At 42.5% G+C, this 72,089-nt stretch overlaps 4 long non-coding RNA genes across 4 annotated transcripts; all 4 read right to left on the bottom strand.

Moving 5' to 3' along the window:
* Nucleotides 1-14,093: 14,093 nt before the first annotated feature.
* On the bottom strand, nucleotides 14,094-15,414 carry LOC118843477. The gene is made up of 3 exons (XR_005009917.1): nucleotides 15,302-15,414; nucleotides 14,615-14,680; nucleotides 14,094-14,310 (listed from the first exon to the last, which is right to left on the bottom strand). It is a non-coding gene; the product is annotated as an uncharacterized LOC118843477 (long non-coding RNA).
* A 10,964-nt stretch (nucleotides 15,415-26,378) lies between these two features.
* LOC118841040 lies at nucleotides 26,379-27,748 on the bottom strand. The gene is made up of 3 exons (XR_005009836.1): nucleotides 27,637-27,748; nucleotides 26,926-26,991; nucleotides 26,379-26,627 (listed from the first exon to the last, which is right to left on the bottom strand). It is a non-coding gene; the product is annotated as an uncharacterized LOC118841040 (long non-coding RNA).
* A 10,685-nt stretch (nucleotides 27,749-38,433) lies between these two features.
* Nucleotides 38,434-39,562, bottom strand: LOC118844958. The gene is made up of 2 exons (XR_005009988.1): nucleotides 38,954-39,562; nucleotides 38,434-38,659 (listed from the first exon to the last, which is right to left on the bottom strand). It is a non-coding gene; the product is annotated as an uncharacterized LOC118844958 (long non-coding RNA).
* Nucleotides 39,563-60,340: 20,778 nt separating this feature from the next.
* LOC118844058 lies at nucleotides 60,341-61,480 on the bottom strand. The gene is made up of 3 exons (XR_005009957.1): nucleotides 61,372-61,480; nucleotides 60,876-60,941; nucleotides 60,341-60,565 (listed from the first exon to the last, which is right to left on the bottom strand). It is a non-coding gene; the product is annotated as an uncharacterized LOC118844058 (long non-coding RNA).
* Nucleotides 61,481-72,089: the final 10,609 nt, after the last annotated feature.

The raw sequence follows: 72,089 nt of genomic DNA, 5'->3' as shown, positions 1-72,089 counted from the left end.
ACAAAAATATTTTTAGCAGCTCTTTTTGTGGTCACCAAGAATTGGAAATTGAGGGGATGCCCATCAATTGGGGAATGGCTGAACATGTGGTATATGAATGTAATGGAATACTATTGCACTATAAGAAATGATGAGCAGGCAGACTTCAGAAAAACATGGAAAGACTTATATGAACTGATGACATAAGCAGAACCAGTAGAATATTGTACACAGTAATAGCCACATTGTGTGACTTTGATAGACTTAGCTCTTCTCAGCAATGCAAAGACCTAAGACAACTCCAAAGGACTCACGATGGAAAATGCCATCCACATCCAGAGAAAGAACTTTGGAGTCTGAATGCAGATGAAAGCATACTATTTCTTCTCCTTTTCTTTTATTGTTTTGTTTTGTTTTTTTTTTCTTTCTTGTGGTTCCTCTCATTCTTCTTTACATCATGACTAATGTGAAAATATGTTTAATATGAATTTATAAGTAGTACCTATATCAGATTGCATGCCATCTTGGGGAGAGGAGAGAAGGAGGTAGAGAAAATTTAAAACTCAAAATCTTATGGAAGTGAATGTTGAAAACTAAAAATTAATTATAAAAACAATAAAAAATAAAAATAAAAAAGCCAAGAAAACTCTTTTTCTTGGGAGCTATGTGCCCTTAGAGGGGGTGGGAGTTTTCATGACCTTTACAACATAGTCTTTCACTGGATACCATGAATGAAGGAGTCACCATGAACCCCCCGATATGAATGCAGCAAATAGAACTGGCTCAGACCTTTTTGAAGATATTCACAGTTACATAGCCAATGGAAAAAAGGCTCTTCCCAATCATGTGGTTAGCCAACTGGAACAAATGACAGAATGTCCACATATTCTCCACAGTCTGTCTAAGGTACTTCACTTACACATCATTACGTAGATCCTTAGCTTCCTGCATGTGGAGAAATGCCATCTGCTCCCTGGAATCCTTCATGTTAAGATCCCATCTGAGCAAGCCATTGGGGTCTGTGCTTGTGCCAGGCTCCCATTATACTCTTACTGTATTATATATGGATAAAAATTTGTATGGGTAGAAGGACTTCCCATTGATGAAATTCAATGATCCTTGACTCATACTATACATTTGTTATTGTTGTGATTCAATCATTCCTGACTCTTCATGACCAAGTAGATTATAGCATGCCAATAGTGTCCATGGGGCTTTTTTGGCTTAGATGCTAGAGTGCTTTCCCATTGCCTTCTCTGGCTCATTTTACAGGTGAGGAAACTGAGGCAAACAAGGGTAAGTGACTTACTCAGGGTCACACAGCTAGTAAATGTCTAAGGCCGGATTTGAACCCAGGTCTTCCTGACTCCAGGCCCAGCACTGTGCCATCTAGCTGCCTCATAATACAAACACAATATACTGAAACTATAGCACATATACTTTAACTATACTATAAAAAAGGAGAGAGGTAGCCAACTGCAGATTCCAGAAGACTTGGGTCCAAGTTCTGCCTCTGACACATACTGGCAGTGTGATCCTAGGTAAGTCACAATTTCTCAGTACTCCAGGAATCTCTCTAAGATGATAAATTGCAGAACAAGTACCAATCTGCACTAGTAGAGGGAGTTTCTTCATCAGGATTCCCTATACAAATGAGTTCACAGATCAAGTGCCCAAAAAACTCATGACTTGTTTTTAAAAAAATAAACATTCCTAAGCCTATACAGGGATGGGGAACCTGTAGTCTTGAGGCCACATGTGGCCTTCCAGATCCTTTAGTGTGGCCTTTTGACTGCATCCAAATTTTACAGAACAATTGTCCTCAAGGCCCTTGTAGTAGAGTGTCTTACTCTTCAAAATAGTTATGCTGAGAGGGAGGTTGTCTAGACAAGACAGCCTTTGAGGGGCCTTCCATCTATAAATTAATGATCCTGGAATCTCATTCTGACGTTTGGGAAAAAATATATGTATGTGTATGTGTATGTGTATATATATGTATATGTAAGTATGTATAAGATACACATACATATATCCACTCTCTCTCTCTCTCTCTCTCTCTCTCCTTCCTCTTTCTCTTATGCCCAGGCACACGTGCTGCAGTTGTTTCTTGTTTTAAGAAGGACTGTTATATAGGATGGGATTTCCCCTCCCTTTCCTTTCTCTACCTTGGACAGGGGCTCAGGGGATATTTAATTCTCTCTCCCTCACTTCAGCAAAGCGTCACATTTCATCTATGCTGCCATTACTCAATTGCCAGGTCTGTGGTCAACCAAGATAGAGCTCCCATTTTCAAAGGAAGGAAAGTAAAGGAGTTTTTAGAAAAGTCCTTCCATCATCTCTCTGGAGCTGCTTCTCCTCCTCTCAAGCTGCCTCATGACCTCTTTGCCTCTAGGAAGCTACTATATTTATGCATAATAAAGGCTTAGTGCTTCAGTGTACTTCCCTCTCACAGGGGAATTTGCACTTACAAAATCTCTGAGGGAGTAAGGACAATGCTTAACCCAAAGGACTGTGTTACACATAGTGTAATTTTAAACATCAGGACCAGGCAAATAAGTTGAATATTTGAGATCTGGAATGGGGGCCTTCTAGATTAGAACAGCCCTGGAATGTCAAGACAGGTCCCAGGCCCTCTTGTGCTGTATGATTGAATTGTGTAGTGGAAAGAGCATTTGGAGTCATTCAATCTAAATATGAATCCCAATTTTGCCACTTACTACTTTTTTTTCTTTGGCTTTCAGTTTCCTCACCTGTAAAATGAGAGGGTTTGATTATATGCCTTAAAATTACTTTCCAGCTCTAACTCCTATGATTCAACAACTCCAACAAAACCCCAAACAAACCTATGAACAAGAAAATTGCCAGTATACAGGGAAATACGGGCAAGAAAACTCAAGGAGCATTTATCAATGATAATGAATATGAAATTTTTAAATATGGGTCAGGGGAGGGTCAATATTTATTTCCTCTAACAGAAATCTTGAAAGCAGAAGGAAGAGGAAGGTTGTAAGGATTGGAGAAAATGTCTAGTCTTCCATCTTGTTGCTCCCATGGTCATGGAACACAAAAGTCCCATAAATTTTAAAATGGACAATTTCAGAGGAAACGTAACATAATCATCAGTTTGTCCAGGAATACGTGATCATAAGTAGCATGAGACAAGGCTGGAAAAGTAGAATGGTACCAGATTATAGACGGCTTTGAATGCCTAGAAAAAAAGAATTTCAAGCAGAAAATTGACATGATCAGGTCTCTTAATGAAGAAGATGAATCTGATATCATGTGAATTATACACTAGAAGGGAGAAAGGGGAGAGGCAGGAATACTTGCTAGGAGAGTCCAGTTGGATAGTAATGAGGGCCGGTATTAAGGTGGCATAAGAGAAAATCAAGATGAAGGAGAAGAATGCTAGGGCTACTGAAGAGGTGGATCTGAAAGCACTCTAACTGTAAGAAATAAGGGAAGAGGAAGCATCAATGACAGCAAATATCAAATTTTTAAGTATGGGTTAGGGGAGGGTCAATATTCATTTCCCCAAACAGAAATCTTGAAAGCAGAAGGAAGAGCTCGTGCTGCACATGGTGATTCTTAGCGCTGCCTGGGACCAGTATCCCAGTTCCCAATCCCCAGTACATGATGTTTCACTGTTTTGGGGATTCTCTGATGTTGTTGGCCAGGACTGTCTCAGGCCAGTCCAGTGATTCAGGATTAAAATGAAGTAAGGCACTCATATACCATTGGGTAGTCAACAGAGGAAGTTTACTTACAGCAAATAAAACATTGGACTTGGAGACAGGAATACCTGGGTTTGAACCCTGTCTTAAACACTTAATAACTATGTAGCTCTAGGCAAGTCACTTAACATCTCTGATGCCCACTTTTCTCATTTGTAAAATGAAGGGGTTGGACTCAATGACCTCTAAGGACCCTTCCAACTCTAAATCCATGATCATATGATTCTTAGCAATAACAGAGAAAGGTTATTCATCAAAGTTTCATGCTAGGCATAGAGTAGGGACTTAAGATATACACCGGGAATTGAAGGCAGACAGCTGCCAAGGAAAGCCTTTCTGGGTCTTTCAGTCAAAGCCAAAAAACTGAGGAAGTCTGTTTGACCTTGGGATTTTTGATCCAGGGGAAAAAACCCCTCTTTCCCTGCTCAGCCTATATCCAGCAAGGGTTCCAGATTAGGGAAACCTTGAAAGGTTAATAAAAGGAAAAATGGAGACAATTTGAAATTCCCTGAAATTTAGAGAAAAGGTTTCTCTCCCTACAGAAAGAAGATTCAGAGAACAGGAAATGAAGATGTCTCCCCACAATTGCCTCATGAAGAGGAATTAGCTCTCTACCTCTGTCTCATTGCCTCTCGGATGCTACCTTTTTGTATTTTTTATTTCCTTCTCACCTGGTCTAACTATATATTTTCTTCCTTACATCTCCCTGTGTGGTGTGTCTCTCTGTCTCTTTGACTCTCTCTCCTCTCTCTCTCTCTCTCTCTCTCTCTCTCTCTCTCTCTCTCTCTCTCTCTCTCCTTGACCTGTGGTTGGCAGCACATAGGTTTTGTACAATAACAGAACTGAAGGGAGCTACCTTGGAGATGTCCAGGAATTTGCCATTGATATGGCATAGTGAGAGTGAAAAACATACATTCCTGGAAGTTAAGATTTAGGACAAAGATTATGTAATAAATGATGGAAGATGCCAAGGGAACAAAGTAAATGGAGAGGAGGGAAGCAGAGGAAAGTCAAGTGAGAACAAATTGTACTCACTACACTTTATTTCATCATAAAATGTGTCATCAGCAAGTGCGAATACTGAAAGAAATTAAGGAATAATATTCCTGTCTACTCACCAGTAAACTTGCCTTGTGGTTCACATTTTTTGCTCTAGGCAAAACAGTGCATTATAGTCCATCTATATGTGAACACAACTCAGACAGTCCATGAGAGGTGAAGCTCAGAATGAGAACCCTTGAAAAGCTTTCATTCAAGGGAAAACAAAATATAAAAGCCAGGAAGGGTATGAGGTGGGGTTAGGAGGGAAAAGAGTATAGGCAGCATCCTTTGGAAATGGCTGGGAAATGACCAATATAATTGTGATTGAGTTAAGCCTTAAGAATCCCAAAACAAAAATTAAACAATCCCCCCCCACCGCCCTTAAAGAATCTACATTCTATTAGAGGAGATAGCATGTGCATATACAAGTATATGCAAAATATATATGAAATAAATATAATGTAATTTAGCAGGAGCTGGCACTAGTAGATGAAGGGAATTAGGAAGGGTTTGATGTAGAAGGTAATGTTGGAGCTGAGCTTTGAAGGAAATGCAGCCTTCTAAGAGGCATAAACGAAAGTGGTCATCTGTCCTTGGATTCAAGATCTCCAGTGAGTGGTAGCTCATCACCTCCAGGGGCAGCTCATTCCACCCCTGGACAGCTAAATACTTAGTTTTTCCTGACACTGAGACTTTATCTACCTCTTTGAAACTTCTACCTATTACTCCTAGTTCTGTTCACTGGGGCCAAACAGACCAAGTCTAATCTTTCCTCTGAATGACAGCCTTCAAATACTTGAAGTCAACAATCATGTTTCCTCTGTCTCCTCCATAGTAAACAGCCTTGATTCTTTTTTCTGAATTCCCATCACCTTGTATCATGTATTTGCCACTTATCACATACTGCCTTATGTTGTTTTTTATCTCTTTTTCTGGGTTTCCATTGGTATTTACCCGCAAGAATGATAAACTTTGAAGGTAGTTACTGTATCTTATGTTTCATATACACTCTTCATTCCCGCCCTTTCCAGTGCTCAGCACAGTACTGGGCCCATGCTTCCTTCTCAAGAAGGGCTGTCTTTCTCTTAGAGAATGGCTGAACAAATTGTAGTATATGAATTGTGAAGGGTTTTTTTTTTCCCCAGAAGTGATTTGTGAATTTCTTCAGTTGTCACTTTGGTTTCTGTATTCAGAAGCTATAGGCAGTTTTCTTGTATTATTTCTTGCACTATGGTTGGTGTTCATGTTTTTGGACTTGTATTCTAGGAGACATATAATCCTTAAGCTGTCTCTACTTCTCTCTTCTAATTTATTATGCTTTGTTTGTATGGAAATAATGCTTTCTTTTAATGTCATTGCTTTTTGTTTTTATTCTTTAGGCTTGTCCTTCACTTTGGTATTTGTAATGCTATCAGTTATCCTCTTTTTGGTTTCTTAGATGAGACTTGCCACAGTAGATTAAAATTTGGGGTTCTTGGTATCCTGGATCATGGCCATAGCTGAAATAGCCTGATCTCTGGCTTATGATTTCTATTTTGGAAATTGAGAAGTTGTAAGGATTGGAGAAAATATCTAGTCTCCCATCTTGTTGATCCCAGGGTCATGGAACACAAAAATCCCATAAATTTTAAAATGGACAATTTCAGAGGAAACTGGGAAGACCTTTATGAACTGATGCAGGTTTGAGTGAGCAGCTAGAACAGTTTATATAGTGATAACAATATTATGTAGAAAAATAACTTTGGAAGACGTTAGAATTCTGATCAATGCCATGACAAACCCCAAGTCTGAAGGGATAAAAATGAAATATGCTGCTCACCTCCTGACAGAGAGGTGAAGAACTTAAAGTGCAAAGACATACATATTTGGGCATGACTGAATTTGCTTTTCTGAACTATATGTAGTGAGGGATTTGTTTTTCTTTTTTTATTGCTCAATAGGGGTAGTAGTGGGAGGGACAGATGAATTACAAAATGCTTGTTACTTTAAAAATAAAAATAATAAATTATGTTTAAAATATGGGGATAGAGTAGGGGAGAAAGGAGTGGCCTCACTGTTCTTTTGAAGAATATTGTTTAGAATTCCTTTCATTTCCACTGGGAGATTTTTTTTTTTTTGCCTCAGATAGTATACTAACTTATTAGGATACAAAACAAGGTTCTCCAGTTAAACCTGGTCCTTGCTTCTCCATGGATAACCTCACTCTAGTTGGTGGTAAGTATTCTTCATACCTTCTAATAGTGATCTCTGGAGACCATATCTCATCATTATTCATGTAAAGACTTATTTGCCCAATAACTGTCAAACAACATTATGAGTCTGGGTTCCCCAGTTTTTGAAAACTTGGAACGCTTTCTGCTCTCCCATGTAGATATGTGAGAGAAGGAAAGGCCCAAATATAAACCTAAGGTTTGAGGTCATGATCTTATCTATTTGTTTTGTCATATTCCTCTCCCTTCACATGTACCTAAAGCCAGTTGGAGACTAAAAGGGCTTTGAGCTCACACACACAACATAGAGGATGGAGGACTAGACATGGAGCCAAGAAGACTTGGATGGAAGTCCTATCTCTGACACTTAGAGGTAGCTAGAGGCTTAGTGGATAGATCACTGGGCCTGCAGTCAGAAAGACCTAAGTTCATTTCCAGCTTCAGACACTCATTAGTTGTGTTACTCCAGATAAGTCACCTAACCTCTGTCTACCTCAGTTTCTTAAGCTGTAAAATGGGGGAAATAAATGCACCTACCTTCCAGGGTAGGTTGTGAGGATCAAATGAGATCATATTATAGAGCTCTTAGCACAGACAAATGCTTGTTTCCTTCCTTTCTTTCCTTCCCGAATAAAAGTTTGCTCGCCACCATATACCAAAGTAACCTCAAAACAGGCACATGATTTAGACATAAAGGGTGGCATAAGCAAATTAGTAGAGCATGGAAGAAATTACCAGTCAGATAGAGAAAGAACTCATGACCAAATAAGAAGTAAAGAGGTTCATAGGAGGTAAAAAGGATAATTTTGATTACATAAAGTTCAAAAGTTTTTGCACAAATAATGTCATTCAGCTAAAATTAGCAAGTTTTTCTTATAAAAGTCTCAAATATATAGGGAACTAAGCCAATTTTTTAAAGAATAAAAGTAATTTCCCGATTGATAAACAGTCAAGGGATATGAAAAGGCAGTTTTCAGAGGAAGAAATTAAAGCTCTCATATAATATGAAAAAATACTCTGTATCACTAATAATTTGAGAAATAAAAATTAAAATAACTGTGGTACCACCTCACATCTATCGGATTGGCTAAGATGACAGAAACGGAAAATGACAAATGCTGGAGGGGATATAGGAACACAGGGAAACTAATGCACTCTTGGTGGAGCTGCAAACTCATCCATCCATTCTGGATTTAGATATATGCCCAAAAATCAAATAAACTGTGCACACCCTCTGACCCAGAAATACTACTACCAGATCTACATCCCCAAGAGATCAAAGAAAAAAGAAAAAGGCTTATATATACAAAAATATTTATAGCAGCTCTTTCGTTGTGGTGGTAAAGAATTGGAAACTAAGGGGATGACCATCAACTGGGGAATGACTGAACAAGTTGTTGTATACTAATATGATAGAATTCAATTGTGGTGTATGAAATGATAAAGGGATAGTTTCAGAAAGACTTGGGAAGGCTTATGTGGACTGATGCAAAATGAAGTGAACAGAACCAGGAGAACAATTATGTAGTTAACAGCAATATGGTAAAAATAACTAACTGTGAAAGACAGTAACTCTGGTCAACACAATGGCCTCCCACAGTTCCAAAGGACTCATGATGAAAAATTCTATCTACCTCCATATAGAGAACTGATGAACTCAGAATGCAGAATGAAGCATATCCTTTTCTCTCTTTCTTCCTTTTTCTTTTCTTTTTCCAGAACATGGCTAATGTGCAGGACTTCATATTTATATTGGATTTTGTATTTCTTGGCTTATCAAAGAGTAGGGAAGGGATCGAAGAGGGTGGGGGGAGAATCTGGAACTGAAAATAAAATAAAATTGAGTTTAAAAGACTTTAAAAATAGAATACTTAGGTAGGACAAAAAAAAATAATAAATACTTGTTTGCTTCCTTCCCTCCTACTACCTTTGTGACTATTGGGCAAGCCCCTTAACTTCTCTGAGCCTCAGGCAACCCTAAAACTCATCTACTAAATTATCCAAGAGTGGGATTTATGTCTCACCGATAAAATCACAGATCCCTGCCACATTGACATAACAATGTTTCCATTCATATGCATGCATATTTGGATAGGTCCTATGTATAGATTGATAATCTGCCCAGAACTGAGTAGGAGGGACCAGTTGAGCTCAATCATATTTGAAAATTTGTGCAGCACTTTACTTACCTGGAAGAATTTCTTGCCTGGAGGAAGTGTATAGAAGACATTATCTGGGACACGGGTTACCAGAAATGTGGGATGTCTAAGCATGAAGCAAGAGCAAGAGCCTCAGAGTTATCTTGGTACCTGCCCTCAGAATGGCCAGAAGAATGAAGGGAAAGCTTTCACAGGACTAGGTATATTCTCCTTTGAGGACTTACAGGAAGATATGAACAAGAATTATACAGGATGAGAAAATGTGAGAGCACTCAAATTTACACCAGTAAAGGTCCACACTGATTGGATTGATCTATGTTAGTTTCCTCACAGTAATTAACACAGTGCTAGTCAATCAATCAATAAACATTATTAAATGCCTACTATGGGCCAGGTACTATGATAAGTGCTGGGGACCCCCTCCCCCAAAAAGACAGAAGACAGTATCTGCCCTCAAGGAGCTTATAACCTAATGGAATACATGTGCTCAATAGGTCTTTGACAAATACGCTTGGAATAAAAAAAAATGGGACTGTTTCAATAAAAGGCATTTTAGGGTCTTTGGGTCAGAACCAGAAAGCTGAGAGAGTTTGTGCTCCTGGTATTTTTGAATCAGGGAAATGCCTCCTTCCCTGAGCAGCCTCTTTCCCAAAAAAGGCCCCAGTTCAGGGATACACCAGAGATGGACTTCTCTATTATAAGGTTAATAGCAAGCAGAGATGGTGGCCACTGACATTTGAAATGCTCATAGAGGAAAAATTCTTCCTTCCATAGAAATTAAGGATTTGAGGAATGGGAAATGTGTTCCCAAATTTATTTCACGGATGAGTTGCTTTATCTATCCAACCGTCTCTTTATATCTTTTTGGTTTTTTCACTGTGTCTCTTTGCCTGTATTTTTCTTTCCTATGTATCTCAATCACTCTTTTAAAAATCTGTGTCTGTTTTTCCCTTTCTTTGACTTTCTGGTCTCTCTTATTCTTTCTTTCTATGTCTCTCACTCTCCCTCTCCTGCTCTCTGTCCTTGTCTCTCCCTGTCTCTGACTTTTGCATCCCCATACTCTCCTATTCTCAAGGTCTCTTCGAAGAACTTTAGTATCATTTGTGAGATATGGGAGGCACTGGTACAGGACTGCCCAGCATGGTGTGCCCTCATCAAAGAAGGCTTTGTGCTCTATGAGCAAAGCAGAATCACAGTAGCACAAAAGGAAATGTGAGCCGTGTGAATCTAAAGACTGCAAATGTTCCAACAGAGCACTTGTGCTTGACCTCTGGTAGAGCCTTCCGAGCTTATATTGGTCTGATCAGCCACAGAGAAACACACTGCCTGACCCCCATATCACAACGTCATTAATCCTCTTTGAAAATGAAGGACAAATGACCCTCACATTCCTTGCCTTTACAGTAAAGGAATTAAAAAATGGCTGGGAAATGCCTAGAATCGTATCATTAACATGCCATGGTGAGGGGGCAAAAGCACACATTCCTGGAAGTTGATAGAGTCTGTGTTATGTAATAAATGATAGGAGAAGCCCAGGGAATAAAGGAAGCGGACAGGAGAGTGGCAAAAAGGAAAGTCATGTGACAATGAATTGTGCTCTCTGCCTTTACTTTCATCACAGAATATATGTTTTTTGCAGCTGGAAATGTTGCAGGAAGTAATGGAGTAATAGCCTTTCCTCTCTGCCAGGAAACTTTCCTTGAAGCTAATGTTTTTCAACACAGGAAATCCAGAATATTCAGGTTTGTCTGTATGCAAATTAGCTCACACAGTCCAGTGAGATGTCTTGCTCAGAATGGGGACCCTGGTGCTCTGCCAACTCTAAAGTAACTTCTGTGATTCCAAAGCCAGATGGGGTTGTGTTCAGTAGAATTTTATTCTGCGTCCTTGTTAGGGCTGGAGGAGGAGGAGATAGAAGGTGTACTTTTTTCTTCTTTTTAAATGTTTTATTAATGTTCTTTTCTTTTTTATTTCTATACTACTTTCATGTCCCAATGATTCTTGTCCTGCTCCCCCCCCCACCAAGAATGGTCTCTTGTAATAAAAAAATGTATTTCAGCCAAAGAAATAAGCATAATGGCCACATCTGAGAATACGTGTGCCTCAATCTGTACCACCTCTCTGCTGAGAGACAAGAAGCTACTGTACCATTGGGCCTCTAAAATTAGGATAGGTCACTGCATTGGTCAAAGTCCTGAAATTTTTCAGTGTTTTTTTCTTCCATTGTATGGTCATCATGTGAATTGTTCTAATTCTACCAGTTCATACTATTCTACCTAGGTTTCTCTTAATTGTTTCTATTAGTCTTTTTTAAAAACCATATCTAACCATACCTTAATACCATCAGTATTAAGAACTTCTTGAGTAAAATCCCTTATGTGGACAGTAAATGACTTGCCCGGTGTTGCACAGTCATATGGGTCAGAAGCAGGACTGAGACCCAAAAGTTTTCTTGAGTCTGAGGCCAGCTAAGCCACACCGACTTTCTGTCATTTCTTTCAGCACAAGACTATCCCAACACAATCACGTGCCATCCTTATCATCTCGGATAGATATTAGGAATGTATAGTAATTCTCAATTAACTGCTATATGTGATTAGCCCAAACTCTCCATTTTTTGAACATACTAGTACCTTTGGCCCTGTTCTTCCCTCACTTTTCAGCTTCCCCTTGGTCTCAAGAAAAATGAAAGCCCATGTTGAGGGGACCTGTCTAAGGGAGAGCCCAGAGCAGACCCCCTATCCCTCACAAAGTGAGCAACACATAGAACAAGGCAATTGATGGTGCTTTGAAGATGTGGGTTGGGTTAACTGACTATGAAGTAGTTTAAGGGTGAATTTGAAGGAGAAAGGGGAAAAAGGAATCATTCAAACAATAAATATTTGTTAGGTTCTTACTATGTGACAAGTTCTGTGCTCGTCTCTAAGGTGGAAAGGAAAAGAAAACACAAAAGCAGTCCCTGCCCTGAAGGAGTGTACATACTAATGGGGGAGATGACATCTATGAGTTAGAGTATCCAAGATAAATACAGAGAAGGACAGGAACTGTATAGGGGAAAGGTCAAGGGGTTGGGGGAACCAGGAAGGCTTCCAATAGAAGGTAACATTCCAGCTGCATTCTGAAAGTTGTCAGGGAAGTCAGGAGGCAGAGGTGGAGAGGGATATCATTCTTGGCACGATGGGTAGCAGTGCAAAGACATAGGAGATGGGCATCCTATTTGAGGAATAGCATGGAGGCTGGCATCTGGAGCATGTGAAGAGGAGTCAAGTGCAATCTGGGTCCAGGTTGTGAAGAGCTTTAAATGCCAAACAAAAGAATTCAAGACAGAGGGAGGGATGAAGTCTGAGGGACTATTGCAATGGTTTTCTAACTAATCTCCCTGCCTCTAGTCTCTCCCCTCTCCAATCCATCCTCTTAGGGATTTTCCTAAAGTATAGGTCTCCTTTGCTCAATAAATTTCATTGGCTCTCTGTTACTTCTAAAATCAAATATAAAGTCCTTTGTTTGGCATTTGAAGCTCTTTACAACCTGGCCCCTTCCTACTTTTCCAGTCGTCTTACATTCCACTCCCCTCCAGTAGTCCCATAATTATGTTGCCAAACCAGCCTTCTTGCACACAGCACACCTCCCCCATTTCCATTCCTTCATGTTGGCTGCTCCCTGGGCCCACCTAGAACGCTTTCTCTCCTAACTTCTGACACACAGAATCCTTGGCTTCCTTTAAAATTCTGGTCAAGCACCATCTTGTCGGGGAAGCCTTGTCTGGTCCCCTCAGCTGCTAGTGCCGTACCTTCTAAGGTTCCCTTCCATCTACTCTGTATCTATCTTGTATGTTCTGATTTATATATGGTGCCTAGCACATAGAAAACTTTTAATAAATGGTAAATGATTGTTTGATTAATTTATTGGGTAATGTGTCTTTGGTCCTATTCTAAACTTTTCTGTTCCTTTCAACCCTAAGAACTGTGCAGGCCCATGACAATATTCTTATGAATTCTCTTCCATTAGTATTTAAGCTCCTGGAGAGTAGGGATTGTTGCAACCTTTGTCTTTCTGTGTTTAGAGCCTAGTATAGTGCCTGATTCATAACAAGCACTTAATAAATGCTTGTTGATTTATTGATGATAATAACAATAGTTACATCTCATATAAATATAGCACTGTCAACTTTCCAAAGTATCCTGTTACCCATGATCTAATTTGTTCCCATAAGGAAGATTAGAGTTCTGTCTCAAGGATCCAACTATCCTTAGAATTTCCCAGGAGTAAATCCAGCCCCAGACACTAACTGTATGACCTTGAGCAATTCAGTTAACCCTGTCTGCCTCAGTTTCCTCTTCTGTAAAATGAGCTGGAGAAGGAAATGGCAAACCTTTTTAGTGTCTTTTGCCAAGAAAACCTCACATTTGGTTGCTAAGAGTCAGACTTAATTGAAATGACTGAACAACAAACTGAAAAGAATATTTCTGGGGAATGATCTGTACTTGTTAATGACCTAGGTTTCCTCATCTACTGAGGATTATAGGAACCTAATGATTTGTCTGCAAAGGGCCTAAGACCAAGGATTTTTGTAGTAAAAGGCAAATCATCATGATTTGAGGAAAGAAGACTGAGAATGAGGAGTTGGTACTCCCACATTTCAGTCTCCATTTACTATTTAGAATTGGGGGAATCCTAAATTCGCTGGAGCAGTGTGCCATAGTAAAAGCACCACTGAATGCTGTGGAATGGAATTTGAGCTCTGATACTTACTGATCTTGAGCGAGTAACTTCCCCTAGGACTCAGTTTTCTTCTACATACAGTAAAATGACACTGTTAGACTAGGGAGCCTCTAAGCTTCCTTCCTGTTCTAACATTCTAGAGGTCAGTGACAGGCCTGCACAGAATATTCCACCCCAAGGAGGCCTCCAAAGCTGCTCTGCCCATAAGGCCCTTTTTATGCCCACATACAACAGAACCAGAGACAGAAAATCATTTAGTGACTTTATTTTCATTTCACAGAAGGGAAAAAGAGTAGAAAACACATCTGGATGTATAAAAAGTCAGGTCTGTACAAATTCCTCTATCTACGGGCACAGGGAGGCAACAGCATCAGTGGCAGCAGCTGCAACTCTCAGTCTGGGGGGCTTTGCAGACACAGCCCTGGGCACACTTGGCGCATCCTGCTGGGCAACAGGAGCAGCAACCTGAGAAGGAAAGATAGGAGATGAATGTGAGGAGAACCTGGAAGGACCCAGTCATAGGGATGTAGCTCAGAAAAAAATGGAAGAATGCTGCGTTGTTAAGTCCCCTAATGGGAAACTAAAGGAATTTTACATTCACAGAAAAAGAGCACTGCCTCAAATCCCACCTATGGACCTCCTGAGTTGATACTCAAGCTTCTCTTTATTATGGTAGTCAAGGGCAGGGCAGTTCCAGTGACAGAAAGTCTCTGTAGCACTGCGGGGGGGCCCCCCTCCCCCCACATCCCACATTCCCTCTTCCACTCACTTTTCTTGCAGGTGGTGCATCGGCAGGATTTACATTTGCAGGAGCCTGCACAGGTACAAGAGCCACCTGGAGAGAGAGAGAAAAGGAAACAAGGAAGGTGAGCAGAGAAGTAGCCCAGAGTCCTGGATATGCTTAGGGATAGCAGGCACAAATCTCGGATTCTCCTTCATCTTTCATTCTCCAATCTCCAGCCTTGCTCCCCGGCTTCCAGGGCCACCAAGAACCAGGCTTGGGATCTTCCCGGCCTTTCCTTAATGCAGCACCAAACAGGTGTCTTGGTGGCTTTCTCTAGAAAAGAATCTCCTCCCATCAGGAAGGGAACCCTGATTGTAATTTGCCCCAATTATTCAGAGCCCCTCACTAGATGCCTTGTTACCCCAAACACCATTACCCTTGCTCGTCAGGGAGCACATTTCTAGAAAAGCTGCTAAAGTCTGCTATCTGTGCAAAAAAGCCCTTCCCAAAATCTACTCCTAACCCTGGGGCTCAGATTGTTAAGCACATTTATGGCTCAGAGAGTTGGCTTTAGGAAGCTGAGGAGAAAACAAAACTTATTATTACTTTGTTTTCAAAAGAAACCACCACCCTCTCTCTATGCCCACAGCGTCTTTCCATCTTAGCCCATAGCCATCCTTCCAGAAGAGACCCCAGCTCAGCAGATCTTTCCAGAACCCAGGAGTGCCTTACCGTCCTCGCAGCTACAGTTGGGGTCCATGGCTGGCAGGTAGATGTCAGGCACGCAGTTCTCACAGGAGGATGGATGGGAGAAAGATGTTGTGAAGGAAGGAATCTCGTCCTCTCATTTATACTGAAAGGACCAGGAGAGTGAGTGCAAAAGCCACTCCCCCTTTCCTCCTCCTCCGACTCCTCCCCGCTCCCCAAGGCCAGCCTCCTGCACACAGCCCCAATATTGTGCTGACTCATGCATGTTGTCTGCCTCATGAGTGCATTTCCAAAGTCCAGGAGTGCTGAGTGCAAATCTCTGGGCACCAGATCCTGCCTCCCACACGATAGGGACTGTGTGCAGAGAACAGAATTCATGCTACCCCTTACCTCTCGTTTCTGAATAGCCCGTCAGTCCAGCCAGTCCCTCACCCCCGCATTCTCACCCCCGTGTCACATTTCCAGCTCTAACAAGAGACTCAAGTTTACCATAAAGGTCCCTGTTGTCCTCTGTCAGTGGAGATAAGTCCAGACTTTTCTATTCCAGTGATTCTTAAGTATGCTTGGCATTGAGTTAGTTTTTCCTGCTAGAGACCCCAGGCAAAGCCCCCTGATTGTTCCCCTAGGGGCTGTCTCAGGGTTGAAGTCTTCTTATTCTTTGTATACCAAGATTTCTTTAGGAATAGCTTGGGAATTCCTGGAATAGATAAGGAATCCTTTTAGATCCAGGGTTCTAAGGTTTGTTCAGGGACAGATTCCAGGGGTCCTTGAACCTGGATGGAGGAAAAAAAAAATTCCATCTTTATGTTCATGAGTCTCTAACTGAAATTCAGCATTTCTTTCTATCATCAATTTTTAAAAAATATTCTGAGAAGAGAGCCATGACACCAAAAAAAATTAAGAACCTTTGCTCTTAGGGAGGACTTAGAAAATATGTTCAAAGCCAGTTTGGGGCTGGTGCCTTCCTCGGTTTCTATTTTATCTCATTTAAAAGAGTTTCTCTTCCTTGGTCAGGATCCTCTAGTCAGATTACTACCACTCCTCTGTTCTCAAATCGGGGACACAGACTAATCCTGGCACTTTGGGCATTGTGTCATAGGACCCAAGAGTTGAAAGAGACCTCAGAGAGCATCTAATCCAGGGGGTCTTAACCTTTTCTTAGACTCTCTTAGAAGTCTCATGAAGCCTTTCAACCCCTTTTCAGAATAAGGTTCTCAAATGAATAAAATACAAAGGAAACTAGTTGAACTGAAACATAGTTATTAAAATATTTTTTAAAAACAAGTACACAGACACCAGGTTAAGAATCTGGGTATTCTGATCTATCCCCTCCCTATCTCAGCAGGAATCTCCCCCTGGATTCCTTGCTTCTGGAAAAACTGGCATTAAGTCATTTTTGCAACAGACATTCACTGAGCACCTGTTTGTTAAGGAATGGCCCTGTCCTCAGTGCCGCGGTGAATACAGAGAAAAATAGCCACAATTCCTATGCTCACAGTGCTTAGAGTCTAGTGGTGGAACAAAATTATCTGTTAAGTATGACTTTTGAATTCTAACATGCTAAGATCAATGAAACATCTACAAGGCAAGACAGTACAACAGCTTATAATTATATACTGAGACAGTCTTGCCAGGTGTTGGCTAATGCAACATAGATCTTAGCCTGGATAGGGGAAGGAGGGTCTGTTATTAACCACCTGCACTTAATGAAGGAAAGAATTTGGGACTAGAGAGCAAAGCCCTGGGGGCTGGGTTGGGGGAGAGGTGGTATGCCTTGCCTCACCATTCACACACATACACACACACCCCTCCATGAAATAAAAATAATAATAAATGCTGTTGTTCAGTCATTTCAATCGTGTCTGACTCTTTGTGACCCCATTTGGAATTTTCTTGGCAAAAACACTGGAGTGGTTCGCCATTTCCTTCTCCAGTTCATTTTATTGATGAGAAAACTCAGGCAAATAGAGTTAAGTGACTTACCCAGGGTCACACAGCTAGTAAGTGTCAGAAGCCAGATTTAAACTCAGGAAGATGAATCTTCTTGACTTCATCCCTGGTGCTCCAATCACAGCATCATCTAATTGCCTCCAAAATAATATCTAATACTTATATGGTATGCACCATATTTATTTGCTAGGCACTTACAGATATTATCTCATTTAATCCTAACCGTGTGCCTGGGAGGTAGGTGCTACTTTTATCTTCATTTTACAGAGCAGGAAACTCAGGCAAACAGAAAAAAGAAGAAGACTTGCCCAAGGTCACACAGCTAATAAGTGTCTGAGGTCAAATTTGAACTCAGATTTTTCTGAGTCCAGGCCCAGAACTCTTATAATAGTGCCGTGTAGCTGCCTAAAAAATAGCAGAAAGGGGTTAGATTTTTAATATATAGTATTATAGCTATAGGTACTCTAAATTCAAGATCCTTGACCTATAGCTAACAAAAGGGCATAATATTGGAGAAGATGAATTATAGCAATCCTAGCATTCTTTCTATGAATGAAACCAGAAAGAAGTTTCAGTTAAAGAGAAAGAAGGATCATAAGATACTCCTTGGAGAGTCAAAGAAAGAAGTTAGCTGAGGTAGATTTATCATAAGCCCAAAGGCAACAAGAAATAATTCACGGGACATTTGATCATCTCATATTGTGATATCTATGACATGTATCTGAAGAAAAAAGGACAAGATGACTTGCAGGGGATGAAGAAGTAAATTCTCTGAAGATCTCCACAAAGCCCTCCAAATTAAATCTACATACAATCCAATACTTGGTGGCTTCATTGCAAACGTAGCAAAAGACTAGATGAAGAGGGTGAACTAGGTCAACTTTCATATTTAGAATTTCAAGGGAAAGTTATTCTCCCCTTTCTCCCTCAGAAAAATGTCTCAGAGCCATTCCTTTTTGCAATGGAAATAATTTAGATAGAGATAGGGACTTGAAATTTTTAGGAGATAAAGATAACATTAGGATACTCTAGCTTAACTCTACAACTTTTTTGCAAATTCACTATTTTGCCTTGACCCTTAAACTCCTGGGAAAATCTCTTCTTGTTTCTCAAGTTATAATAATGTACATCTCTAATCTTAAAGTGGTTTCTTTCATGGCACCCTAATTCCCAGGTCTGTAGACAACAGATTTCTGCATCCTGAAATCATTCTTATTCTAAACTGGCTCTCATCTAGTTAGTCACTGACCTAGAATATTGGGGACCTGAAAATCTGGAATAATTCTGCAATGCATCAGAGTTGGGACTTTTCTGCATATCAATCAACCAATCAATTAACAAGCACTTATTAAGTACTTATATCCCTGAGAATTCAAAGATAAACCCTCCCTCTTCCTAACTTCTCTATTACTATTGAGGCAACCACCATCCTCCTGGTCACCCAGTCCCACAACCCAGATGTCATCCCTGACTCTTTATTCTCTCTCATTCCTCATTATCCAATCACTGGTCAAGTTATGCTCTCTCTATTTTTGTAACATCTTTCGCATATGCTCCCTTCTCTCCACTGATATGGCCACTACCCCAATGCAGGCCCTCATCACCTCATGCCTGGACTATTGCGTAGCCTGCTGGTGGGTCTGCCTGCCTCAAGTCTCTCTTAACTCCTGTCCATCATCCACTCAGCTGTCAAACTAATCTTCCTAAAGTACAGGTTTAACTATTCTGCCCTCACCCCCATATTCAATCAACTCCAGTGGCTCCCTATTAACTCCAGGACCCAAAAAAAAAATCCTGTTTGCCTTTAAAAACCCTTTATAACACTGAAGAAAATAGTTCCTTAAAAATTAGAACGGAGCAAATAACTCTATGAGAAATCAAGAAATTATAAAACAGAACCAAAAGAATGAAAAAATAGAAGACTCCTAAGTCTTCTTCTAAAAGCTCCTACATCAAAAGCCTCCAAGAAAAATATGAATTAGTCACAGTCCATGGAAAAAGTAGAATTGGCCAAATGGAAAAGGAGGTCCAAAAGTTCACTGAAAAAAATAATTCCTTAAAATTAGAATGGAGCAAATGGAAGCTAATGACTTTATGAGAAATCAAAAAATTATAAAACAGAACCTAAAGAATAAAAGCCCTTTATAACTTGGCCTATTCCTACCTGTCCAATCTTCTTATACCTTACTTCTCCTCCTCCACCTCCTTGCAACCCCAGAGTTTAGCTATCCCCCATAACCTTATTTGGTGCCATAGCCAACCTGAGGGTCCCAGGAGTTATCACTAGTCCTTCCACTGTCCTCCCACCCACTGGTTCCTCTGGGAGCTCAAGTCTCTGGGCTTCTCAGGGAGATGGTGGAGAGCCCTCTTTGGTTCTGCAACTCCTGTTATCCATTAGGGAAATACTACCCCTCTTTCCATCACCCAGCTGATCTGAGCAGGATAAATGGAGACTCAGCTCCTGTCACAGACCTGAGGAGCATCCCCTTTCAGCTCCAGACTTCCTGAGACATCCAATTAAACTAATAGTCTTCAATGAACCTCATTAAGATATGATGTGGCATGTTGCTTCCTGGGTTTATCACATGTAGAAGACAAACTCACTAAATGTGGGCGGAAATTGAATAAGAGAATCTGATCTATTCCCCTTTGTAAGCATTTTATTCAGGAACCCCAAAAGGAATAGGGCACTAATTTAATGGAAAGTAGGGGCAGCTAGGTGGCAAAGTGGATAGAATACAGGCCTACAGTCAGGATGATATGCGTCTTTCTGAGTTCAAATCCCACTTCAGACACTTACTAGCTGTGTGACCTGGGCAAGTCGCTTAACCCTGCTTGTCTCAGTTTCCTCATTTGTCAAATGATTTGGAGAAGGCAATGACAAACCACTCTAGTATCGCCACCAAGAAAACCCCAAATGTGTCATGAAGAGCCAGACACGACTGAACAACAAAACAGTAACTGAAATCTGGATCCCCGTAATGAAATCACTGAGCCTTGAATATAGGCAAATACAACATGAATATGCCTATATTGTCACTCACACGCATTTGGACAGGTGCCAAAGATGGACAATGCCAAAATAAAGTAGAAGGTCTCAATCAGATTGGTTCAGCTTTGGGAAATGGTGTCACCTTTCAACGATGGGAACTTCTAGCTTCTGTAAAAGCCCATCTTTTTCGTTAACACTGACATTCTCCACATGGTTGTGAACTATGAATAGTAATGAACATTTATAGAACGCTTTTGTATTTGTGACATGCTTTGCATCTGTGATATCATTTAGCCTCTTTCCTCCCTTTAGGGATTTGAAGTGACAAAGATGGAGAGCAGGGAGAGAGAACTCAGGCCCCCTGCTACTGGTCCCAGTGCTCATTCAAGTGCTCACTGGAGCATTGCCATGTCCCAGCCATCAATCCACAACCTCCGCTGTTCCTGTCTCCTCCAATAGGCTGTCTAGTGTCCTAGCTCAGCATCATCCTCCCAAATAGAAGTATTTGTTGTTGGGATGGAAAATCTAAGAGTTTGAAACCTTAACTCATCGCAATACATTTTTCCATGTCCCAGAGTTGTGCTGGTTAAAACTACAAGTACTGTTCTGCCTAATTTACAAACGAGGAAACTGATGTCCAGTGAATTTAAGGGATTTGCTATAAATTCATACAGCTATTAAAGGCCAGAGCCAGGCTTTGAATTTCCCTACCCAAAGGTCAGCAATCTATCTGTCATGTATATCTTCCTCATGTTGCCTTTTTCATAGAACACCATGATCTCAGAAGAACCAAAATTGCAGGTGATGCAAAGGGCAATGGAAAGACTCTGGTGGGTCTATTAAGGCAATAGGATACTCTTCTCTCCTGTTGGGGGCCATCTTTAGTCATCCTGATCTATATTTTGCCATTGGACCCAGAGGGCTCCAGAGGAGAAAGTGAAGCCGGTGACCTTGCACATCTCTCCCTCACTTAAATCCAATTCACTTGCAAGTCATGGCATACATTCCTGAAGTCATGGTCCTCTTCACGAACCAAGGACAAATGACAACCACAACAAGAAGCATAACCCCAAGGATTTCTGATATTATCCAGAATATGCTTGGCCAGAAAAGGAACAGAGAGAACAGCCCATGTAGCAAAAGGAAGAAATGTCAGATAGACAGCCTATGAGCTTCATTGACATATGGTCTAGATATTAAAAGAACCAGACACACCCGGTTTTGCCTGTATAGTTTGGGATGAAGAATTTACAGAAAGAAGTCATGCACAGTATACTTCTCATTCTAGGTAGAGTGGTTACAACCTTCACCAGGAGACAGACCCACCCTTGATAAGATTACAGATCCAAGTCAGCTTCCTCGCATCCCTGAACACAGTGTTAGGCACAGACTAGAACCTTAACAAATGCTCCTGGGGTCGGAAGTGAGACAGTAGCTACAGAAGGTATACCAGGGGCTTTGAGTCAAGGCCAAAAAGCTGGGAAGGTTTATGTGCTACTGGAAGCCTTTGACCCAGAGAGCAACGATAATAATAATTAATAAAAATTGGTCATTCAGTCACTTCACTTGTGTCTGACTCTTTGTGACTCCTTTTGGGGTTTTCTTGGCAAAGATACTGGGGTGGTTTGCTGTTTCCTTCTCCAGCTCATTTTACAGATGAGGAAACTAAGGCCAACAGGGTTAGGTGACTTGCCCAGGGTCACACAGCTAGAAGTGTCTGAGACCAGATTTGCACTCAGGAAGATGCATCTTCCTGATGCCAGGATTGATACTCTATCTACAGCTCCACTTAGCTGCCCTAATAATAATAATAATAAGAAGAACAAAAAGAAGTATTATATAATAACGTTATTATAATGATAACCAGCATTTATTTAGCACTTTAAAGTTCATAAAGTGTTTTACAACCATTATCTCATTTTATCCTCACAACAATCTTTGGTGCTATTGTATCTCCATTTCACAGATTAAGAACCTGAGGCAGATAGGGGTTAAATGACTTGCCCAGGGTCACACAGCTAGTAAGTACCTGAGGTTGGATTTGAATTCCGGTCTTCTGGATTCAAGTCCACTATACTTAGCCCTCTCTCTTTCCCCGCTCAGTCTATCTTTAGCACCACATATGGATTGCTTATGTTAATGGCTACTACCAAGCAAGTATGGAGACCACTTCTCTCTCAAATGCAGGCAGAGGAAAGGTTGCTTTTCTCTAGACATTGATGATTTGAGGAATGAGAAATGGGGACGCATCTCTCCAAATTCACCTGATTGGAAGGATTGTCTCTCTATCTCTGTCTCTGTTTCTTTCTGTCTTTCACTCTTTCTCTGTTTCTCTGTCTGCCTTTATGTATTTTCTCTCTTGGTATTTCTCTCTTACTCTCTCTATTTGTCTTTTCCTATCTCTCTCTCATTTTTCTTTCTCTTTCTTTGTCATGTTTCTCTCTCATTCTTCTTCATTTTTCTATTCCTTTCTAGTTTCACTCTTTGGTTCTTGCTCTCTTTCTCTCCCTCCATTGCAGTGATGTATGGTTGGTAGCACATACATTCCTAATCCTGCACAGTAATGGAACTGATGGAAACTGCCTCTGGAATGTCCAGAATTGTATCACTGACATGCCGTAAGGAAAATGAAGGGGAAACCCTACAATATTCCTGGAAATTAAGATTTCAGTCATTAAGTTAGGTAATAAATGAGGGAAGAAGCCAGAGGAATTGAGGGGAAAAAAGAAAACACACTGAGGGGAAAACAGGCTGGGCACATTGTAACTTTCCTGGACCATTCCTTCTACCAGGGTGTGTACCTTCTTTTGCGGATGGAAAAACTGAATGAAGTGATGTAATAACATAACTGCCTCTTTGCCCAAAAGCTTGCCTTGCAGCTCGTGTTTTCCACTTTAGGAACTTGAGTGCACTAAGGTCTGTCTGTCAGACAGTCAATGAGCATTTATTAAGTGTTTGATGCATACTATGCAAAGGAGATACAAAGAAAGGGGGAAAAAAGACATTGGCCCTGCCCTCAAGAAGCTCATGTTCTGATGGAAGAGGCAGCAGGCAAATAACTACATTCATCAAGATAGCTAAGGTGTCAATGGCAGGTAATCTCAGAGGAGAGTAAATTGGGAATGGAGTAAGGGGATCAAGAGATTCCACAGCAGGTGCAAATTGAGAGAGTCTTGAAGGAAGCCAAAGATAGCTAAAAATGACAGTAATGAGGTAGAGCATTCGAGGCAGAGGGGATAATCAATGAAAAGACACAGTACTGGGAGGTGGACCATCCTATGGGAAGAACTTCAAGGGTGCAGGTGCTGCTAGGTTATAGAATGTGTGGAGGAAGTAAAATACAAGAAGACTAGAAGGGCATGAAGGTAAAAGGTTTTAAAAACCAAACAAGAGGTAGCAGGGACCCACTGGAGTCAATTGAGCAGAGTATTCACACGGCCAATTCTGCACTTTAGGAAAATCACTGTGGCAGCTAGGGATGTCATGAAGGTGCCATGTTTGAATGGTAACAGTTTGGATTTGAAGCGTTAAATCCAAGGTCATGAGCCCTGGTTGCCTGGGAGGATGGCGGTACTCTCAACAGTAGTTGGTAAGTTCAGAAGAGGCAAGAGTTTGGGGGTAAAGACAATGAATTTAATTTAGAACTTGGTGAGTTACAGATATCTATAGGACACCCACTTTGAGATCTCTAACAGGTGATTGTTGATGTTAGACCAATGGTCAAGAGAGAGATTAAGGATGCACCCGAGAATCTTTGCACAGAGGTCATAGCTGAAACCATAGGAGATGACATCACCAAGTGAAATAATACAGAAGAGAAGAGGGTTCAGAATAGAGCCTTGAAGGACATTCATAATTGGTGGGCAAGATTTGGAGGAAGACCCAGGAAGAGACTGAGAAAGAGTAGTCAGAGAAGTAGGAGGAGAATCAGAAGAGAGCTGTGGAACAAAAACCTAGAGAGGAGAGAGTATCCAGGAAAAGAGGGTAATCGATAGTGTCAAAGGAAGAGGACTGAGAAAAGGTCATTAGATTTAGCATCTAGTAACTTTGGAGGGAGCAGTTTCAGTTAAATAATGAGATCAGAAACCAGATGAAAGAAGGTTTAGAAAAGAGTAAGAAGAAAAAAAAGTGGAGACTGATTATAGACGGCTTTCACACACAGTTTAGCTGTGGAAGGGAAGAAAGAAAAAGGATGAGAGGCAGTAGGGATGGATGGATCAAGTGAAGGGTTTTTTGAGGATGGAGACATGGGTGTGTTGGTAGGAAGTAGGGAAGAAAATGGTAGAGAGGGCGAGACTAAAGGTAAATGAAAATTGAGATTATAGAGGCACAATCTGCTGGAGAAAAGGGCATGAAGTGGGATCAGTTGTACATGGAGAGGAGTTTGCCTTAGCACAGAGAAGAGCTTCCCCTTCACATGAGACAGGGGTGAAGAAAGAGATAGTAGTGGAAGTCCTATGAGTGATGTGAGGTAAGGAGGAGGGGAGAAGAGGGAGCTGTCCTCTTACTTTTTTCCCATGAAATATGAATTACACGTGACTCTCATGGGACAGAGCACACTTGAAATATGCATCAAACCTTGGGTCATCAAAATGAGATATGATTGTGTCTAGGAGAGTTTTCATTCTAAATGTCCTTATTGTGTTCTAATGCTATATATGGTATATTTGACTAGTATAATATACAGTATGGGCATCTGGGGCCACCAGTCATCTTGACCTTTGTCTTGCCACTGGCCTCTGATGGCTCTGGAGGAGAAAGTGAGGCTGATGACTTTGCACAGCTTTGCCTCATTCAAATATAACTTATGGGCAAGTCAAGACATTCTGCTCATGGTGTCACTGGTCCTCTTGGAGAAGGAAGGACCAGCAACAACTTAATATAAAGCCTGGCACATAGTAGGTGCTTGATAAATGTTCCTTGATTGATATCTAAGAGCTCAGTAATAGTAATAACAGCTAGCATTTCTATAATACTCTGAAATTTGCAAAGTAGTTTACACATATTGTCTAATATATGTAAACACCTGATATATCTCATTGAGACACTTCTTCAAGAAGAAGCTCTATCACCACCTTCTACATGAAGCCCTGCCTGATCCTCCAATTGCTAGTGCTCTGTTACCCCAATAATCTTATATTTAACTACCTTGTATTTATTTATATTTAACTTCTTTATTCTGGATGTATATATGTACATATATATGAATATATGTTTATGTATATATCTATAGACCTAGACATAAACATAGAAACATATACTTATTGTCTCCCCCTCTAGAATGAAAGCTACTTGTGAGCAGATATTGGGTCATCCTTTGTTCTTGTATTCCCTCATCCTAGAACAGCACCTGGCACATGTTGCTAATTATTAAATGTTTGTCAACTGATTGACCAAGTTCATGACAACTCAGTGAAGTAGGTGCTATTATAACCACTACCAGAAAGGCAACTGAGGCACAGAGGTGTAACTTTTAGAGAATCACACAGCTATTTTTGCAAAAGAGCAGAGGTAGAGGATTAAGATAATATAGGTTAAATAAGGTGTCCCAAAAGTCTTAGTGCGGTTTCATGCTTTAATACCTTGAAATTGCACTAAGACACTTTAACAGCTTGAAATTGCACAAAGACTTGGAATAGACTGTATATATACACATACATACATACATACATATATATATATATATATATATATATATATATATATATATATATATATATATATATATATATATATATATATATACCTACATCCTATGCACACTCACACATGTAACATGATTCATGGTAGGACACTAGAAGTCAACCCAAAATAACAAATATTGAAGTATAGGCTTCTCTCTTCCATGTGAATTGAAGCAATGAGGTTTATAGTAAAAGGAGTAATGGACTGGAAGTCAACAAACCTAGGGAGTCTAGTATCTAACTGGCTAAGTGATCTTGGGCAAGTCACTTCTTGCTGGCCCTATATTTCATCTGTCAAATGGCAACGTTTACTACATTATCTCTCAAATGCCTCCTAGTTACAAGATTCTTTGAATCTTTGACCAACAGTATTTCTACCCCTCATTGAAGTCTCCAAATCATCTCTGTCCTCAGAGTCAAAATTCTGCATTCCTTATCCTACCCCCAAAAAGACACAACTGGATCACAGACAAAAGAGGATTCAGTGAGTTTATTGTCATATTAAATGCTTAATAAAAGCTTGTTGATTCACACATTTTATAGGAAAAAATAGAAAAATATGTCCAAAGCATATGAAAAGTCAGGTGTATACAAATTCTTCTATTTACAGGCATGGAGAGACAGGAGCATCAGTGGCAGCAGCTACAACTCTCCGACTGGGGGGCTTTGCAGATACAACCTTGGGCACACTTGGCACATCCTGCTGGGCAGCAAGAGCAGCAACCTGAGAAGGAAAGACAGGGGGTGGGGGGGTGAGTGTGAAGGCACCCTGGGAGGGCCCAGTCCTAGGGAAGTTAAGAAGTAATGGAAGGATGCTATATTATCAAATCTCCTAATGGGAAACTAAAAGGATTTCTACGTCTATAGGAAAAGAGCAGCACCCTAAATCCCGCTTGTCAACTTCCAGAAAACCCAAGTATCTCTCTGTCATGACAGCCCGGGACAGGTTAATTTAGGCTACAGAAAGTTTCTGCACCTCCACCCTGCCCCACTCCCCCACACATATATTCTTTCTCACTCACTTTTCTTGCAGGAGGTGCATCGGCAGGATTTACATTTGCAGGAGGCTGCACAAGTACAGGAGCCACCTGGAGGGAGAGAAAAAGAAAGAGGGAAGGTGAGCAGAGAAAAAGCCCAGGACACTGGGCAAGCTTAGGAGTAGCAGATACAGGTCAGGGATTCCCCTTTTCCTCTCACTCCCCACTCCCCAGCCCTGATCCCCAGCGGTAGCCCAGAAGAGAGACCAGACCTGAGATCTTCCTAGGCTTGCCATAATGAAGCCCTGGATAGACAGTCTGCCCCTCTTCTTTTCTCACCAGCAAGGGCACAGGCACAAACCCTAATCCTAACTCCTGCCGTTGGTGAGAGCTCCTCATCTGACGTTATATATATATATATATATAAATAACCACTCCCCTCCCTTCTGCCCCTCAGGGAGCACATTTCTGGAAGGGACCCTAAAGCCTGTCCCTTGTTCGAAGGAGGGAGCCCTTCTCAGGTCTATTCCTGTCCCTGGAGCCCTGGCTGTTAGGCACATTTGTGGTTCAGAGCTTTAACTCTACGAAGCTGAAGAGGGGAAAAGAAGGAAAGCTTTCTGTTACTTCATTTTAAAACAAAATCGATCTCCTTCTCCATGCCCACAACTCCTTCCCATCTCAGCCCACAGTCCCTGCCCCAGCTCAGGCAGAGCATCCTTGGCCTGGGGGTGTTTCCAGAGCTCAGGAGTCCCTTACCGCTCACGCAGTCACAGTTGGGGTCCATGGCTAGCAGGTAGATGTCAGGCACGCAGTTCTCACAGGAGAAGGATAGATGGGAGAAAGGTGTTGTGGAAGAAAGAGCCAGATGCTCCCATTTAAAGCAGAAGGACCAGGAGAGTGAGTGCAAAGGCCCCGCCCTCATTCCTCCTCCTCCTCTCTGCCCAAGGCCAGCCTCCTGCACACAGCCCCAGAGTTGTGCTGACTCATGCGTTGTGCACTAGGTGTATTAGTGTATTTCTTGGAACCCAGGGGGGCTGCGTGCAGATCTCTGAGCTGTCCCTGATCCTGCCTCCCACACAAGAGTGTGTGCAGAGCTGTGTGCAGAGCTGCATGACCCCAGTTCTTCCAGTCCAGTGGGACCCAAGGTTACCAGGAAGTGGGTCCTTTTGTATCTTCCTTCTTTAGCGGGGAAGAGTTCTGACCATCCCATTCCAAGATTCCTTTTGCATGCGTGGCATGCAATTCATTTTTTCCTGGTAAGGGCCCTGTGCAAAACAAAGCTCAGGCTCCTACCCTCTGATTATTGCCCCATGAGTCCTCAGGGATGAGGGTACTGTCTATGTCCATCTGTCTCCTGACTTCAGTAGGAACTACTGACATGGATAACAGTGTGGGTCAGAACAGTGTCTGGGTACATGGGTAGGCAGAGGAGATAACTGGGAATTTGAGGACATGTTAAGAGTGGAAGGGCATGACTACTTGGCTGAATAATCCTCCCACACCCTAACTGGGACCTCAGTCTTCACTTTCTCTACTCTCTCTCAATGATTATGCCAGCTCCCGAGGGTTTGATTCACCTTCTATGTATCTGACTCCCAGATCTATGTATCTGTTCCTAGTCATTCTCCTGGATTCTGGTCCGCATCACTGACTGCCTATTGGCCATTTCCCTCTAGATGTCCCTTAGGAATCTCAAACTTAACACGTTCAAAATAGAACTCATTATCTTTGCTCAGAACTCATCCCTCTTCCTAATTTTCCTATTTCTGTTGAGGGCGCCACCATCCTTTCAGTCCCTTGGGTTCTCAACCTCACAAACATCCTCAACTCTTTACTCTCCCTCATCCCCTTATATCCAATCCATTGGCAAGTTTTGTTCATTTGACTGCCACAGTTTCTTTTGCTGGACTATCATAATAGTCTCCTAATTGATCTCCTGGCCTCAAGTCTCTCTCCTTTCTAATCCAAGGTCCAAATAACTGCCAAAGTGATAGTCTTAAAGCACAGGTTTGAGCATGTCATTCCCTTGCTCAAAAACAATGACAACCAAAAAAAAAAAAACCAAAAAACAAACTATAGCGATTTCCTATTGCCCCAAAGGATAAAGTACAAACTCATCGGATTGGCATTTTAAGCATGATATAGCCTGACTCCAGACTAACTTTCCAAGATGATTGCACATCATCCCCACATTTACATGCTCTAAATAACAGCCAAGCTGGCCTATTGAATTGTTCCCGATTTGCATTTCATCTTCCATTTCTATGCCTTTATTCAGGCCACCCTCTATGCCTGGAATGCACTCGCTCTTTATCCTGACCTCTTAGAAACCTAGCTTCTTTCAAAGCTAAGCTCAAGCCCTATTGTTGTTCAGTTGTGTCTGACTCTTCATTGAGTCCATCTGGTGTTTTCTTGGCAAAGATACTGGAGGGGTTTGCCATTTCCTTCTCCTGCTCACTTTACAGAGGAGGAAACTGAGGCAAACAGAGTTAAGTGACTTGCCCAGGGTCACATAGCTAGTAAGTACCTGAGGGTGGATTTGAACTCAGGTCTTCCTGACTCCAGGTCCATCACTCTATCCATTGAGCCTCCTAGCTGCCTCCTGATATGTGTGTACATACATATGTATGTATGTATGTGTATAGATATGTGTATATATGTATGCACATATATGTATATATGTACTTCATATACATATGCCTATACACACACACACACACACACACACACACACACACATTTGTCCATGTACATTTAGACAAATGCTTTAGACTGACAATCTGCCCGGAATTGAAAAGCAGAGGAAATTCGGACTGGAGAGCATGAAAAGCTGTGCAGCCCTTTCAATGATCCAGGAAATAACCCATCTTTTGTTAACATCAACATTCTTCTGGTGATGCTGTATGATGTCAGAGGAATCAAAATTGCAAAATTGGCCCACAAAGTGCTGGAGAGCCCCCCGTGGGTATAAGAAAGTTTAAGCAGCAGCAGCAGCAGGAGAAGGGGCATGAAGCTAGTTTTCAGACTACTGGTAGACAGAAAAGGAGGGAAGCTAAGGATGAAGCCAAAAGTGAGAGGCATTTCACGGCCAGCCCGAGAGTTGCCCTGGTACCCTCTGGATGTTAAAAGAACCAGAGGAAGGCCTACATAACTTTGGGAGGATTTGCAGAAAGATATGATGGGCAAGAATGGCAGAGGATGAAGTGTGGAAGAGTGCTACTTCCACCAACCGGAGATAGACCTACACTGAGATCAAAGATTGAGCTAAATCAGTTTCCCCACAACACCTAAGCTCGAACAGTACTGCTCATGGCACAGAGGGGAGGCATAGTACAAGTGCCTTGTAACCAGAGAATCTGGGTTCCAATCCTACCTCTGACTCTTACTACCTATATGGCGAGTCACTTAACTTCTCTGGGCCTCAGTTTTCTCATTTATAAAATAAGATATTGGACCAGATGACCTTTTCTCTTCTAAAGCTATGAGCCTACTTTCTTAACAAATACTCCTGGATCTAAAAGTAAGGCAGCTGCCACAGAAGGCCCCTTGGGGTTGTTGAGTCAAAGCTGACAAGCTGAGAGGGTCTGTGTGATCTTGGGGGCTTCTGAACAAGGGAAAAGCCTTCCTCTTGCCTTGCTCAGTGAAACTTTGAAAGATAGATAAGCAGAGATGGAGAGATGGGCATGATTCTATGATGTCTCTGAAATGTAGGTAAAGGAAAAGTGGATTTTTTTCCCCCAGAGACTGAAATTTTGAGGAGTGGGAAACCAGGATGTCTTTCCGAGTTTGCCTCATGGGGAAGAATAGCTCTCTATTGATGTCTCTTTATCGATCTATCTCTGTCTCTCTATTTTTGTCTCTTTTATTTTATTTCTCATTTTGTCTCTATTTTTCTCCTTGGTTCTCTCTCTTCACACTTTTTCCATCTGTATCTCTTTCATTGTCTCAATCTTTATCTCTCACTCTCCATTCCTCTTTTTTTCTCTCTCTATTTTTTTTTCCTGTCTCTTTGAATCATGGTTTTGTCTCCCCTCCCCTTCAGTTCTTCTCTCTCAACCTCAGTCTCCTACATCACGTTGCTCTGAGGTGGGGGGCACTATGCTCCTACTTGTGTCCAGCACAAGGACTGAAGGGAGCCAAATGAAACTGAAATGAGAAGTCCGGAAGTGTGTCGTCATCATGCCACAGTGAAGGAAAAAAACACACACATTCCTGGAAGTTACCAGGTGAACAGAATCAACAATCTGGCTCTTGGCTGTTGAAGGGAAGTTAAGTAATGAATGCTGGGAGAAACCCAGGGAATAAAGGAGAGGGGGTGGGGGAAGAAAAACAAGTTAAGAACAAGTTGTCCTCTGAACCTTGAGAGAGAGAGAGACAGAGAGACAAGTCCTTAGAGCTCCTCTGTAAGTTAGAAAAGGGCAAAATTAACACTGCCACAACATAAAATTGACCTTCTCCAAACAAGGAATAGCAGTAGCAAAACTAAGAGAGAAGAAAAAACTGCCTCTTCTCTTTAGTGGATAAATAGATTTTTTTTTTGGATTTTTTTTAATTTTATTTTTAGTTTTAGTTTACAACACACGGTTCTACATAATTTTGAGTTCCAGATTTTCTCCCCTCCTTCCCCCCTCCCTCCCCAAGACGGCATGGAATCTCATATAACTACCATGTATAACTTTGCATTGAATTAATTTATATGCTAGTCAAGTTGTGGAGAAGAATTATGACCAATGTAATGAATCATGAGAAAGAAGAAACAGAACCAAAACAAAAAAAAAACCCCAAAACAAAAACAAAACAGAGGAAAAAAGGCGAGCATGTAGTGTGCCTTAATCTGCATTCAAACTTCACAGTTCTTTCTCTGGATGTAGACAGCACTCTCCATCGTGAGTCCCTTGGAGTTGTCCTTGCACCTTGTGTTGCTAAGAAGAGCGAAGTCTGTCAGGGTTGGTCGTCACGGAATCCATATATCTGTGGTTGTGTACAATGTTCTCCTGGCTCTGCTCCGCTCACTCAGCATTATGTCGTGTAGATTTTTCCAGGTTGTTACGAAGTCCGTATCATCCCCATTTCTTACGGCACAATAGTATTCCATTACCTTCATATACCACAGCTTGTTCAGCTATTCCCCAATTGATGGGCATCCCTTTGATTTCCAATTCTTGGCTACCACAAAAAGAGCCACTATAAATATCTTTGTACATATGGGTCCCTTCCCCTCTTGTGTGATTTCTTTGGGATACAACCCTAGAAGTGGTAGTGCTGGGTCAAAGGGTATGAACATTCCTGTGGCTCTTTGGGCGTAGTTCCAAATTACTCTCCAAAATGGCTGGATCATCTCACAACTCTACCAGCAATGTAACAATGTTCCAATTTTCCCACATCCTCTCCAGCATTTATCGTCCTCCTGCTTTGTTATTTTAGCCAATCTTACAGGAGAGATGTGGTATCTAAGAGTTGTTTTGATTTGCATTTCTCTAATCAGTAGTTATCCAGAGCGTTTTTTTTCATATGCCTATAGATAGCTTTAATTTCTTCCTCTGAAAACTGCCTGTTCATATCCTTTCACCATTTCTCAATTGGGGAATGGCTTGTATTCCTATATATTTGGCTCAGTTCCCTGTATATTTTAGAAATGAGGCCTTTATCAGAGATACTAGTTGCAAAGATTTTCTCCCAATTTTCTGCTTCCCTCCTAATTTTTGTTACATTGGCTTTTTTTGTACAAAAACATTTCTCATCAAGGGCCTAGCCAAACTGAAGAAGATTCCAGAAACAGTTAAGGCTATCAAGGAACGCCTGGAACAAGAGCTAAAGCAGATTGTGAAGAGGTCCACAACTCAGGTAGCAGACAATGGCTACCAGAGAGGAGAGAACCTCTCTTTGGAGAACCAACCAAGATTGCTTCTAGAGCTTCTGGAGCTTCTCTTTGACAAATTTAATGCTGTGGCTGCTGCCCACTCTGTGGTCCTGGGATACCTCCAGCAGACTGTTGTGCCTACATCAACTCAGCATGAAGACATCAAGTTGTATGATATGGCAGATGTTTGGGTCAAGATACAAGATGTCCTGCAGTTAGAGAAATGAACCTGCAGGACATCAAGGAAGATTTGGAGCTGGATCCAGAAGAGAATAGTAACCTTTTTATGGGCATTCTCATCAAGGGCCAGACCCATCTGAGCTAGATTGGTTCTGACCAACCTCATGGAGGCAAGATGGAGATTATATACACAAAGGTTGTGGGAGGGATTGAGGGGTGGTCTGGGGTGACCAGAAGAGGGGTCTAGGGAGGGACTTAAGGACGAGGTCAGACTCCAGGGTGGGGGAAATAGCTGAAGGCTATATGGAAATGACAACCCATCAAGGGCTGGGGTAGCAGAGCTAGGGTATAGATATTTTGATCAGGATTAAGGATGGGAAACAGGATTAAGGGTGGGAAACAGCCGGACAATAGAGGACTGGGCAAGGTAGGCACTTGGGCTTAATGGTTGTAGCCTCAGGCCGAGGCCAGGTCGAGTGGCAAGATTCAAGGAGAGTTCAATGGTTCAAGGGGTTCCTAGAGACTGTGCCCTCATCAGCATGAGGTAGAGCAGCTAGGTGGTGCAGGGGACAGAGTGCCAGCTCAGCAATCAGGAAGACTCACCTTTCCTGAGTTCAAATCTGCTCTTAGACACTTACTGGTTGTGTCAACCTGGGCAAGTTTCCTTGACCTCTTTGCCTCAGTTTCCTCATCTGTAAAATGTACTAGAGAAGAAAATGGTAAACCACTCCAATGTCTTTGCCAAGAAAACGCCAAATGAAGCCATGAAGAGTTGGACATGACCGAACAAAAAAAGACTGGCAAGGTAGGATACCACTAGATTGTGGAAGGCCTTGAATGTCCAGGGGCAAAAAAAAGAGTTAGCATTTGACTTACTAGGCATGGGGAGCTACCAAAGATTTCTGAGGAGAGCATTGTGGTAACCAGATCTATTCATAAAAAAGATGAATTCGGTAGCATTTGAAAGCTAGATTAGAAAGGGGGGAGAATGGAGGCAGGAATACCTATTTCAGTAGTCAGAGGGATCATAATGGAGAGTGAGAGATACTAAGATGGCTTACATAGGAATTGAGAGGAAGCAGGTGAATAGCAGGAATGTCGGTATGGTTACTGATTGACTTTAAGAGAGAAGCAAGAGGGAAATTGAAAGATAAGCACCAAGGTTGTATGAATGGGACACCAGGCCAATGCTGGTGTCACTGACACAAATAAAGAAAACAAAAGGAAGAGCTGAGCTAGCTCTTCTTTAGTATTCACTGGGGTTCCTTGGACCATTTCCCCCCTTCCTCCTCCATGCTGGTTCCTTGTGCCTGAGATTCTCTGACCTCCCTTCTTCTGTTCATTCTTCCCTTCAAGTCTGCTTGAGATGACTGTTAAGCCTCAGAGGGATTTTCAAAGTAGTATTTCCAAAGACTTTTTAATTTTGAGGGGACTTTTGAGGCCATCTAGTCCAACCCATACCTGAAGAATCCTCTCTAAAACATCCTCAGAAGGTGGCATCCGCCTTTTCATTGAAAACCACCCAAAGAGAAGGAGCTCACCAACCTCAAAGACAGCCCCTTCTACCTTTGGGCAGCTCTGTTAAAAAGTGTTGGGTTTTGTTTTGGTTTTTTGGTGGGTTATTGTTTTTAACTAAATCAAGTCTAAACCTGCTTCTTTTCAGTTTCTACCCATCACTCTTAGTTCTGCTCTCTGGTATCAAGTAGAAGAAATGACATCCTTCTTGAGCTCTTGAGACCCTTAAAGACAACCATCAGTGATTTCTCCTCTCGGTCTCATCAAGGATTCCTAACTCATTTCTTTGAACTATAACACTGAACCACTCATTTGGTTCTCATCACATATTGACTTGTATTGTTCACTAACCCCTTCCTGGGCAAGGACCACTAACTTCTGAAGGGTAGGAACTGATTCCTGTGTTTCTTTTCACCTTCACCGTCAGTCCCTTTCTTCCAGTGCCCTGCACAGTACTGAGTATAAAAGGAGTCCTCAAGAATTGTTACTGTCTTCAGAATCCCCATCCGTAAGTCAGGGCATCTCCCACATCTGTAAGGAGAAATCATAATCATACCTACTTGCTAAATAATTCCTTTGACAGGAGGGCAGAGACCTCTCCTCCTAGAACTTCTAATTAAGGAGAGAACCCAGGTCAGCCATTGCTTCATTTCCTATCCAGCTGCATTTCCCTGGACTTCTCCATCATACCCCCACCTCCACCACCTCCACTGCTCACTGGTTATCTTCCTCCCCTTCTTGCTTACTTCTGTATGTTCTTTTCACCTATTAGATGGTAAGCTTCTTGAGGTCAGGGACTATCTTCCTATTTTCATGATTGTATCCCCAGCAAGTAGTACAGTGCCTGGTAGGAGGTACTTAGTAAAATATTTATTGACCCACTGTTAAGTAGAAGTTAAAGTATTCATTGTCCCTAATAGAAACCTACTACTACCTCATTTTAGAGGCTAAAATTGAGACCCAGAGACAAGGAATCTGCCCAAAGTCGTGTAGTGAGGGGAAGGATCTTCATGAGAAGTCAGGTCTCTGTTCAGTGCTCACTGTACAGGGATATCTCTATTGCAGAGACCACCTCAGGGCCAACTGGTCTAGGTCTAGGATGAGGGGCCATGGGACCATCCCCCTATTCCATGTTCAAGAGGCTCAATAGAAACAGAGCCTGAGTGCTAATGATTGACATACATTTGATCATTCTCAGCCTCAGGACTCCACCTCCAATAGTCCAATTCCACGGTAGCAAACACAGTGCCAGTCACACAGCAGGAGAGAAACAAACGCTTATTGAATTGAGCACTGAAGGTAGGACAGCTTTCAGAGTGGATGCTTTCTGATCTTTCCTTCCAAACTGAATAGCTGAGAGAATCCACGTGGCCCCTGGGGCCAAGGACACATAAAAGACCTCTCTCCTTCCCAGCATTCCCTCTAGCAATACCCCCAGCTGTGGGAAACTGAAGAGAGGGACTTCTCTTATTGAGAGATTAAAGCCAAAGGAGACCACTGGCATTCTCTCAAAGGCAGACAGAAGAAAATTCTTTGCTCCCTAGCAAAAGAAACTTTGAGCCAAGGGATGGGGGTCAAGGACAGAAGACAATATGCAAGGAGAGTATCTGAATTTCATTTTAGAGTGAAAGGAATATTCCTTTCAGCTCTATAGCCAATATTCCTATGTCCTGGAGATGTTTCTTTCTCTCTCTCTCTCTCTCTCTCTCTCTCTCTCTCTCTCTCTCTCTCTCTCCATCTTTCTGCATCTCTCTCTCTCTCTCTCTGAGTCTGTCTCTTACTGTATTCTCCATCAGCCCATCTTCTCTCTCTATTTCTGCCTTTTATCCATTCTTGATTTTTCTGTCTCTCCCCACCCCTCTGTCTTTCTCTAGCTCTAGCTCCCTTGTAGCCTTTTCTGTCCCTTTCTCCCTGTATCTCTTCCTCTCTTTGTCTCTACTTTTCTCTCTCTTCAGTTCCATAATCCCTGGTTTGCCCAGGGTGAGTCTGGGAGCTGGTAGGGCAATATTCAAAAAAGGTTCCAGGACATGGGGAAAGTGAGAAACACATTTCTAGAAGCTCAATTTCAGAATTTAAGTGGCTTAATGAAAGGCGGGAAGGGTCAAAGTCATAAGGTATCTTAGAGGAGTAGGTTAGGGAAAATTAATTTATGTCTCTGACAGTTCATTGTCACCATAAAGTCTATTCCATCCTCTGATAAAGAAAGTAAGGAGATAACCCCTCCTACTTTTCCTCTGTCTCCCGCCTCCCAGCAACTTTCCATAGAGCTTATATTTTTTCATTATGGGGAATGAGGACCTCTAAAGTCAGTCTGTGATGTAAACATAGCTCCTGGTCCAGTGAGAGGTGATATTCAGAAAGAGGGCCCTGGTGCCCTGCCAAGCCTCAAGGGTCCCCTGTGCCCCCACAGCCAGGTGGGTTCAGTCAAGTTTTAGTTCTTAAATTCATTCATTATATTCTGATGCTTTGAGAAAAGCTAATCTGTTTCTAATACATGTGGTAACTCTTTATTAACCAGAATATTCAAATAACCAAAATGTGCTATTGCCTGGGTAACCAGTGCCTGTGATCCAATTGAGTATAATCCAACCAACATTTAAGTACCTACTATGTGCCAGGCACTGCAAGAGATACATTAGAATACAAGACAATTATGCCCTTATATTTTATTGGAGGGAAGCAACATGCACACATATAAGTAAAAAACAAAATACTGCATATACAAAGTAATTTCCACGGGAAGGGCACAGGATCAATATGAAGGGTGGTTAGTTAAGAAATAGAACGGGGGTTCCAGTATGCATAGTGGAAAGGGAGGGAAGAGTAAGATAAGGACACCAGACAAATAGGGCTGACATGAATGGAGGGGAGGGGAGAGAAGAAAGGGAAGAGAAAGAAGGAGAGTTCACCCTCTGGGGAACCTGCAGCCTCAAGGCCTTTTAGGTCCTTAGGTGCAGCCTTTTGACTGAGTCCAAGTTTTAGAGAACAAATCCTTTTATTAAGTGGATTTGTTCTGTGAAGTTTGGATTCTGTGAAAGGGCCTCACTTGAGGACCTAGAGGGTCACATGTGGCCTCTAGACTGCAGGTTCCCCACCCCTGCACAGTCTACCACTCAGAAGCATCAGGATACCGAGTGAGGCCATAGAGAAAGAGATTGCCACACTCTCCACAAGCCCCTCATTCTAGTTCCTTCAAAACTAAGAACAAAACAGATTCAAGCCTTTATTATAACAGTAATAATCCTAACAATTATTTCCTCATATACAAACAGCTCCATTAACTTTCCAAAGTAATCTAACATTCATAAGAATTCTTCATATGAATTCTGTAAGGTAGGCAAAGGAGAGATCTCCATTTTAAAAATGAAGAAATTGAGTCACAGGGGGGTTGGACTTGGTGTCCTAAGGAACCAGCTATTATTATCCTTATAATTTCCCAGGAGCAAAAAGCATTTCTGGAAGAGATTTGTGTTTCTGATCTAGGATCTTTCCTCTCAGATATCATTCCTATTTCCTAAACTGTTAATGAGTATGGGAGGCTAATGCTGTGTCTGCAAAGAGTCAGAGATTAATCATCTTTGCAGAATTATGGTACAATGAAGAAAACAGATTAGGAATCAAGACTTGGAACACACTGGTTCCCATCTCTACTCTGCCATTGGCTTATTATGATGCAGTAATCCCAATTACCCAGTCAACAGATATTTAGTGTGTTGTAGTAAAAGGAGCCCAAGACTTGGGATTGTAGTCCAGGTTCTGATACTTATTAATCATATGATTTTGGTTCCCTTCTTTGCTTTGTACCTCAGTGCTGACCTATGTAAAATGACAGAATTAGAGTAAGTAGCCTGAAAAGTTTCTTTAGGTTTGAATATCTGACAGGTCAATGATCGGCAGTCCTGCCCAGAATTTTCCACCCCTGAATGAGGCTTCCGAAGCTACCCACAGGGTTTAGATTTGCCGTCCCTTGTTTCACAAACACACAAGAGGTTCAGAGATAGAAGGATATGTAATGGTTTTATTTGCATTCACACATTTCATAGAAACAGTATAGAAAGCACATTTATGGTGTATGAAAAGCTAGATCTGTACAAATTCCTCTATCTACAGGCACAGGGAGACAGGAGCATCAGTGGCAGCAGCTGCAACCTTCAGTCTGGGGGGCTTTGCAGACACAGCCCTGGGCACACTTGGCGCATCCTGCTGGGCAGCAGGAGCAGCAACCTGAGAAGAGAAAACATGAGATAAGTATGATGAGTCCCAGCCTGAGAGTCTGGCAGAGTTCAAGTTCGGGGATGTGCCTCAGAAGCAAGGAAAGGATGCTGTTTTACCTCTTAGGGGAGATTTAGGGGAGTTGGTACCACTAAGAAATGAGTCCTCAAAGTCCCAACTCCTGAACTGATCCCCAGGCCTCTTCAGGTATTCTCTGATGGGTCAGGGGCTGTTTAGTTGAAACCAGAGAAGGATTTTCCCAAACACATCCCCACCCATTCCCAAACACACTACCCTCTAACTCACTTTTCTTGCGGGAGTTACATCGGTAGGATTTACATTTGCAGGAGCCTGCACAGGGTCAAGATCCACCTGGAGGAAAAAAACGTTGAGGATGAGTATAGGAACATCTCGGAATTCTGGAAGGGCTTGGAAGTAGGGAACACAAGTCCGAGATCCTCATTTCCCTTTAGAGCTGTGAGCTCTTTCCAGGGTTGCCTTAACAGAGCTGAGGAAGCTGTCATTCTACCTTTCTCACATCCCTAGAAAAGCAGGAAGAACAGAAGTCTGAATTGTTCTCTATTTTTAGAAGCCTTCCCCGACCCCAAATTGACACACCCTGAGTCCCTGACCATCCCTGATCTACTCATTAGGGATCACGTTTCCTGAAAGGAGGCTAAAGTCAGTTATCTGTGAAAAGGGGCCCTTTTCCAATCTACCCCTATCCCTGGCACCAAGCCTGTTAAGCACAGGCAGGGGATTACTGTCCTGGAGGTGTTTCCAGAACCCAGGAGTCTCTTATCACTTTCACAGTCACAATTGGGGTCTGTGGCTGGCAGATAGATGTCAGATATGAAGTTGCCCCGAGGGAAGAATGGTCTGGAGGGTTGGATTCAGGCATGGAGGGAAAGACTAGTATCCTCCCCTTTATTGCAGAAAGACCGGGGGAATGAGTGCAAAGGCCCCACCCCCTTTCCCTCCCTCTTTTCCTCCCTGCCCAAGGCCAGCTTCTTGCACACTGTCCCAGGGTTGTGCTGACTCCGGGGCTCCTTTGCACATTGTCTGCGTTATGAATCTATTTATTGACTTAGAAATCAGAAGGTGCCAAGTGCAAATCGCTGGGCTGCCTCCCACACTGGAAGGGATGTGTGCAGAAAAGAGAGAATATGCTGCAGTGTCCTGATGCCTCCACCTCCTCCTGGAATAACTGGTCTATTTCCCTGATACCCAAGGATATGTGAAAATATGACCTGGTATCCTTAAACAATATCCTTAAACAAATAATAAACAAGCCAGCTAAAGTGGACTTCTGGCTGGGGAGTCCAGACTTTACATGTATCTTTGCGTAGAGATTGTATTTCCTGTGTGGGCCCTTTTGCAAAGGCAGTCTCAGGTCCCTGATCACCTTGATGGGCCCATAACTCCTCAACAATAAGTGTCCCCTTCCTCTCCATCAAACTCAAATAGATTGTGAGTCTGCTTTCATGAGTAACAGATGACAGCAGTGTTGGGAGACCTGGGAAGGAGGAAGATTTGGGGATCTGATGCCATGAGGAAAGGTCCCAGGATGAGGACTTGGAAGGCTACATTCAAACAATTAACAAGCATATTAAAAGTTTACTATGCTCTATGCCAGTCGATGGTGATTATGGGCCAGAACTGAAACAGTCTCTGACCTTGGGGAGTCTGCACTCTTACCGAGGAAAATAACGTGTCTATAAATGGATATATATGAATTATGTATACAAGGTGATTGGGGTAGGGGGCAGGCACTAGCAGTTAAAGATGGGGGGTGGCGTAGAGAGATCAGGGAAGGATTCATGCAGGAGTTGGTGCTTTAGCTGAGCCTTTTAAGAAACTAGTTTTCTGAGAGTCAGAGGTAAAGAGAGAGTGAATCCCAGGCATGAGGGACAGCAGGTACAAACCGTGGGGACAGGAGGTGGAGTGCTGTGTATGAGGGACAATAAATAAACCACCTGGACTGGACTCTAATGGACCTGAAGACTGATGTGTAATAAGGCTGGAAAGGCAGGTGGGGGCCAGATCGTGAAAGGTTGTAAATGTCAGAGGAGGTTATAGTCGATCCTAGAGGTATCCTATAGGGACACACTGGGTTTAATTGAATAAGGACATTACCAGGTCTCACCTGTACCTGAAGAAAACCAGAGATGGCTATGACATAAGGTAAGAAGCCCCATTAGGAGGCTAATACAGTAGTTCAGGCAAGAAGGGCCTAAAGCAGGCTGGTGGCTGTGTGAGTGGGGAGGAGACAGGAGAGATATTGTGAAGGTCCAAAGGTTTGGGGCTGCTCTTTGTGTGTCCTTCATTCAAAACAAGGGGACTTTTCATCGTCAGTCAGGATCCTGTGCCAAGTACATCTTGCTCTCTCTTCTGCGTTCAGTAATTGCCAGTTTCACCCTCTGGGTCTCAGGTTTGGGTTGGCCCTCTGGTTATTGAGTCACAGGATTTAAGAGCTGGAAGAGAGAAGAGATGAAACACTTTCAACTGACCAAATTCCTGGCTACTATAAAAACCCACATTTGAATAATCAATATTTTCCTGGCAATGATAAAATAACTATGAAACATTGTGATCTCAGACAAATAAAAATTGCAGGTGCCTGGGAGTCCACAGACACCCCAGGTAGGTAGAAGGCAGAGGCTGAGACACATGACCAAGGGTTTCCTTACTAGAACAAGTGGTTTAAAATATATTACCCATGGCACACATAATCAGAAAAATAGGAAGGCTGGTCTTATAGTAAGAGTGAGGAGACATTTTGAGAGTTGAATTAGTACCTCCTGAATATGAAAAATTACCAGGGAAAGGCCTCTGCAACACTAGGTAGCATCTTTACAGAGAATTTATGGAAGATATGAATGAGAATCTACACTGGAGATCACAAAAATACCTAAGTCCATTTCACCACAACAACTTAAAATAGTGTTAGACACATACAAACAAGGTAACAAATGCTACTTAAATTGAAAGCTCTGATAGAAGATACTTCAAGGATCTTTTGACCCAGAGAAGAATTTTTCTCCTTCCTAGCTTAGCCTATCTCTCCCAGTGACCCCAGCTGGGAAGGAGAAAAATTGTTCTTTGTGACTTTTGAGTGCTTTTATTTTCTTTCTCTATGTGGGTGTGTATCTGTGGGGGTGTAGCGGTGTGTGTGTGTATATATGTATATACATATGTATATATGGGTGGGTAAATATACATGCATACACACAATTTTTTTCTCTGTATACATCAATATCTCTGTCTTAGTGTTTGTCTATTTACTCTCCCTGTCATAGTCTTTCATTGTATTTCTCATTCTTTCCATCTAATCTTTACAGTTTCCATTCCCTCTTTCTTTGTGTCTCCATGTTTTTCTTTCTCTTTGGGTCTTTGTCATGTTTCTATATCTCTCGATTTTGGCTTGCCCAGACAGCATAGTAGTCATTTAATGCATTTGAATTTAGTCTTGTCCTTCTGCATTTGTGAGCAAAGAACCGTATCTAGCAATGTTATATATGCTTGTATGATGAACTGCATTGAAATGCAGCAATGAAGGGAAGAAAGTAGTTTTCTGCTAGCTGGGGACTGAGTCAAGAGCTCAATTACATAAATCTGAACTCACCATTTTAGACTAACAAGATGAGTTCCAGAACAGGTCTGGAGCTTGGGGATAGAGGCAACCCACTATGGTCGCTATAAGGAGTTTTTCATTGCCCCAGCATGTGGGCAGATCATGCAAGTAACAACTGGAGTGAACTAGGAATTGATAGTGCCTGGTTCTTATAATGTTGACCATTAGGCAAATGGTCAACAGCTCCCCCCATGGTGACAGCTAGGATGTGGGGGTAAGGTGGGGGTGGGGTAGGGAGGGAGGAACAGTAGTGTGGAGGGAAGGAAAGTGAACTGGACAAGGCCCTGCCAACCTTGCCAATTCTGTGTCACAATAGATAAGTGGTGCTGTATTCAGTTCAGTTTTCATACTGTGTCCTTCATTGTATCCTGATGTTATGTATACTTGGTAGAGGTTGTTCAGTCCTGTCATCATGACTACATTTGGGGTTTTCTTGGCAGAGACACTGGAGTGGTTTGCCATTTCTTTCTCCAGCTTATTTCACAGATGAGGAAACTGAGGCAAATAGGGTTAAGTGACTTGCCCAGGATCACACAGCTAGTATCCAAGGCTAGATTTGAACTCATGAAAATGAACCTTCCTGACTCTAGGCCCAGCGCTCTATCCACTGTGCCACCTCGTTGCCCCACACAGTATATGTGGGAATTATCTATTTAACTATGTGGATGAATAACCAAAACTCTCTTTTCCTTAAACTTCCTGGGTAAGCACCAAAGCCTTTGGCCCTATCTCAGTCTTTTCTTTCTGCTCCCTTCCAGCCCAAGAATAATATAACTCCATTTGTGTTTTGTTTTTAATAAATTTGATTTGATATCTTTTGTTTTTCACCTCACCAACATTTCTTCCAGGATCCCTTCCCCTCCCCCCTTTCATAGAGCCATCCTATATGGTAAATAATATTTCTTAAAGAAAAAGAAGAGGAAAAAAAAATTAGCAAAACCTATTAATTCATGAGGAAAGTCTGAAAATACAGGTAATTGGATCTCCCACCTCTGTAAAGGACTGGGATGGGGGCATTTTCTCTTACCTATTCTTTGGGGCCAAAACTTCATTTATTGTTTTCATTAACAATAACAAAACTTCACATATCTCAATTTTCCAAAGCATTTCTATATCCATGATCTCATTTATTTCCTACAATAATCCTTTGTGATAGGCAAGACAGAGGATCCCAGTTTACAGAGGAGAAAAATGGCAATGAAACTTTGGAGTTTGTTTTCCTAGGAACCAATCCTCAGAATTTCTCGGAAGTATGAAAAAGGGCTTCCTAGGGAGTCCTTGGACCGAGGTTCTTTTCTCTTGCTTGTTATTCCGATTTCTTAAACTCATTAACATATTGAGGGCTCAATGATGTGTCTACAAAAGACCTGAGATAGAGGCTTTTGTGGCCTGAGCAAGTGTATCATGGTTCAGTGAAAGACTCTGGCCATTTGGCATCAGAACACCCAAGTTCTAGACTCCAAATTGTCTTTGCCCAGCTGTATAACTCCCCCTTTCTTCCCTTTCACAATATTTATTGAGATAGTGGAAAGGGCATTGGATTAGGAGTTAGAAAACCTAAGAGGTCTAGTCCCGACTCTGCTGTTAAATGATTTTGGTCAAGTCATTTCTCGAAAGGCCTCAGTATCTTCCTCTACAAAAAGGCAGAGTTGGACAGTTTCCCCATGGGGTTTCCACAGCATCCCTGTCCAAGGAGTTGAGGCTAGTGTTCCTTATTCCTCATCTGCTCATCTCAACAAGAGGAAGAAGGGTTTTCAGTGGTTTTATTTTAATTGCCATATTTTGGAAGAGAGGAAAGGGGTAGGAAATATGTCCAAGGTATAGATATATAGAACTAAGTCTGCATAAATCCTTCCCTTTACAGGCACAGAGAGATAGGGGCATCAGTAGTGATAGCTACTGAGATCTAGGGTGATAGCTACACTACAGTGTGGTGATAGCTACAGTTGGGAGGGGGATTGAAGACATAGCCTTGGACACACTTGGCATATCCCATTGGGTGACAGGAGTAGGACCCTGAGAAGAGCAAACAGGAGTTCAGAGCATGAGGGGAGTCTAACAAGGGTCCAAAGTTCTAAGAATATCAGTGGGGATGGATCTCAGAAGCACAAGAAGGATGTTGTCTTACTGGGACTCTTTAAGAAGGATTCTAGGGACTTTGTACCACTAGGAACTGAGCCTCCACTTCACATACTTTCTCCTGAACTGATCTCCAGGCAGGCCCACACAAGGGTCTCTTGGATGCAGCAGGGCTGCTCAGGTCTGGCCATAGAAAGTCCCTGACCCCATGCTCACCCCTTTTTATAGGAGGTGAAAAGCCCCGATTTGAGTTTTCCTGCACAGAGGCAAGAAGCGCTTGTAGTAAGAGAAGAGAAAGAGGTCAGCCAGAGCTCTGGACAGGTTTAGGAATAGGAAATAAAGGTCTACGATTCTTTTTTCTCTCTCACTTCCCATTCCCCATTCTCTATTCCCTAACTTTCCTCTGTATAGTCACCAAGAAGAGGGTGCAGACCTCAGATCTTCCAAAGCTCTGAATAACCTGTCTGTCCTTCTTCCTTACTCAGCTCCCCAGAGAAGCATTTTCTCCCAATTGGAAGAACCCAGACCCAAACCCTAAACCTAATTGCTCCCCATTGTTGGCAACCTGACCACCACCCCCATCTCCACAAAAAATTACGTTTCTGGAAGGAGCCCCAAAGTCTGCTCCTGGTTCAAAAGAGCCCTTTTTAAGTTTATCCCTATCCTGGGGGCCTGGTGGTTAAGAACATTTGTAGTTCAAAGCTCTATTTCTCTGAACCTTTGAAATAGAAAGCCAGTGGGATATTTCTCTGTTCCTTCATTTCAAAACCAAACCCAACATCCCAGTTTCCAAAGCCTCTAAGACCCTCAGGTTATACTTGTTTTCTTCAAATCTCCAAAGCCTGGCCTAAAACTGAGCCTGAGTCCAGCTCAAAGCAGACAGGGAGCCCTGTTCCCCAAGGCAGCCAGAGAACCCTCACCTCCCAGTCACATTTAGAGTCTCTCACTGGCTGATGAGGGACTCTGAGAATGAGCTGGAGGGCTAAGAGAAATGATATAGAGGGAATGAACCAAATGCTAATTTGTAGCTGAAGATCCAGATGTAAACTCTTGCTCAGGTCTCTGCCTTCACTATACCCCCTGAGATGCCCAATGCTCAAACCACTGCACCATGATGCCTCCTTTTTGGAAGTACTCAGGGACTAGTGTGGTCTTGAATGGGATCCGTGTGAGCAGATTCAGTCTTTGATATATAATGAATGTTAATACTCTTTGAAATTAGGGAGTTTGAGAGCCAAGAGTCAAGATTAATTAAAACAACCTCATTCCCTCCATGTAACAAATAAGTAAAACAACACACCCTCTAGGACATGTTTTCTTCCATTACCCATTCAAGGGTAGGCAATAAATGTTGTGAGATAAAAAAGAATTCCCATACATGCTCTATCTTGTAAGACACAAGAACAACTGGGAAATTCTCAAAAACCTCAATTCCCAAAGATAGTTCTGCTGGATGACTGACTTTTGTTATGGATTCACAAAGAGTCTTAACATGTAGATTTAGGATATGGGAATAACTTGAAAGTCAGCTTCCTTGAAATCTTCTCAGGCGTCTACATTCAAGAACTGATGGGGAATTGTGGGAGTGGGAGTGGTGCTGGGGTGCAGCAGGGTGTCTGCTCCTGTCTTCAGCTGTGTGAGCTTTAGAAACTTTCTTTCCTTTCCTGATTCTGTTTCTTCCTCTAAAATGTTAGGGTCAAAATAAATTCCTCTGGTCCCTTCCAGCCATAATATTCTTGGATCCATGATTAACTCAGAGCATACTATGTTTATTAGAAGAGTTTCCAAAACTTATCTGGCTCCTTGTTGAGGTTTCGTGTCCCTTATTTCTGACTAACACAGTTATGCTTTAGAAAGATAGTGTCTTGTCACACAAAGATTACTGGAGCTGAAGTCAGTGGAGCTCAGTTTAAGCACTGGCTACTATTAGATAAATAACCATGGGTAAACCCTTTGAAGCTCTGAGTTTCAGTGTCCTCCTCTATAAGATGCTATTAATGACACATGGTCCCATTATTCTGTGAGCTCTTGGAAAGCAGGAACTTTTTGCCCTTTTTTTGTAACCCCAGCACTTAACATGGTGTCTGGCATATAGTAGGCACTTAATAAATGCTTGTTGTTCTATCTGCCTGACGAGGTGGTTGGGTATGAAAGGCTTTTTTAAGCCTTAATGATATGGAAATGGGATAATGTATGTAAGTCTCAAACATGGCATTACATCCCAGTTATGGAGTCCATCATTTCACTACTCTCTATTCCCCATCTCCCTTCACAGAGGGGGCTGCATTTTCCCCTCTCCTGTCACCCCTGCATTCAAGCTGAAGGACTATCCTATACTTGGGCAGAGGAAGGAGCCCCAAAATTGGTTTTAAGGTCTGGGAGTAGGTGGCTTGAGCTCTCCCTATATCCTGGGAGCAGTAAGGAATAGGGAAGAATGGGATCAGTATTTCAGAGATTCATTAACAAATTTTTGAGGGGAATGGGTGGGAAGGAAGTTGGGAAGTTCGGTGCTTATTAGCCTTGTGTCTTTCATCTCCTAATTCTCAAATAAAGCAATCTAAAGGAAGTCTTAAAAAAAAAAAAAGAAATATGACATTATCATTCCCCCAAACACACAACACAATAATATATAGAAAAACATTGTCAGTTTATTTTCGTTTACGTATTTCATAGGGAAAAAGAAAAACATTCATGGTGCATGAAACTATACAGATTCCTCTATTCTACAGGCTCAAGGAGGCAACAGCATCAGTGGCAGCAGCTGCAACTCTCAGTCTGGGGGGCTTTGCAGACACAGCCCTGGGCACACTTGGCACATCCTGCTGGGCAGCAGGAGCAGCAGCCTGAGAAGGAAAGATGGGAGGTGAGTATGAGGGGTTCTGACCCAAGCACCTGGCAGAGCCCAACAAGAGACATCAGTGGGAAATCAGAGGATGGATCCCATGTGACCCAAACATTTTAGGGGCTATCTGGAAGATTTAGCTCCACTAGGAAATCAGCTCCCTCCCTCCTAGCTATATTTCAAACAATCATGAACCGTGTGCCTCTACTATAGGTTGCTGAGTGGAGCAGTGAAGGCATTCAGGGGCCTTGGAGTCAGGAAGACCTGAGTTCAAATCTAACCTCAGGTGTTTACTATCCCTGTGACCCTGGTCAAGTCATTTAACCACTGTCTGCCTTGTTGTGAGGATAAAATGAGATAATATTTGTAAAACATTTTGGAAACCTAAAAGTGCTATACAAATGCTACCTATGATGATGATGACATTCCAGGCACTGGAGATGCTGAGACTAAAGTGACATAGTTGAACCCCTAGCCCCACCCCTCTTCCTCTCTGATAAGGCCAGGACTGCTTAGTTCAGGAGATGGAAGATCCCCACCCCACACTACCCCTATATTCCTAGTGCACTTACTTTTCTTGCAAGAGGTACAGGAGCATGATTTGCATTTGCAGGAGTCACCGCAGGTGCAAGAGCCACCTAGAGAGAGAGGGAGGTGGGGGTGGAAGCAGTTGTCAGCATCCAGTCAGGGCTGAGCTCCAGGGCAGATTTAGGGATAATACAAAATTATGGGGTTATCCTTTCCCTCTCATTCTCCAATCTCCCTCCCGATTCCTCCAGGTCCCTAAAATGAGGCAACAGCCCTTAGATCTTAAAATAATGCCTCAAAGTCTTAACAGGGTGCTCCTCAACCTATAACAAATTCCAGATCTTGGGACCTTGATCATCTCCCGCTAAAACTCAGGGAGCCCAGCAGTCAGTTTCTTCAGCAAAAAAGCCCCATCCCTGGGACCCCTACTGTTAAGCACGTTTGTCATTTAGGGCTTTCTCTTTAAGAAATGGATAAGAACTTTCAGTTCCTCAGCTTTAGAGCCAATCCAACCACGCTAACAGCAGCTTCTTTCCTCCCTTTCTCCTCAAAGCCAGGGCAGAGACCAGGCTCCTGACCCCTAAGACAATCTGAGAACCCAGGAGTCCCTTACCATTTCCGCAGTCACAGTTGGGGTCCATAGCTGGTGGGTCTGGAGCACGTTTCTCTGGAGAACGAGCTGGAAGTCTAGAAAGATGAGTTGTGGGGGGATCCGTCCAGCTACTCCCTTTATAGCAAAGCAAGAGAATGAGTGCAAAGGCTCTGCTCCGTCCTCCTTGCCTAACATGAGTCTCTTGCACTCAGCTACTTGGCTGAGTTGTGGGCTTTGTGCCCAGGTTATGACTCAGAGGGAAATTCCCCAGAATCTAGGGTGCTGAGCGCACATCTCTGCCTCCCAGCCCTGAGCTGCTGTGTGCAAAGGTAGGAAGAGGCCCTGGGGTCATACAGAACATCATGTACCCTTGTATGTTTTCTCTGTTTCCAGCCAGCTTGTATTACTCCTTACCAGAAATGAGGAGTTTTTCTGATTGGGAAAATGAGTTCAGATCTTCCTACTCCCAAACTTCTTGTTGTGTCCTTGGCAGAGAGATCATCTGACCTGCCAGAGACCCTTTACAAAGTTATGTCCAGGCCTCTGTCCTCTGATTATTACCCAATGAACCCTCTGTGTTGACCTCTCGGCCCCTAAGCTTCTGACTACACTGCTGTCATTGCTCAGACACCTGTGCTCATTGCCCGGATGGGCAGGAAAGAGAGTTGAAGTGTGTGTGTGGATGGAGGAGGGGGCGAAGAGGCAGGGCAGGAATGTACAGAGATCCTAGGATGGGCATGAACAATCTTAAGGAGACTGAGGTACAGTGGGTATAAGTCTAGTCTATACAAGTGAAATGAATAATCTTAGGGGTTTTGTGGAAAGTACTGGCTCTTTACCCACCTAAGTCCTTCTGCCCAAGTCCCTCTCTCCATGGCTAGGCCCTTGCTGACCTTGAAGTTTCTTCCATTCATTCAATAAGTATTTGCTAAGTGCCCACAATTGAAACAGTGTGGATGCAGTGGAAGGGCTTGTGGATTTGGAGTCAGATGACCTAGGTTTGAATCCCAACTCTGCCAGTGACTACCTTTCTAGCCCTAGGCAATCACTTTACCAATCTGTACCTCAGTTTATTCATCTGTAAAATAAGGGGGTTGGACTAGATGACTTTTGAGGTCCCTTGTTGTTCTGTCATTTCCAACTCTGTGTGACCCCATGGACCTCAGCACACGATTACTGTCCATGGAGTTTTCTTGGCAAAGATGTTAAAGTGGTTTGCCATTTCACTGTCCAGTGGATGAGTTAAGTGACTTGCCCATCTTATTTTACTAATGCCATTTCCTTCTCCAGCTTATCTTACATATAAGGAACTGAGGCAAACAAGATTAAGTGACTTGCCCAGGGTCACAAAACTAGTAAGTGTCTGAGGTCAGATTTCAATTTAGGTCTTCCTGACTTCAGTTCCAGCACTCTATCCACTGAGCCACCTAGCTGCCTGCCTCTTAGGTCCCTAAATTTATGATCCTTGATTAAGGCCTTGTACTAAGTATTATGGGGGACACAATAAAGGTAAATGGCATTCCTGGCTTGAGGAAATTTAAAACCTAATAGCAAGGTATGACATGTGCAAAGATGGTCTCTAAGATCTCTTTAAAACCTGACATACTTTGATCTCCCATGAAGTACTTAGATGAGGCCAAATGTAGCATGTAGTGTATAGGTGAAATATGAATAGAATGGGATGTGAGTTTAATCCAAAGGAGTGGTCCATGAGGAGTGATAGACATCTGAGAAGAGAGAAGACACTTTAATTTGACAGGGAAGGCAGTGTGGAGTAAATGAAACTAGATCTGAAGTTTGGAGGAAGAGAAAGACTCCATTAAGGACTAGGAAGGGAGTGGGGGGGAGGTGTTGGTGAAGGCAGCATGTCCATTCTGGGCCTGGGGGGGACAGTATGAGCAAAAGTAAGAAGATATTTTAGGTCCTTTCATAAGAGTTGGGAGGGACCTTAGAGGTCATCTAATATAACAGCTTCATTTTATGGGTATAGAAACTGAGACCCAGAGAGGTTAAGTAATCTGCCTGAAGGACACCCAGGTACTAGATAGCAGAGTCTGGATTTGAACCTTGGTCCCTTGATGCCAAATCCTGTATTCTTTTCCCTAGAGTGCATGTATCTCTGAAAGAACCTCTATTTCAGGAAGGTATACACTGTCGACCTGAAAGTTTGGTTAAAGGAGACAAACAGGCTAGGTGATATGTAAATCTATATTGTTTATTCCCTTAAAGCTAGCAGATACATACATGTAAGCAGCCAGACAAAATCTGACTGCCTGAGCAAAAATATGAGAAGGTTTAAATACATTTTTAGAACGGTCGCAGCTCAGCATGTCTGTGTTACTCAATTTTATGATTTCCACGTATGTTTAACCATGATACAAGAAAAGGACTTTTCTAAATTGAATAGGTTGTAAATACAATAAGAGAATTGACAAAGTGTCAATTGAAATTACAATCCAGGATCTCTGTGTTTAACTTACCATTAACATTCCATAACATAGTATATGCCCATAAAATATTAAGCAAGATAGTTTCTTGGGTTAAGGGTCTCATCCTTAATGGCTAATAGAAAGAGGAAAGAATGCCCTTAAGTCAACCAGATCTGGCCTTGTTGACATAGGAAAGAGGTATTCTCTGAGTTTACTCAGAAAACAAAGAAGCTTAGGTTCAGACTCTTCTTCTGGTCAATCAGTTCAGGCTCTTCCTCTGGTTAATCAGTTCAGACTCTTCCTCTGGTTGATCAGTTCAGGCTCTTCCTCTGGTTAATCAGTTCAGGCTCTGACCCTTATTGAAGTTACTAAAATGATATTAAATGATTATCAGCACACACCCCCACCCTCCCACCCCACCCCCATCTCTTCATTTCCGACTTTTCCATTGTGTCCCATGAACCTCTTCATCCTGCTTTATCACTCCAGCCTATTAACTCACACCTTCCTGGGGCCTCTCCCTTGAATTGGAGGGTAGAGAATGAAAAGCCCCACCAGAACCTCCATTTAAGGGGAGTGCCCAGGCAGGCCATCTCTTCCATTCTCACCTAGATGCGCTCCTATGGACTTCACATCTTACCCCAAGTCAGTCCCATCCCCACCCCACCCCCCATTTCAGCTTCCTTTTGTGTATTATCCTCCCCCATTATACTATAAGTTCTTTAAGGGCATCTTTTGCCTTTCTTTGTACCCCAGGACACTAGGCTTGGCGTTTTTGGTAGACTCTTAATAACATTTATTGACTGTACAATGTACTTTCATCAGTGCCCTCAACTCAAGCACTGTACAGAAAGGTGATTTCCTGTTAAGACATTAATACCAGGCAGAAAGGGAATGCTCAAACATCTCTCAGAAATTCAGACAGAGGATTTGCCTTTCCACCCTTGAGATGGAGGTTGGGAGCAGGGGCAAGAACTTTTTATCTTCGTGCCTTTGACCAAGGGTCAGGTATATTCAACAGAGGGAGAAAATAACAACTAACATTTCGATAGTGCCTTAAGATACACCAAATGCTTTATACAGATGATTTCATTCGATCCTTATAGCAAGCATCTGAGATAAGTGCTATTACTGATCCCATTTATGATGAAAAAGGCTGAGAAGCTAAGCAATTTGCCTAAGGTCACACAGCGCAGCAGTGTCAAAGGTAGGATTGGAACCCAGCTTCTCCAGCTCCAAAGCAAGTATTTTTCCCAGTGTGTCACAATATATATTCAATCAACACATTTATCAAATTCTTGCTTTGTGCTGGGCACTGCGCTAAGTAAACCCTGGGTATCCAAAAGCAGAACAATCCCTGACCCACTTAGATTCTAGTGGGGAAGATAGCGTATAAATACAGAAGGCTCTCAAGGTGGGGGTGGCAGGAGGATGGGAAAGACCTCCTGCAGAAGGGGACATTGAAGCTGAGTCTTAAAGGAAGCCGGGGCTGCTAAGGTGTGAGGAAGGAGAGCAGCCACCATTTCGAAACAGGACATGAATACTTTCCCTTCCCGATCCTCAGAGTCATCTTTGAATCATCCGTCTTCCTCACTGCACACATTCAATCATTTGCCAAGTCTTGTTAAGCTTATCTTCCTAACATCTCTAGATTCTGTCTCCTTTTTGCCTTTCATACAACCACCAGCCTGTGGTTTTTCTGCTTCCTGTCTCTCCCACCATCTTCCAGACAACTGCCAAAATTACCAAGGCACAGATCTGACCATGTTATACCTAGCTCAAGAGTCATTAGTGGCTCTTGCTTCTAGGATAAAATGCAAATTCCTCAGCCTGGAATTTAAAACCAGTCTGACTCCAGCTTCCCTATCTATCCTTCATATCATCATACTGCTTCTGCTTCCATGCACTCTACCTTCCAACCAAATTGCACGACTGCCTGTTGCCTGAGGTTGTCTCCTCAAATCTTTATTTTCCTTTGCCAGCCTGGGGGAGTAATGTAGCACCTGCACTGCCGGTGCAACCCATCTACGGAGATGAGAGATCTAAGCAGTCACTATCCCAGAGTTTACCTGCTAACACTGAATTAGTTGTCAGAACGGCTGGGGATTCTAGTCCCTGTTATGGCATTAACTAACCATATGACATTGGGAAAGTCACTTCCCTGGTTGGTGGCTCAGCTTCCTCAATTGTAAAATAAAAATAGCTCGTGACCCTTCTAGTTGTGACATCTTTGGAAATCTATATTTGAAATCCCTCTTCAGAACATTCCATTTCTGCTGAGGTCCCCAAAGTATCTCTGCCGCAGGGTTGAGGCTTCCTGTCCTTTTTTTTTCCAAACACAGAGACACAGAAGGGAATTCTGTGAGTGTGTTTTTTTTCACTTGTTTCATGTATTTAAAAAATAGAAAGTGAGTCCATAGTATATAAAATCTAGGTCTGTACAAATTCTTCTATTTACAGGCACGGTGAAACAGTAGCATCAGTAGTGACAGCTAAAATTGTCAGTAAGGTACAGTGAGGTGGGAGGGTGGGGCAGGGGTCTGTACATAGCCCTGGGCACACTTGACACCTCCCATTGGACAGAAGGAGCAGCAAATAGGGCAACTAGGTGGCACAGTGGTTAGAGCACCAGGCCTGGAGTCAAAAGGATCAGACACTTACTAGCTGTGTGACCCTGGGCAAGTCACTTAACCCTATTTGCCTCTGTTTCCTCATCTATAAAATGAGCTAGAGAAGGAAACAGCAAACCACTCTAGCATCTTTGCCAAGAAAACCTCAAATGGGGTCACAAAGAGTCAGACATGACTGACTAACAACAACAAGGCAGCAAATAGCCTGAGAAGGAAAGACAGGAGATGAGTGTGTAGTAGGGTCCTGGCCTGAAAAATTGACAGGGTCCAGCCCCAGGGATGTCAGTGTGGATGATACAGGAAGGATGCTATGGGACCTAGGCCCCTCATGGAAGATTTAGGAGACATATCTCCTAGGACGTGGATTCCTTCCCTCCTTCACTGACTGTATTCCCAGGACTATGTAGTGTGGACTGTTTTCCGATGGGACTGCTTGGGACTGCTTGGTTCAGGAAAGTATTCTAACTGACACTGGTCCCTCCCCACCTCCAACCCCCTATTTAACTTTTCTTCATAAAGATATCCTGAAATGAGTTGTATTTGTGGAGTCTGCCTTGTGAGAGAGCTTTCAGGTGGGAGAGAAGAGGCCAGATAACAATGGTTGGAGGAGAAATGACAGAGCTCCAGGGGAGGATTGGGGTAAAAGATAAGGATGTAGAATGCTTCTTTCTTTCCGAACTCCCCAGGCTCCAGGTCCCTTATTGCCTAAAAAAGATCTTCCCAGTCTGGCTTTAGAAAAGGATGGAGTAGTCTATTCCTCTGCCTTTCTGGTTGCCTAGAAAAGCACCTTCTTCTACCAGGAAGGACAACCCTCACACTAGCTGTTCACCATTGCTGGAAGCTTTCCACCCGACCTAGTGAGACTCTGACCTCTCTGTGTTTCAGGAACCACATTTCTAAAGATCCTTAGAGTCTGTTGCTTCCTTAAAAGAATCTTTGGGTAATCCTCTGCCTGGTGCTCTGATGTTGAAGCATTATTTGAGATTCTCTACCTCTCTGAAGCAGAGTAAGAGAAAGGGGTGGGGGAAACTAGTTCTCTATTGCTTCACTTCAAAACAAATCCAACCCCATTACCACCACCTCCCCACCCTGTGCCCACAGCTTTCTCCCTCCCTATGCCAGACTGCTATATGGACCCTGAGGCTGAGCCCAGCACACAAGGAACAGAGGCAGGCCCCTTGGCCCCTGACGCAGCCCCCAGATCCAGGAATCCAGTTTCCACTTATACCATATGGCCACAATCAGGGAGCATTTCAGGTAGGTATCGGGCCATTGTCTTTGAAGGACAGACTGGACAAACGGAAGCAAGTATACAAGCAATCCAGCCATGTCCTCTCATTTACAGCAGGAAGGCAACCTTGCAGGAGCTGCCCCCCTTCCTCACCTCCACCTCCCACCCTGCACACAGCCCCAGGCTGGGTTGGACTGGGCTGAATTGAGAGCTCAGTGCACAGGATGGAACCGAGTGCAGCACTTCACCTCTGCTTCTGCCTCCATCCGGGCTGGTCTGTGTGCAAAGACAAGAACCCCAAGTCCTCCCCCACCCACATGACTCAACATTATTCAAAACTGGAAGCTTCTGTTTCCTTCTCTTTGAAGTTTATGATAAGCTTAGATTTTCCATTCCCTGTATTCTCATGTATGTAGCAGAAAGGTCATTTTCCCTGCTAGAGACCTAGCAACCCAGCCCTCTAAAAAGTCCCTTGCTTCCCATACTCCTTCTAATCCCATCTCTCATTCTTATCTGTGTCTTCTCCCTCTAGATAAATTGTGATCATAAAAGTTTACTGGAAAAAATTTCAAGGCTCCCCTCACCCCTCCCCTTTTCCTCATTTTCTGCTGTAACTCCCCTGCCAGACACCTGCTCTCAAGTTATATAAAGTCTCCTCTGTTACCAGGAAGTTGCTAAATTCATTGACACTAATTCACTGTGTGAATGGGCACTGATTTTGAGCTTCCCCCTCCCAAGGGCAGTTAGTTGTATTTTGTACAAGGCTGACAGAGAGTGGTCAATCAATACTTACCTCAAAGAAATGTATCACTAATAACAAAATTTTAGACACTGGGGAAGCAGAGGTAGTCTGACAGGCTTTATAGCATAGTAGAACCACCTTCCTATACCTAGCATTGAGCCAGACTATCCATATCTTGCACAGCCCCAAGAAAGAGTTGCTTCTGATTGCCAGTTGGTGGTTTGTTTCCTGTAGTTTAGTCGTGTCCTGACTCTTTGCGACCCCATTTGGGGTTTGCTTGGCAAAGATACTGGAGTGGCCTACCATTTCCTTCTCTAGCTCATTTGACAGATGAGAAAACTGAGGTCAATTGGGTTAAGTGACTTGCCCAGGGTCACACAGCTAATAAGTGTCTGAGGCTGGATTTGATCTCAGGTCTTCCTGACTCCAGGCCCAGCACTCTATCCACAGACCACTTGGATGTCCAGGTTTACTTCATAGTATCATAGATTAGACCTAGAAGGAATTGCAGAAATCATATAGTCCAACTCCTTCATTTTACAGATAAGGAAACTTAGACTCAGAGAAGCTAAGTGACTTTTCCAGCATCACACAGGTAGGAAACAGAAGGAACAGGATGATTTCAACTGCCATAGTCTTTCCATTGAACCAATGATGGCGATGGGAACAGAGAAGATTGGGGGCAATGCACAGAAACAAGTTAAGACAGCAAAAATAACAAACATACTTAATGCCTACTATGTACAAAGGGTCTGGTTACTAACTGATTGTGTGAGGTGAGGGAGAGGGAAGGATACAAGACAACTCTGGTTTCCAACATAGAGATCCTGGATGAATGATCAAACCACAGCCCAAAATAATCGGTGGCTCCACCATTAGTGGTCCAAGTGGCAGTGTAGTTTGGTAGTTAGAACACTGGATCTACCTGGAGTCAAGAAGACATGCGTTCAACTCCTGACTCAGCCACTTGCTGAGTGACCCTGGCCAAATCACTTAACCTTTATGTGCCTCAGTTTCCTCATTTCTAAAATGGGAATAACCACCCCTGACTCACAGGATTCTAGTGAGAAACAAATGAAATTATAAATAAAATGCTTTGTAAACATTAAGAGAGATGTATAAATATCAGAGATGATTATTTTTAATAAGTGAAGTCATCAGGAGTAATGGGTGCCTCTATCTAGCACCTTCTGTTTTGCCTGAGACAAATCTTCCCACTCCTACCCTGTGCCTGGGATTCCCTGCCCTCTCAATCCTCCTCGCTTCCTTCAAAGACTTCCTGAAACAACCATACTCCTGGAAGATGAGAGAAGGTAAAAAGTGGAAAGGACCTCAGGGAGCATCCAGGAAAACACCATCATTTTATAGAGGTGGGAAACTGAGTCCCAGAGAAGTGACTTATGCAAGGTCACACAGCTAATGAGAGGCAGAATCTGTGTGGAAACCGTGTATCTTGACTATAAGTTCCCTTCATTGGGATGCCTGTGTTACAGAGAACTCCTAGCTGGCTAATGTAGTCTTAAAGGAGGGGCCAGGTGACTAGGCTCCCTCTTTGATATTCTACTGATAATTAACCCCCTCTGCATATATTGAGCCTGAGGGTCAACTGTTGGCTTTAATTATGTCTTCCTTGGCCTCATCCCTTCCACCTAATAAGCAAACATAACTTTAGTTTGTGCTTCTCCATTAGCCCAATTAAATGTAGGCAAGAATGTGTAGGACTTGAAAAGATTCTCTACAGGCTCTGTCTTGTGAAGTGGGGAGAGTGGCTAGTAAAAATCTGGAAGCCTGGACCGGCTGGCCAATTGTGCTGGCTGACACCAGCCCAGGGCAGGGATACCACAAGGAGTCCTAACATGTAGATTTAGAAGAGAGGAGCACCAGCTTCCATCTCAAAGACAAGAGACCATCTTATAGGGCCTAGAGCCAAAAAGGACTTTAGTGATCAGCAGGTCTCTGGCCTGAGGCCCAGAGAGGTAAAATAACTTCCCTAAGATGACATAGGTAAGTCCCAGTCAGAGATTGAAACCCTGGTCTCCACATTCACTCCTTCCCATAGCAGCTTGACCTGGATCAGGCTTGACTGTAAGTCAAGTTACCAATGCGTTTGACCTACTTCAGACACTTGTTAGCTGTCTGATCCTAAGTCACAACCTCACTGGGCTTCAGTTTCCTCATGTGAAAAATGAGAGAGTTGAACTTAATAGACCCCTAGGGTCCCTTCCAGTTCTAGATCTGTGAATCTCATCATCTTAATTTACACTGAACTAATGATTAGATTCTACTCTCGGCTCTCCCACTGACTACCTAGGATCCCAGCTAGGACCAAGAATCATTGTTTTAGAGCTGGAGGTAAACTCTGATGTCTAATCTAGTCCACCCTCTTCATTTTATGAGTAGAGAAACTGGGGCCCATAAATGACTTGTCGAAGGTCACACAGGTAGCAAGTGGCAGAACCAAGATTCTAAACCCAGGTTACCTGACACCAACTTCATCACTGTTTGGGCAAGTCACTTCTCTCTGACTTTTTCTTCCTTTATAAATGGAAAGAGTGAACTAATATTTCATTCTTTTTTAATTCCTGTTTTGAAAAACATGACTGATTTTTATAAGAAATAAATCACATCTCTAAGGCTCATTTTCCTCACCTATAAAATGAGCTCCTTCCAACTCTAAAATCCTACAGATTCTAATTCTACCTTGGTTGCGATGAGCATTTTTAGACCATGAAGCTTTCATCTTCACATTCCAAAGACAAATCATTCATTCATTATTGGTCTTTAGTGCTTTACCAAAGATGATAATGGCATCTATGATTCTGAGGTGCCTTAGGTTGTACTCTTTTGACCTTGATGAGTTTGGGGTGATTTGTTCCCTATTTAGAGCTTTTAAAATGAGCATTTTCTTATGGCAAGTTCTAGTTAGTTACACTATTTTAACTCAACCAAAGATCTGGATGTGCTTTTTTTGGTGTTAATATTAGGTCACTGGAAATGGCCTTTCAGTAAAATTCCAGGGCTTGAGGATTTTTTTGTTTAAGATAATGAAGGCAGTTCCTTGGAAACAAAATAAAACCGTATTATAGTAATATGAGCTAACCTGGAAGACCAGTCTGAAATTACATTTTGAAAAGAATTAAGTTTGATTATACAAATGCAGGAAGCAAATCCAAATCCAAATAATTAAATTATTCTTTTATTGCTTAATATAAGTCCTGTTATAATGAATAATAAACTTATAATTAGTATTTTTTGCATAAAAACCTGTAATATTTTTGTACTATAAGAAATGATGAGCAGGATGCTTTCAGAACAACCTGGAAAGACTTGCATGGGCTGATGCAAAGTGAAATGCACTGTGTACAAAGTAACAGCAAGACTGTAAGATGATCAGCTGTGAGTGACTTAGCAATTCTAAGCAATACAAGGACTTATGAAAAATGCTATCTATCCCCTCAGAAAGTACTGGTGGTGTCTGAATACAGATTGAAGCATACTTTTTTTTAACTTTATTTTTCTTGAGGGCTTTTTTGTCTGTTTTCTTTCACAACATGACTATTATGGTGATGTTTTGCATGACTACACATGTATAACCTATATTGAATTGCTTGCCTTCTTAATGAGGGGAGGCGGGGGTGGAGAAGGAGGAAGGGAGAGAATCTGGAACTCAAAATTTTTAAATGAATGTTAAAAATTGTTTTTACATGTAACTGGGAGAAAATAAAATACTGATTTTTTAAAGTAAGAGAAAAAAAGGAATATGTCACTACCAAATGTAATTCAAAGAATCACAGAATTTAAGAGTTGGAAAGAACTTCAGCAACCCAAAGAATCCCCCCTATAACATACCCAACAAATGGCCATTCAGCCTCTACTTGAAGGTTTGTAAGGAGAGGGAATTTGTATTTTATATTTTAGTTATAGCAGAATGGATGAGTACCATAGCAATAGCCTCTTTCTCAGATAATATTCTTTGGAATCCTCCAAAATATCACCCTTTGCATGGTTACCCATCTCTTGCCCCAAGTTCCTATTATCTGCAAATACCTTGCATGCAAAATTAAATAATAGAAAGTACTCTTTTTTGTTTGTTTTTGGCAGGGCAATTGGGGTGAAGTGACTTGCCCAAGGTCACACAGCTCAAGTGTCTGAGGCCGCATTTGAACTCAGGTCCTCCTGACTCCAGGGCCAGTGCTCTACTCACTGTGCCACCTAGCTGCCCCACCCCCCTCTTCCCCGACGTCCATAGAAAGCACTCTTTGAGAAAACTGTAGGAAGAAAAACTTTCTGCTTTAATAAGTTCCAATTTCAACGTTGTTAGAGGAGACGGTGTGGCAGACCATGTTGCTGATGCTGGAGTCATTGGTAGCTAGGTTGAAATCTCATTTCTGGTACCCATTAGCTGTGGGACCCTGGATAAGCTGAACCAAACATGAGGGCCTTTTAATCAATCTATATCCGACAACTAGAAGATCCCATCTCTATCAAGGTATCATAAACTTTTTACCCACAAAGATTAGGTCTTTATTTCTGACATAGTCCTGTTATAGAGATGTAATGTGGTATAAGAACAGTGGTCTTGGGAAACTTAGTCCCCACAACTAGCTGGACAGCATTAGCCCTGACTGTGCTATCTACCGCTCATCCCCAGACCACTAGTCCAACCCCAAGATCACCAAAAGAGCCTTGGTATCCTGCTTTCTATTAAGACTGGTAAATCCAGCCTTTCTATATCCCTAAGCAAGAAGGTCATTTCCCCTTTCCCAAACCTCCAGGGCAGAGCCACGTTCCTATCTATTCCCTCACTGAATTCTCTGTATACTCAATTGTGGGTAATCCATTTATCCTCTCTAGAACTGTTTACTCAATTGTTAAATGAGGATAATACTTATCCTACAAGCCATCATACAGGTTTGAGTTGGGGAAAAAGAGTTTGTAAGCTGTCGGCGAATTAATTCTCCAAATAGACAAAGAGGGCAAGAAACGTAAAGGTATTTATCAAGTTTATGAAGTTTAATTCACAAATTTTGTAGAAAAACAGTAGAAAGCACATCCATGCTGTGTGAAAATTCAGATCTGCACAACTTCTATTTACAGGCAAAGGGAAATGGGGATGTTATTGGCAGCAGCTGCAACTCCCAGTCTGGGGGGCCTTGCTGACACAGTTCTGGGCACATTTGGCACATCCTTCTGGGCAGCAGGAGCAGCAAGCTGAAAAGGAAAGATAGGAGATGAATGTGAAGGGCCCTGACCTGAGAGTCTGGCAGGGTCTAGCCCCAGGGATGTTGATGGGTTTCAGAAGCAAGAGACGAAAGTCAGTTTACTAGGTACCTCATAGAACATTTAGGGGACTTTGTACCACTAGAAAATGATCCCATGGATGGATCTCCTTTCCTCCCTGACCCTCTCTCCTCAACCCAGGGCTACACAGGAATCTCTCTGATGGGGCAAGGTCTATTTAGTTCAGTCCATGAAAAGTCTTTCTCCCTTCTCCCCCCACCCTCACCCTGCAAACACTTACTCTTCTTGCAGGAGGTACATTGGCATGACTTGCATTTGCAGGAGCCTGAACAGGTACAAGAGGCACCTTGAGAGAAAAGGAGAATGGAAGAAAGTCAGCAAAAAGACCATCTCCCTACACAAACTTAGGAGTAGGTCCCACAGAGCCCCAAACCCTCATCTTAATTGTTCTCCATGGCAAGAAATCTGTCACGTTACTTGCCGTTTTCCTCAGGGAGCCCCTGTTTAGACGGAACCTTAAAGCCTGTCCTTGGTTCAAAACAGCACTTCTCATCTATCCGAACCCTGGGGCCATGACTTTTAAGCATATTTGTGGTTTCTAGCTTTAATTCCAAAAAGTGAAGGAGAAAGGACGAAAAGTTTTCTAGCACTTCATTTTAAAACAAAATCAAACTCCTTTCCCCGATTACGACTTCTTTTCTCCTCATCCTGTACCCAAACCAAGACTGAGCTGTCCCTGGCCTGTGGGTTGTCTCCAGAACCCAGGAGTGCCTTACCGTTCTCGCAGTCACACTTGGGGTCCATGGCTGGCAGGCAGATGTCAAGGCACGCAGTTCTCGCAGGAGAATGAACGGAAGTAAGATGTATTGGAGGGCAGAATTGTATCTTCTTATTTATAGGGAACGGACCAGGAGAGCGAGCGCAAAGACCCGCCCCTTTTCCCTCCTCCTCCTCTCCGCCCAAGGCCCTGTACCTGCACAACGCCCTAGGGTTGTGCTGACACACCGACTCTGAGCTCAGGTTTGGTCGCGGGTGCAGATTTCTCAGAACTCTGTTACTGAGCGCAGATTCTAAAGCACGCGGGCAGCTGAGGAGCTGTGTGCAGAGCCAGGAGGAGTACGTGCTGCGCACCTCGATGCCCCTAGATCACCAGTAAAGCCCCTTGCGCCCTGAGGTTACCAAAAACACCCCCTCCTGCCCCCACCTGCCCACCTTTGTCCTTTCTTTTGCTAAGACCAGGAAGTTTGCATGACCAGGTTCGCATCCATGCCTTCCCAATGTTCTACAATGAATCCTCGGAGGGGTGGGGTGGGGTGGGGTGGGTACCTCCTGTCCATCTCAGGGATTTTGCAGAATCCACTGTCTTGGTTAACTGCTAAGAGGTTGTGGGGAAAGGGCAAGGTTTAGAAGCCCGCGGGGCAGGAAACATAGCTAGCGTTCAGAGGCATATGGAAAGGTGGGATGGACATGAATAGGCAGTCCTTGTGGTTGGGAAGGGCAGGGAATAAGCATTTTTTTCATTTTTTTTTCTCAATTACATGAAAACAATTTTTTTTAAACATTTGTGAGTTCTAAATTCTCTCCATCCATGTCCTCCCCCTCCTTGAGAAGGCAAGCAGTTTGATACAGATTATACATGCGTAGTTGTGCAAAATATTTCCATATTAGCCACGGTTATAAAACAAAACAGACCCCTTCCCCCAAAAAAACCTCCCAAACTCCAAAAATAATAAAGAAAATTCAAAAAATATTCCTCAATCTTCATTCAGACTCCATCGGTTCTTTCTCTGAAGTTGGATAGCATTTTTCATCATAAGTCCTTCAGAATTGTCTTGGATCATTGTATTGCTGGGAAAAGCTAAGTCATTCACAGCTAATCATTGGCCAATATGGCTGTTACTGTGTACAATGTTCTCTTGGTTCTGCTCATTTGTCTTTGCATCAGTTCATGTAAGTCTTCCCTGGTTGTTCTGAAAGCGTCCTGCTCATCATTTTTTTATAGCACAACAGTAGGAAACAAACATTTATAAAACACCTACTATGTTCCAGATACTGTAGAACATTTAAAGCTTGATCAGGCATTGAAAATCACCAGCCATTCTGACTTTTGTCTTGCTGTTGGACTTGGCTGACTCTGGAAGAGAGAGTGAGGCTGACCTCTGTGCAACTCTGCCTCACTTAAATCCAATTCAAGCTTGAGTCAACACATCATCCCATGATGTCATCGGTCCTTTTTGAAAATGAAGGATGAACAACAATAAGAAGATAGATCCTATTATTATCCCCATTGTACAGTTTAGGAAATTGAGGCAGATGGAGGTTAAATGACTTGCCCAGGGTCATGCAGCCAGTAAGTGTCTGAAGCTGGATTTGAGCTATCCACTGAAGATGGTGTTCAAAGCCAGTTGTGCAGGGGCTGTTGGTTTTCCTGGTGTGTCTTTCATCCTGACTGAAGGGGCTTCTCCTCTTTTGTCAATTTTATTTTTTTCTCTAGATTGATAAGCATAACTCTTCTCTTGGTGGTCAGCAATCTCAAATTGGGGTCACTTTGTCCTTTGTGGCTTAGTCCTCTTCTCCTCTGGGAGGACTAACATTTCTTTCTTCATTCCATTATTTAAAATTTGCTGAGTATGTACTGGTGCAAGGTACTGGTACAATAGAGGATACAGAGAAGAAACAGTCATTTGCCCTTAAAGTGCTCACAATCTAGTAGAAAGGAGCAGATATGTTCAGAAATTTATCTTTAAGGTCCCTTTCAATGGTAACATTCTATGATCTCCTATTGCAGAAAGAGAGTCAATGTGATGTAGTGGAAAGGATTTGGAGTTGGAAGACCTCAGTTCAATTTGTGTGACCTTCAGGAAATCCCTTAATCTGGGTTTCAATTTCCCTATCTGTTAAATGGTGTTAGACTAGATCATAGATAACCTCTCAAGCCCCTTCCATCTCAAAATCTGTGATCCTAAGTGCATATTAGAGGTATAAACAAAGTGGGATTGGAACTCAGAGGAGGGGTTTCCAGGTTTGGGATATGGGGAGGAAGGGGAGACACTGTCCTATTGCACCACTCCTAGAAGGAAGGACCAAGATCTGAGTCTGGGTTGATTTCTCTTACTGACTACTTGCAGGCCTTGTTTTACGAACTACACATTCTGGTCCTGAGTCTTATGCCATTTAGCATCTGATTATATTATGTACTAATTTCTAAATGACTCCAGTAGGTAAATCTCATTTTCTCAGCAAGATTGCATGATCTTTGAGGATAGGGGCAACATCTTAATTGTCTGTATCACTACAACATCACACACAGTGCTAGGCACATTTTTCTCCATTGGAACTATGAATTGATTGGTATAGGGAACTTGGGGAGTTCTACATTGCAGGTCAGCACTTAACTTGCAATTTATAGTCCTAAAGAGTTGTCTGGGGACAATGAGAGATTAAATGATTATTCAAAGGTCACTCAGACAAGAGGTATGAGAGGCATGACTTAAACCCATATCTTACTGGCTGCAAGGCCAGCCCTTCTTATGCTATATTATACACTGTCTCTCCTTAGGCACATAGTAAGCATCTAAAAGTACTGGATAAAATATTGAGAGCCAGGCAGCAGCTTTCCAGGGCAATTCAATTCCACATACATTTATTAAGTACCTACTATGTGCAAGACCTGTCCAAGGCATTGAGGATAAAAGATAAAACAAAGGCCCTGCTCTCAAGAAGTTTACAAATCTAATTTGGGAAGGAGAAGTACACAAATAGTTGATAAAAAATAAAATTAAATAATGGGGAAGGAAAAGATCACTTCCACTCAGCAGTGGGGGAAATCAAGGTAGAGATGCCTACATGGTGGAGATAGCATTTGAGTTGGGCTTTAAAGGGAGGAAGGGACTTCAGCAGATGGAGACTTGGGGATGGAGGGCAAATAGGAGAGAGCTTATTCCAGTCATGGGGGCTGATATGAGCAGAGACATAGAGACAATTCTTTGAGGTTTTTCGGCCAAAAAACTGAGAAAGTGTGTGTGTGTGTGTGTGTGTGTGTGTGTGTGTGTGTGTGTGTGTATGAAGTGGAGTGGGGTGGGGTGGGGTGGGTTTAGAATGGAGGGAGAGACCATGGAGAGGGCCCTTGAGCCAGAAAGGAATCTTCTTTTCTTTTCAACCTAATCTCCAAGAATGTCTCCAGTTCAGGGAAAGCAGAAATGAGATTCACTATTGAGAAGTTACTTTCACAAAGGGGCAGATCACTGACATCTTTCTGAAATGCAAAAGACAACAGTAATAATAATATTTGTACAGCATTTACAATTTGCAAAGCATTTCGAAAGAGGTGAGGGTGACTTCCCTTAGTCAGGAAGAGAAAGTGAGGCTGGTGGCTTTGCGCAGCCCACCCTCACTTGCGTGCCATGGCACGCAAGAATGAAGGCTAAACAACAACATGGGCTCTGTCTGTTGTGCCCCTGGATGCCTCTAAAAGTCTTCCCACCTTACTGAAGGAAGCTTTGGGGTGTGGGGACGGAGATGGGAGTGGAAGGGTCAACAGAAGATGAAAAGAAGGCGACCGTGAGGGACGACTCCTACCAGATTCACTCCATAAGAAGTCTCTATTTCATGTCTCTCCTTGTTCTCTTTCACTTTCCTTGTGTCTCTGTCTCTCCCTGTATCATTTTGTTCCTATCTCTCTTTACTCCCATTCCTCACGATCTGTGGTTGGCAATACATATATTTGTACTTATGGCTGAGTAATGAGCTGCCCCTGGAATGCCCAGAAATGTGCCATCCTCAGGCCATATGGAAAGTTTAAAAAAAAAACACATTTAGGATACAGGCTGCTTAATAAAGGGTGAGAGAAGCCAAAGGGATAAGAGGTGGGGGAGGAGAAGGAAAATCGGGGAGGAAACAGACGTGCTCTGGATAGATGTTATCATCATGGACCTCACCCTGGCAGTTGGAGATACTGAATGAAGACCTCCTCCCAACCATTTGCCTCAGAGCTAATATTTTCCGCTCTTGGGAATCCAGAATACCAAGATCAGTCTGTGATGTAAACACAGCCCCTGGTCCAGTGAGAGGGGATTTTCAGAAAGAGAGCCCTGGGGCTCGGCCAAGCCTGAGGTACCTCCTCTGCCCCCAGGGCCAGGGTGGGGGTGGGGGTTTTTAACCAGTTAAGTTTTCATTCTTAGTGTCCTTCATTCTATTCTAATGCTTTGAGAAAAACTCATCTGTGTCTTTTCTATGTACTAATGCTCTGTTAACCAGAATATTTGAATCACCAAAACATGCCGCCGACTGAATAACCAGCCAGACAGGAGTCAGGAGGACCTGAGTCCAAATCCAGCCTCAGATACTAGTTTTCTTACTTACACAGTTACTTAGTTATTTACAGTTTCCTCATTTGTAAAATTAGCTTGGAAAAGGAAATGGCAAATCACTCCAGTATCTTTGCCAAGAAAATCCCAAATGGGGTCAGGAGGAGTCAGAAACAACTAACTGACTCAACAACAATGCTTTTCTGATTCTCTTTTTCCCATTTCTCTTTTCTGATCCCTTAAAGCTAGGCAGCTCAGTGGTTAGAGTGGTTAGTGTGCTGGTCTGGAAGTCAAGTCTTCTTCATTTAAGTTCAAATCTAGCATTGATGGGGTTAATCTTCCCACTAGATGAGGCATTTACCTGAGGCCATAAGCCTTTCATTATGGCTAGGCCCAAACTCTAGGTTACTCTTTACATAGCTTAGCCCTCTATTTTCTGGCTAGCTTCCACCCTTGATCCTATCAAAATGTCTATGCCCAAATCTGTTACCCTTAAACTAGCCTAGCACTCTATAGTCTGATCATCTTCAGGTAGCCTTCAGCTACTTCCCACCCTTAATCCCTTCTCTTGGTTCCTGGAGTCTGACCTCACCCCAGTCCCATCAAGCTCCTCCTTAGACTCTTCCTCAAGGACCTCCCAAAACCCCTCCTCCCATCACCTCAGGACCACCCTGGATCCCTTCCACAATCTTTTTATATATAAGTTTCATCTTTGTTTGAATCTTTGTTTTACTTTGGCTGTGAGAAGGCTTGAGTAGAATTCTAGCAGGACCTGGTGTGTTGGTATTTTAGGGTCTCAAAAACCCCTTAAAACATATAGTGCCCTAACTTCATCAGCCTCAGGCACTTGCTACCTGAATGACCCTGGACAAGTCACTTAACCCTGTTTGCCTTTGTTTCCTTATCCTTAAAATGAGCTAGAGAAGGAAATGGCAAACCACTTTAGTATCATTGCCAAGAAAACCCAAAATGGGGTCATGAAGAGTCAGCCCTGACTGTAATGACTCAATAACTACATAAATCCCAAAGCAATGCAAGTCAGTGATATGATGATAATGATGTTTCTTACCAATACTTCAGGAGTTCATTGATGTGAATAATCACTCCAGCAGCGTAGGTCTTAAGCCATGTACATCATCACGTGTCAATGCACTGTCTACTGGTTATGGACTTAGAGGACCTGGGTGTGAATCCCAAGTCTGCTGTTTATTCCCCATATGACGTTGAGCAAATTAACTCTGGACTTTTCTGTCATCTGTAAAATGAGAGGACTAAATTAGATGGTCTTCTATCATACCTTTCTATGTCCTCCCTGAAATCCTTGATAGAGGACCTGCCCTGGAGGGGTAGGAGTTACTTCTCCAGACCTTGCTCTAGGGCTTTTTAACATTTTTCTGGTCACCAGGACAGGACTCAAATTAGTCATTAGCCCTGAGTCTTGCTACATGGCAAGCCTCTGTTCTTTTCGGATATGAAGGGTTTATTAACACCTCCTACTCTTGCTTAGCATGGGTTCCGGTTGGCAGGAGGCTGTGCAAGAAGGAGGAGGAGCTTTCATTTTGGAAGGGTGACTTTATGGTTTGCCCCTTTGGCAACTTTGTGAGTTTCAGCCAAAATGAGGTGCCCTGGTTAGCCATTCCACTTTGGTCCTTTCAAGAAACCAGAGGGGCTAGGTGCCCCAGGTCATGATTTTGTGCCATTCCCTTCAAGCAGCTGCAGCAGTGACTAGGGAGCATGGTCCTGAATTCTATGCTGGTCTTTCTAGGCAGCAGAGAGTGGAGAGGTTACTGAGAACCTAAGAAGTTAATGGGATCAGGCAGCTATGAGGCTGTGGTCTTGCTCTCTGTTTCTTCTTCTACCAAAAAAAAAAAGAATTATTAACGTGACAGGTATCATAATCCCTAGGTGTCACAATGGCTAGAATGCCTGGCCTGGAGTCAGGAGGACCTGTGTTCAAATCCAACCTCAGACACTAGTTGTGTGACCCTGGGCAAGTCAATTAACCCTGTTTGCCTCAGTTTCCTTATCTGTCAAATGAGTGGGAGAAGGAAATGGCAAATCACTCCAGTATCTTTGCCAAGAAAACCCCAAATGGTGTCAGGAAGAGACAGGCACAACAGAAACAATGAACAACAACATCATGATGCTAGGTGATATTGCCCACATCTGGCTCCCTCTCTTGCTTTCTGCAATTTACAAATTGTAATGGGTTATTACTTAATTAATAACGAGTTGGGGTATAGTACATAATCTTACCACCAATGGGTTCTACCCTTGGGCCACTCCAGTGATTTTTTTAGAGCAGTCAGTGCATCAGTTCAAACTTTTCCTAATGATAACAGTCTCCCTCACTGTTCATCAGATGGTGATCTGAAATGACTTGACCACAAGTAACCTATTTCCCACCACCCTCCAGGCCATGTTCTTCTGAGCCTGAAGCTATATGATAAGACCCCAGCAAAGATTTTCAACCTTTTTTGTATCCAGGACCCTTTTGGCCACCTTGGTGACATCCCCAGACCCTTTTGAAAATGATGTTTTTCTACCTCTTCATGGCAAGGTGATGCAATCAATACATAGAGTACGACATTCATTTTTGGATATAGCCAATTCAGGAATTTGCTGTGCTTCTCTATACGTATTTGTTACAAAAGTTTTATTTATTTTTACTTTCTTTGTTGTTCAATTGGTAGAGGGGAGAAGAAATAAATGTTCATTGAAAAAACCATAAAATTTTTAAGAATAAAGAATATTTTAAAATAAAAAAGAAAATTTTTTATTTGGTAGATAAAATTAAATACAAAGGATCACCAAGGAAACCAATTTTACCAAAACGCAGTTATCAAAATATTTTTTTTAAAAAGACAAAAAACCTCAAGTTCATGGACTCCAGGTTAAAAAACCTTGACTTAGAGGTATAACTGGGAATATGCTGAAGAATTACCAGAGTAGGAAATCCCCCATACTTCCCTTTTATGGACCCCTATGCCCCTCCAAGTCCTGCATTTGGCAACCTCTCTTTCAATAAATGCTTTCCCCACCTCCCTTGTTCGGAGGATTTGAACACTTACTCTTTTCTTAGTAACCATATGATTTATTGCAAGAGCAAGGCAACAAAAACATAGCAAAACAATGTAAAAGTTATAAGAATCTGTGAATTGCAAGCTTCAGGATTCATTCCCCCTCCCCATGCCCACCTCTTCCAGCCTGGTTAAAGAAGGAAAAGACATTGAAAAGGATTTGGCACTCACATCCACCATTCACCTCTCCATTACATCTCAAGTCGCCTGAAAGTCTGATCTTTGTAGATTGTGGTATGCCATGATTTGCAGCCACATGTTGACCATTGGTATTATCAAGATAATTTCGTATTTCAGGGAATCATTTGAGATCCTTGAAAGCATCTGTGCAGTTTCCCCAATACCTTTTCTCTGGTTTTTATTCAGTTCTAGGCCCAGCTGATTTCCCATCTGCAGTACTGTCTCGCCAGATCTAGATAGATATAAGGGTCTAGCTCAAAGTACCAAAGTACGTGCCTCTTAAATGCTTGTTGAGGACATGAATGAACAAATGTGTACTGAATATTTTATGCATTGTTAGAAAAGCTCAGACGCTTTCACTTAATTTTATTCTTTTACAAGGGAGAATTTGATTTGAGAGAGGGGGATATTTCTAGAAATGACAATAAAAAGCAAATGACATCACTGAAAGATATTTTAGAAAAACAGATATATAGATAGTCTAACTCAAAAGGCTGCCCGTCCAACTGGATGTCATGGTCTAGACCAGACCAAAATCATCCTAGGGCTCACAGCGGGGCTATCTCTAGCTCTCCTGATCTGTATCTAGCCACTGGACCCAGATGACTCCAGAGGAGAAAGTGAGGCCAGTGACTTTGCACAGCCCTCCCTCACTTAAATTCGATTTACTTTCAAGTCACGGCATCATCTTTCTGAAGTCATGGTCCATTTTGACAACGAAGGCCAAACAACAACCACAAGGGCTCACAAAGTTCCCAACTGCGGCCTGAACCAGATTAAAATGTAACTGGGAAATATTTAACAAATTAAATAAAAATACAATAATAATAAATAAATAATAATAAAACAATAATAGTATTTATATAGCACATACTATGTGCCAGACCCTGTGCTAAGTGCTTTATAATTATATCTCATTTATACCATAGCAACCTTGGAAGGTAGGTGCTATTATTACCCTCATTTCTACACAAGAGGAAACTGAGGCAAAGAGAGGTTAAGTGACTTGCCCAGTGGTCATATAGGCCAGATTTGAACTCAAGTCTTCCTAAATCCAAGCCTGGCACTCTATCCACTGTTCCACCTAACTGCCTCCATTATATTTTTTTTTGGAGGGGTGAAGGCAGGGCAATTGGGGTTAAGTGACTTGCCCAAGGTCACATAGCTAGTGAGTGTGTCAAATGTCTGAGGTCAGATTTGAACTCAAGTCCTCTTGACTTCAAGGCTGGTGCTCTACTCACTGCGCCACCTAGCTGCCCCCTGCCCCCATTATAATTAAACACAGTTTGCAGGTATCCTTATGTACAGATTAGTGGCCCACATTTCTGTTTGAGTTTGATACTGCTAATCTAGACAATAGGCCCTATCTATGGAGTATCCTTTTTATTTGGACTCTGAGCAACACATCCTCTATATTGATGATAAATTACTTAGGTAGGGAGGAAGAGGGAGGAAATGAGCATTTTATAGTGCCTACTATGTGCCAGGCACTTTACCAATATTATCTCATTTGATTCTCACAAACACCCTAGTGTTGAAGAAATTGAGGCAAACAGAGGTTAAGTGTCTTGCCTAGTAGGGTTACACAGCTAGTGTCTGAGGTCGAATTTGAACTCAGGTCTTCCTGACTCCAAACCCGGCACTCTATCCAACGTACAACCTATCAGGCTGATGGAGATCTAGGCCTCCATGTTTTATGCCTTACAATCAATTTTCATGATGACTCAAAGAGGAGGATGCCAAAAGCCTGAAAAGAAAAAAAACCACATAGGATATTATTATCCCAAAATACAATGAAAACGATATCAGCAACTACTCACCCATAATCTACCTTCTAATGCCTATAAACAGTGAGAATGATCTAGATGTATATGGACGATATCTTTGATGGAAATATGAGAAGGGAACTAGCAGACTCTTGCAGGCAACTTTCTATAGCAGATCACACCTTCACAATCACACAGTTGACTCAGGAGCACATGAGATCCCTCAGGATTTATTGTTATTGATTCCCGAAAACAAAACAAAACAAACAACAACAAAAAACCTCCACTAAGGTCTCCCTCTGGTATCCTTACATGTAGGGTTTGGGGTTCCCAAAGGCTGTACCAGCAGATTGCATACTCTAGTAGGTTTGGACACGATACAAAGGCTTCAAGGACAGGGTTGGTGACTAGCAGTGGGACCCTCCTCCAGCTCATTTGGAAGCATTTCATCATCATGTCAGCCACAGGGTAAGGAGTTTTTATTGTATTCCCTAAGTAGAATTTAAGCTCTTCAGAGACCATCTCCTTTTTTGTATTTTTATCTACAGCAGGCCCTTAATAACTCTTTGTTGATCCATCCATGGATTGATTGAAGACCATATACTAAGTTATAGATAGATTACAATCTGTATCCGTGAAGAGAAGAACCCACACCAATGAAATTATAGATCTTTGAAACACCAAAATGTATTGCTTACCACCTTGCTCAGCCACCCCAGAGAAAAGGATTTGATTCTGTGGATCAAAACATACCCTCAAAGGCTGCTCAAAAATATGTTAAATTCATACAAAATTCTTCAATAGCTTGTTAGGCCAATGTGTAAGTGAAAGATGTTTTCCACCCATTGACTAGGCCTCAGGTGGGGTCAACAAAGAGAGGCCTGATTAGAGGCAGGCCCATACCCTTTCACTAACTAGATATGAGGCCCCAGGCCCCACACCTTTTTGCTAAGTAGGCTCTGAGCCCTCAGGGCCCTGAACTGGGTATGTCTAAGAGCTCTGAGGTTGGCATTTTTTTTTGTCTTTGGGGTACACTCATTGAAAGTGTTGGTAAGAAGACTCTGAGTAGCTGTTTGAAAGCCCACTCCCCCCCCCCCCCCCCCCCCCCCCCCCCCCCCCCCCCCCCCACCCCCCCCCCCCCCCCCCCCCCCCCCCCCCCCCC

Source organism: Trichosurus vulpecula, chromosome 3 (assembly GCF_011100635.1).
Source record: "Trichosurus vulpecula isolate mTriVul1 chromosome 3, mTriVul1.pri, whole genome shotgun sequence".
Lineage (NCBI taxonomy): Eukaryota > Metazoa > Chordata > Mammalia > Diprotodontia > Phalangeridae > Trichosurus > Trichosurus vulpecula.
This window is presented reverse-complemented; position numbering and strand designations above follow the sequence as displayed.